Below are 72,089 nucleotides of genomic sequence, written 5' to 3'. Positions count from 1 at the left end.
AGTCCATATGGAATTTGTTTTCTTTATGGCAAAAGCTAGCCATGTGGGCAGAAAAACTTCCCTTGACTCAATTGCTGAGAGTTACTGTCCAAACTGGATTGGCAGGACACAAAAAAAAGGCTACTGCCCAACTTTGCCATGACAAGGTAGGACAGTCCTTCAAAATTCCCTGCTTCTCAGAAATACCTGTCACATATACTAGGGCTGTGGGCCAAAGATGGATGCCCCAAACGTTACAGAAAAACCTAGGGTGACTGTCCAGGCAGTCAGATGTCCCTGTCATTAGGTAACATTTCACCCTTCTGGGGTCTTTGATGGAGCTGAAGACTAGATAGTTATAATTATAGATTTCCTTAGTTATGATAAAAATGTAAATTAAATGTTAAAATTTAGACTCACCAAGATAAGATAGATAGTAGAATTTTTTTTCTAATTTTTCCAAATACAAAAGACTAGATTTTGTAATTGTAATTCTTATTGGTAACTGTTTTTGTTATATATAGTTTTATTATGTTAAGGTTAAAATCTTCCTTTTTATTTAGACAAAAAGGGATAAATGCTTGGAATAATCCTGTACACTGCAAAAATGTGTTGCTCTCATTGGTTAATAAAGAACTGAATGGCTAGTAGCCAGGCAGAAAGTGTAGGTGGGACAACCAAACTGAAAATTCTGGGAGAAGAAAGGGGGAGTCAGAGAGACACCAGCAGATGCAGGAGAAACAGAACATGTAGAAAATGGGGTAACAAGCCATGAACCACGTGGCAGAGGGTAGATAAAAAATATGGGTTAATTTAAAGTGAAAGAGTTAGATAGCAACAAGCCTGAGCTATCAGCTGATCATTTATAATTAATATTAAGCCTATGGATGATCATTTGAGAGTGGTTGTGGAACAAGCAAACTCTGCCTACAGTGTGTCAAGTGATAACATCTAGGAACAAGCTATTAGGAGAGATATGTATATAAGTCTCAATATACAAGTTGTTAAGATGAAAAAAGAGAGGATCAATGGTAAACGTCAATAGCATCAAGCCTGATAATCTGGCTTTGATCCTGGGGACCTACATGATTGAAGGAATGAACCAACTCCCATAAGTTGTGCTCTGATTTACACACACACACACACACACACACACACACACACACACACTAAATGAAAGAGAAAGAAATTATAGAAGCAGGATAGACAGACTAGAGATACCAAAACAGGAGATTTAGGGTAGACTTAAGAGGAGATTGGATGAAATGCCTCAGTGAATAAGAGCACATACTACTCTTGCAGAGGACCTTGGTTCAGTCCCCAGAATCCACATTGTGGCTCACAACCACCTACAATTCCAAGTCTAGGTAATTCATCACACTCTTCTGAAATTTGCAGGGAATAGGCATGCACATGGTGTGCTATGGTCCATGGCATAATACAGCAGATGACAATTAATAATTCAGATGTCAACCCACCAGATGAATAATTCTCTGATGGAGGAACCTCATTTCAACAAAGGCTTATGACTCCAAATGTTGTTTGCTTCTGTCTGTAATTTCACTTGTGCAAAAACAGTTGTGGAATCACCCCACTACCCATGCTGTAATATGTCCATATCGTGATTATATCTCAATCTTATGAGCATTTATTTTGTAGACAGTCTAAAAGATGACCCCTCATTAAGCTGTATTGTCCATTTGATATCTATATTGTTAGCTTACATAGAGTTTGATGAATAAATACATATACAAAGAAATACTACAAAAGTCTGGAATTATAAATCCCTGAGAACTGTCTTATATCATTGCTCAGGCTGACATAGGAAACAGTTGAGTCCAGATTGGCTCAAATTCCTTTAATCTTTATGCTGAGAATTACAGCTACAGGTTTCTTGTACATCATTAGGTGACACAAAGCTTTTAAAGAGCTTTAGATTAGACCAGGTGCCTTGTTATCACAAGGTCACAAAGCTGAGCTGCCTGGCTAGGTTGTAAATACAAAGACAGCCCAATTATCACTAGCTAGCAAATGATTTACTCCTTGAACCCATTCCTGACCTCAATTTGTAAGAATATATTCTGACTAGTCAAGGCTACAGAAAATAACTTGACTCTGGCCCCTAAAGAGGGCTATAGGTGTTCTTAGGTAGTAATCAGAAGTTACACACAGAATAGGAAAATGTATTTCAAGATTTTAAAATGCTTTTATGGTAACTGTGCTCTTGGAGAATGCCCTAGTGAGCTCATATTAATAGCTGAGGAGCCCCCAACTGGATTAGGCCCTCTGGATAAGTAAGGCAGTTGATTAGCTTGATTTGTTTGGGAGGCATCCAGGCAGTGGGACCAGGACTTGTCCTCAGTGCATGAGCTGGCTGTTTGAAACCTGGGGCTTATACAGGGACACTTGGCTCAGCCTGGGAGGAGGGGATTGGACCTGCCTGGACTGAATCTACCAGGTTGAACTCAATCCTCAGGGGAGTCTTTGCCCTGGAGGAGATGGGAATGGGGGATGGGCTGGGGGGAAAGTGGCGAGGGGGGGGCAGAAGGGGAGAAAACAAGGGAATCCGTGGCTGATATGTAAAATTAAATTAAATTATAAAATAAAATTAAAATTAAAAAAGAATAGGAAATAGAAATAAAAAAAAAAGAAAATTAGGACAAACCTGAGTTTCTACCAAAGCATTTATGACACAGCTCTCTTTCTGTAAACACTTTTAGAAAGCCTGACATTTCTGCTAATCACAAAATGTTAGATAATGTAATAACTGATTTTTTATTTGCAGCTGCAGTTGCAGCCAATTAGGAAGCTGAGATTTATTTCTTCTATGTATTGAGATGACTCTGTTTCTTATCGTTTAATAAAATGTGACCTTAAAATGTAACTCCGTATTCTACATGAAAGAGGCTATTGAGTATATATTGCTGTAAAAACAAAGAAAAGTGGGAGACACAATGAGAAAATAGCCAGGGAAGTCAATGTGAGAAAAGAGAGCCACATGAGAGACTAGAACAAAGACCATCAGAATGTGTGTATTTCTTCCTAAAGCCCTCAGACAGATAAAGTTTAATTTTGTGACTCTGGGCATTCTCTTTGAGCTCTGGTGCAGCCCAGGGCTGTTTCCCCAGACTGCAATAATGGTGTACAACCATGTATGAAAAGTACTCATACACATAAAAAGTAAAAATAAATAATTCTTTTTAAAAAGAAAAAAGATTTTGGAGACAGCTGCCCTACGGGAACTCAAGAAATTTCTAAACTTTACTCAGGTTTTGAATCTCACAGTGCCTTTTCCTATGATAACAATGCCATAGTGCTATTAACTGAGTTTACTGATACATATATTAGCCTCTGATTTTCTACTTAATCCTGGAACCTCAACAGGAGAATAGTGTGGATCACAAAATCCACTCAACACATCTGGGTTGTGGGAATCATGACACTCCCTCCTCTTTGATTGATCTCCATCTAACAATCAAAGTCCTGTCTCGTAACATTTTTCAATATATAGTTTCCTTATTTTCTAACTTCTTTACATGACTGATTTTACATAGTCTCTGTCTCCTGAAGACCTAGAATTTTCTTCCTAGTCAGTCTCATGGAATGATAGGCATTAAAATCATCTAAACATGTCTAACGACTTTATTATCTTGCGTGCAGCCTTTTAGTAGTACTGGGATGGATAAATATTTCTTTTCATGGAATTCGTGGCTTCTTAAAACCTATTTCTAATGTACACCATCGGTTACCACATCCCAATCCAATTGTCAACCCAATTCTCTTTTCATATCTTTTTCACTACCGAATGGATATCACAGAATGGCTCACATTTTTGACAGTCTCATGCATGCACATAAAATGCTGAGAAAATATCCAACACTTTTATACCCTTTCTTTCCCAGGTGAGACTGGCTTCTGTTTGACTACAGCTCTCTCTTCTGTCAGCAGGAAGTGGAATTTCATGTCAGTACTCAAAAGGGTACTATGCTTTTTGCTATGCCTGTTGGGACAGATGTGAGATTTGAACACCAGCATATGTCAATTATTTCCCTATATTTTACAATTTTTTTATATTTACTTTTTTCACTTTCACTGTGTGTGTGTGTGTGTGTCTGTCTGTCTGTCTGTCTGTCTGTGTGTATCCAAGTCATAAAATTTGGTGGCAAGCATTTTTACTCAGTGAACCATCTATCCGGCCTACTTTTATTTTCAATATTTATCTAATTTAAATAAGGCTTTAAATTATGAGAAATTAAAAACATATCAAGCCTATGCAATACCTCATACTCTTCTGTCTTTAATTTACCTTGTTTCCTTTCAGCCTTGCTTAGTAACTTTCACTGAAAAGTACTGCATTTTTTTCACTTGATTGTGAAGCATAAATACTTTCCATTTAAGGTAGGTATTTCAAAGCATCTCCAACCCTACTGTCTTTTTGTCCATCACATTGAGGAAGGACATTTGGAGTTTGAGTATGGCTTTCTGGTGCCATAACCTAATGTTACACAGCATTTGGTTAGAGGTCCCATATTATATCAAATTTTGCCTTGCTCTTCCTGACTCAACAATGATGACACAGATGAAAGACGATCCTTTCACAAGAAAAAATCTGTAGTGCAATCTGTAACAAAATGTCAGTCTTTTTTTTCCTTTGTTAAAAATTGAAAAGATTCTTCTTTCATATAATATATCCCAATCACAGTTTCCCTTCCCTTGACTCCTCCTAGCTCTGCCCCACACTTCCCCTCTCCCCAAGATCCACTCCCCCTCCTCCATTTCCTCTTCAGAAAAGAGCAGGCCTCCAAGAGACAGCAACCAGGTGTGGCTGGAGTTTTCTCTCTGGGTCCCACCAAGCCCCAGCAATTCCTTAGCCCACTTATAAAATAAACATACAGATGCTTATATTATTTAAACTGTTTGGCCATTAGCTCAGGCCTATCATTGTCTAGCTCTTACTCTTATATTTAACCCATTTCTATTAATCTATACTTTGCCATGTGGCTCATGGCTTACTGGTACCTTACATCTTCCTTGTCCTGGCAGTGGCTGGCAGTGTCTCCCTCTGCCTTCCTGTTCCCTCAATTCTCCTCTCTGTTAGTCCCACCTATACTTCCTGTCTGGCTACTGGCCAATCGGTGTTTTATTTATACAGAGCGATATCCACAGCAACCAGGTATGGCAAAAACAGACAATAAGACAAAGTGAAAGCCCTCGTATTGAAGCTAGACAAAGCAACTCAGTAGGAAGGAAAGACTCTCAAGAGCAGGCAAAAGAGTCAGAGATACACCTGCTCCCACTGATGATGGATCCAGCAGAGATGGGGGAGATGATTGCAATAATGGAGACATCTGAGCAGAAACTTTCAACAAAGGGGAGAAGTCACAGAAGTGATCTATATGATTTGCTCCACAGAGGGACAGACTTAACTGTTAAATGTCCAAGCATTCACATAGCAACTGACATAAGAAGCCCAACTAAGAGGAAGCACATTTGGGAGATATATGTATGGAGTACAGTAGGGGTAAGAAAATGGACACATAGAGGTCAGAGGTCATGGTAGCCTTTAAGAACAACTCAGCTGACTGGTGGCAGTACATTTCTGGTTGTATATGATTATGCCCCAGACTCATTCAGGTCTTCTATATCCCAAAGTGTACTTACAATGTTTCTTCAGTGTTGGGGGTTTTGTCTCTTTGCGTAAAATAAGGATGATTGAGCTTCACTCTCTGACACTTCATGTGGTATCTGTTGATAGCGCTTGTCCAGTCTTCTATTATAGGCAGAAGTGTTTCCAAAGGTCCAGATACAGTTCCAGTGATGTACTGGAATTCTCATCATGCTCAATGTCACATTGAAATGCCAGACACACCTCACATCTAATCTTCTCCTACATCTTCTTCAACTAATCCTCCTCTCATTTATATTTCGGGAATGACACCCCAACAACCCAGTTACCTCTGTTTGCAATTTAGAAGGCTTTCTGGCCTGCATCAAAGATTAGAAATTTGCTACATTTCTCTCCAAGGTCATTGAAATCATGTACACAGAAGCAATACTAAGTGAACTTGGGAAGTGATATTTACATATTTATGTTCCTAAATTATCTAACAACAAAAATTAAAGAAACAAGCCATCAGTGTGAGAGGGAGTGCAAAGGGCATGTAAGGAACTGGAGAGAGGAAAAAGAAGAGAGAAGTGATGTAATTATATTTTAATTAAAGTAAAAATATACTGAGAAAATGTGACATAAAACACAAAATTAATAATATGTGGTAATATATTGTGTACCCTAATAAAATTTGCCTGAAGATCAGAGAACAGAACAAGCTGCTAGATTAAACAGATGCCAGGCAGTGGTGGAACATACCTTTAATCCTAGCACTCTGGAGGCAGAGATCTGTCTCGATCTTTGTGAGTTCAAAGCCATACTGGATTACCTGAGATTGATTCAGTCTAGGAGAGAAACAGAGCCAGGCAGTGGTAGCACACACCTTTAATCCCAGTACTTGGGAATCACATGCCTTTAATCCCAGCACTTGAGATCTCATGCCTTTGTACCAGTATTAGGGAAGCACACACGCCTTTAATCCCAGCACTAGGAAGGAAGTCATTTGGCTGGATGGAGAAAGGTATATAAGGCATGAGGAGACAGGAACTAAAATCCTTTCAGCTGAGGACTCAGAGGAATTAAGTAAGAAGATTTGTGGAGTTGGCAAGGTGAGATGTGGCAGTGGCTTGTTCCTTTGTCTCTTTGATCTTTCAGCATTTACCTGGATATCTGGCTCTGGGATTTTATTATATGACCATTTTAGAATTTGTGTTACAATAATAAATGAGAGCAGTGACTGTAGCTTCCTCATCCATCTCAACAGCACCTGTCAGGAAAGGATAGAGCAAAAGATTTGCTTCTTTAGTTCACATGAACTCATATCAAAGGGACTGTGCTTAATGAGAATCAACATGTCTGAACTTGACTTCAATAGCATGATACAATCAGTATTGGTTCAGGGATTACATTATATCTGAGGCTCCTGAGTGATGTGTCAACGTACTCTCGGGGAAATTTCTTCCACACTACTTGCCATGTTCAGTATTTAATATGTCAATTTTTTGTCTAATGGCTGATCCAGTGAAATCAAAATTTTCTAAGAGGTCTACTTTACTTAATGTATCTTCAGTGTTTACCCAGTTTCTAGAATACAACAAATATTCAACATATACCTTTGAAAGCAATGAATGAATGAATGAATGAATGATTTTCCCACATCTTGTTGTGAAGCCTAATTGGTGACAGTTGTCCAAAATATACACTCTAACATCTAAGCTGAGATGAGTCATAGTCCTATGTTAATTCTGACATGACCCATGAATATATTTGTAAAAGTAGTTTAAACCCAACCTCTGCTCACTCTCATCTGTAAAGTAGAACATTGTGTGTGTGTGTGTGTGTGTGTGTGTGTATGTGTGTGTGTATGTGTATGTGAGTGTGTGTGTATATGTGTGTACAAATTATTAAATTAAACTAAGATAATGGCCTATGAATGTAGCCTAATAGGTAGAATTCTTGCTTGGCATGCATAAAGTTCTGTACTAGATCCCAAATACCACATAAAACAAATATTGGATGCTTGTAAATTAAGTACTGGGGAGATGGAGACAGGAGTATCAGAAGTTCAAGGTCTTCCTTAGCTGTCTAACACATTCAAAGTCATTCTGGGTTACACAAGGCCATGTTAAAACGAGAGAGATAATTGACATCAAACATTAAATATACAGCTGAGAGAAGGAAACTTTGACTGTAATTTATACATGTTATGTGTGTGATACATGTATGCATGACATGTGGGTATGTTTGTGAGAGTCCTGGTGCATGCACGCCATAGTATGCATATGAAATTCAGAAGACAATGTCTATGTCAAAACTGTTCTTCCACCATTTTTGATACAGGGTCTTTTCTGTCATTCACTGCTTTTTACTCCATCTAGTGGACCCCAGAACCTCCAGTGGTGATTGTTTGTCTGCCTCTCATCTGCCAGTAGGGACAGAAAACAGTTAGATAGAAGTTCATTGATGCTCAGTGGTAATCACTTTTATCTGGGTGATATCATGGGTACGGTAAATGACTTAGTGAAAGTAAGATTAGAGAGAGACTTATCAAGGTGATATCAGGGGTGCAGTTTAGGACTTAATGAAATTAAGATTCATGAGAGAGTTGAGCTGACTCCTTGGGTGGAGGATCCCTGTGCCTTCTGTCCTCCATTATAACTTATAACATATAGGCTGAGGTCAGCACTCATATGTTTAACATATGAATTATGGAATGTTAATTCTTATGGAAATCGTACATATTCCATCCTGTGCACTATTTTCTAAGTAACAATGACATTTTATACTCTTGCCTTTAAAAATTATGTATGCCTCAAATAATTATTCAACTTTGCATTTCATTCCTCCCTATAATCACCAAGTGCCTAATAGAGTATGTTACATCAACCACTAAAATACTAATAGAGAATTGGTGGACATAAATGAAAGAAACAAAAATAGTCCATTTAATTATTGGTTTAATATGTTCTAACATGAACTAGCCTGAATCAAATATAAACTTGCAGGAATATTTACCTAAGATAATTGGTTAGCATGTACATCCAATAATTTTCAAATGAAAGTGAACCATTCACATAAATAGGAAAATGAGTGATTGCTTTAGATAGAGATAGATTCCTTCAAAATTAATTGTGTTTGTGTGAAATGAACTTCTCAGCACTCACTGGGAATGAGGTATGATCTCTGGTGATTTAAATTCACACTGGAATCCAGAGCCTCACCAGGGACTAACCTTGGTGACAGACAGTGACGGTGGAAACAGCTTTGCAGCTATAAAATCATAGTGACTTTGAACTTCCTACTTTGAAATGAATTCTTATTTCAAGAGGTAAGATTGTGACTTTGTTGGTAAATGGAGATACTTCATTCTTTGAAAATGTACTGGGTTTACAAACGATGGTGGAGAAACAAGTCAGATGGAATCAAGCAATCATATAGCAGAAGGAAAATAAACACACATTTATGGAATCATTTTATATTTTCATAGGTAAATTAATCAGAATGATCATGGATAAAACTGCATTTTTCAGAGATTCCTGATTCATCCATCTATTGGTAAGACCAGAAACCATGATCTTCAAATGTGTACACATTTAACATTCAACGAAAAGGCTAACAAGTTCACTAGCCTCGAAATGCCTTGTGATTTACTGTCAGTGATTATCATGTGCAAAGACCTGTTTGTTGCAGCATCACAGGCATCACTGTGAACAAATGAGGATGTGAATACAGTATGTGAGAGATGAGAGTTAAGCAGCTCCCCCTGGGGAACCTTGATAAATCTCTTAATTTCTTAGTTTGAATATTTATAGATCAGTGTCCTCTGTTGAAAATCATGTCCATTTATTCCATCACACCCCTATTACAAAACATTGTGACATTGGGAAAGGATTTGGTTGTTTTAACAAAAAATTAATAATAATGGGTGAAATATTATCCGTGTTTTACATGATGATGAAATTAATATTTCAAGGTACTTTAAAAAGTGACGATCTATTTAGCAGTATTTAATGAGCTTAAAGGAAGTTCCATTTGTAATTTTAGTGTGATATCTCTTCTATTATCAGTTGTATCAAGAAAATTTATATTCTTTTTAAAAGTTAATCAAGACATGACCTTACTTACGGAAATGTTAGAGTTTGTGACAAGTGTAACCAACAAAGCACCACTCTGTGTATTAAGCATCAGAAAGCTGGAATGCCACTCTGATGCCTGTCACTAATTTTTATGTGCCCTAACTGGTGTTCAGATCTACTTTCCTTTTTAAAGATTCATTATTTTCATTTTTTTGAGGATGAATCTTGCCTGCATATACATATGTACACCACATGCATGTCTGGTGCCTGTGAAGACCAGAAGAGGGATAAGATCCCCAGAACTAGAACCAAGACTGCTGTGAGAAACCATATGGGTGCCAGGGATTAAACTTAGGTCCTTTACAAGTGTAACAAGTGATCTTAATCACTGAATATCGCTTAAAGCCCATAACTCAGTTACTACATGTGTGTGTGTGTGTTACATAGCTTAAAATGTTTTTCTGCTGTAAAATGGAAACAATAAAATAACTTAATGCTATTTAGTAAAAATAAAAATAGAAAACCATTCAAATTTTTAGAATCATGTCTTGTGATATAGTATTTAATAAAAGTTAGCAGTTATTTCATGCTTCGTTACATAATTCTATGCTCTTACATTTTGATCTTTTATTATAATAAATAAATTGATATTTTCTTAAGATTAACATTTTATTTATTTATTTATTTGTCTATTTATTTGTGTGAGGAAGTGGTAACATAGCATATGTGTGGATAATGAAGAGCAACATTCAGGAGTTGGTTCCTTCTTGTGGAATCCAGGAATCAAATCCTGGATGTCAGGTGTCAGGCTTGGTGGCAAGAGTCTTAACATGCTAAGCCATCTCACCAGGCTAAGTCTCATAATTTTCAATTTTAGCCTTGATGGCAATTAGGAATGTTTTATTATGAGTAAATGTAAATAAAAGTTATTTATTATTTATAAAAAATTTCTAAAATTATTGCTTAATAACTTTAAAGGAATGTGTACTTAATGACAACCCAAGTAAACCATCCATTTTGAAAAACATATTAGTTTGTAATGCTCTTCATATATGTATAAAATGAAAGGAAATGACTTATTTATAAGTCCCTTCTTGTAATGTCTTCATCACAGCCTGGTTCTGGTAGGAGTTACACTGTCCCATGGCTTTCCTGGATGTTGGGAACCACACTGCAGTGACAGAGTTCATTTTATTGGGCTTAACAGATGACCCAGTCCTTAGAGTCATCCTCTTCATCATCATTCTGTGCATCTACCTGGTGACTGTGTCTGGGAATCTCAGCACCATGCTTCTCATAAGAGTCTCTTCTCAGCTCCATCATCCCATGTACTTTTTTCTCAGTCACTTGGCTTCTACTGACATAGGGTACTCATCTTCTGTCACTCCCAATATGCTTGTCAACTTCCTGGTAAATCAAAATACCATCTCATATCTTGGATGTTCTACACAGCTTGGCTTAGGTGCTTTTTTTGGGACACTTGAATGTTTCCTTCTGGCTGCCATGGCTTATGATCGCTTTGTAGCAATTTGCAACCCACTGCTTTATTCAACCAAAATGTCCACACAAGTCTATATCCAGCTAATTGTAGGATCTTATATAGGGAGTTTTCTTAATGCTTCCTCCTTCACCCTTTCCCTTTTTTCTTTTTTTTTCTGTGGACCAAACAGAATCAATCACTTTTTCTGTGATTTTGCTCCTTTGATGGAACTCTCCTGTTCTGATGTCAGGGTCTCTGGAGTTGTTACCTCTTTTTTTGCTGCATCAGTAGTCATAATCACAGTGTTTGTCATAGCTATTTCCTACACCTACATCCTCGTCACCATCCTGAAGATGCGCTCTACTGAGGGCCGCCACAAGGCCTTCTCCACCTGCACCTCCCACCTCACTACAGTCACTCTCTATTATGGGACCGTCACATTCATTTATGTGATGCCCAAATCCAGCTACTCCACAGACCAGAACAAGGTGGTGTCTGTGTTCTACATGGTAGTGATCCCTATGTTGAACCCCATCATCTACAGCCTCAGGAATAATGAAATTAAAGGTGCACTGAAGAGACATCTTGGTAAGAAAATATTTTCTTAGGGCAATCTATTGTTTTATAAAACTTAATATAATAATGACAATTACCCAAAATCAATGGAACATTCATCTCAGGTTTGGTTATTCGGCTTCTTGTTATTCCTTTTGTGCTCATCTCCTTTTTCTCCCAGTATATGTAGCTGTTGTATTTATTGTATTTCTCTTTTTGTATTTTCAAATGTGTCTTTGAAATATTACACAATATATTCTGATCCTGTGCAACCCCTCTCACAACTCCCCTCAGTGTAACTCCCTCTCCTACAAACCAAGTTTTCTTTTTAATCAAATCCAACTTGTGCTACCTGTACATAGAAGTTTAAGCTTCCAGTGAAGCATAGTTCACCTACCAGATGCCACACTTTTAAAGAAAATTGACTCTCCTTCTGCTACAAGATATCAATTGCCAATAACTCCTCAGCTATGGGTGGTCTTCATGCTCATGTCCTCTCTCCATGCTGGGATTTTGTCTGGTTTGACCTTGTGCTTGCTGGCATAGCTATCATGAGTTCAGATCTGCAATCATTCTGTGGTATTTTGAAAACATTGTTTATTTGTAGTCATCCACCAGCTCTGGCTCTTACAATCTTTGCACCCACATTTCATAAGGATTCTGAGCTTGGAGGGAAGTCGGTATGATACAGATATAGTGCTGAGCCTTTCACAGTCTATAATTCTCTCCATGTTCACAAGTTGTATGTTAATCACCATCTACTTCAAAAAGAAGCTGTATTCATGGGGCTGGGAGATGAACTAATCTGTGAGTATAATGATAGGACATTGCAAATTGGTTTAATACTATGTCCATTTAGGGAAATAATGATGATGGGTTCTTCCCGAGGACCTAGGACCTGTTTAGGTTAGGTTTTTGGCTCTGATAATGGTGTTAGGTGTGAATTTCATCTTGTGGAGTTAGATTTAAATTCAGTCAGAAAGCAGTTGTTAACTCCCATGTTATTTGTGCCACTATAGCACCAGGAGGCATATCTTGCCAGGCCTGTGTTTATTGTACTTGAAATATTGACAACACTAATTGTCTATACAACATTACAACATATCTTAAAACATGGTTATATTAGGCTACTCCTTTTTTAAAGGTTTTTTTTTTTTTGGTTCTGACATTTTTTATTATGAGGAATGAGGACAATCCTAATTTGCTCATGAAAAGTTTAGGGCAGAGGCACAGAGTATATGCAGCAAACTCATTCATTCTGTTTATGGGTCTAAGAACAAGTGTGATCAAAGATCAACCCTGCAACTACCTAGGCTCAGAATCAGGGTTATGAGTTGGCCCACCCCACATCCACCTCATCTGTGATCTGCTCGAGCACGGAAGGAGCATGTTCTGCAGACCCAAAGCTGAAGGATCTCCACAAGGGCAACAGCAGGATATCCAAGAGGAGACCTAATGAGGACCCAGTATCAATGGTGTAGCAGAAACCAGAGGCCCCGAACCAGACCAATGGTTCTTTGTAGTGAACAATTGCAGGTAAAGATGTACGGATAAAAGGGTTTACTGCATCTCTTACTGTGTCACACTGAGGCTTCCATAATGAGATCTATGGTGTGATTTTTCTTTAACTCATTTTTTTTCATTTTTTTCTCTTAAATTTTATTTCATTTTATTTTTTTGAGAGGGGGCAGGTTGCAAGAGCAGAGGATGAATATGAAGGGACAGAGCAATGGAATTGAGATGCATGATGTGTAAGACACAAATAATAAGTAAAAAGAAAGGGTTTTTTTATTTGTTTTGTTTTGTTTTTCTGAGACAGGGTTTCTCTGTGTAGTTTTGATGCTTTTCCTGGGTCTCGCTCTGTAGACCAGGCTGGCCTCAAACTCACAGAGATTCACCTGCCTCTGCCTCCCGGGTGCTGGGATTAAAGGCGTGCATGGGATCTGTCCCTGGACTATGGGTAGGCTTCTGGAATCTGGTGCCTGTGGTGTGACACCTTGCACAGCCTTGGTGCAGTGGGAAGGGGCTTGGACCTGCCTAGGTTCAGTGTGCTGAGCTTTGCTGACTCCCCATGGGAGACCTCCATTTGGGGGATTTGGGGATGTGGGGTGGCTTGGGAAAGAGGGCTGGGGGGTGAGAGGAGGGAGGAGGGGGGCATCTGTGGATAGCATGTGGAGTGAGTAGAAAATTTCTTAATAAAGAAAAATGAAAAAAAGAACGTGAAATAAAAAATTAAAAATGAAAAAAAATAAAAAATCTCAAAAAACTCAAAAAATGAAATAAAACAAAATAAATCTATCAAGTGTCAATGATACAGCCTCAAAAATTAAAGTGAGCACTTCTAAATATTTGGAAGATACACGCTGCTTCTTAAAAAAAAACTTTCTTAGCTTTTTTAAAGTTTTAATTCATTCTATTCACTTTAGAATAGAATAGCATCCAAATGCTCTTTAGAATAGAATCCAAATATTATTTATCCTCCATGAGTCCCTCCTTGGATTACTCTGACTTCCTTTTTAATTCTTGTGATTATCAGGCTGAGGGCACTTGTTATTTTCCGTCTGGCAGCTTTTTGCCCACTCTCCATTACTTAAGCCCTTCTTGGTTTCCTAAGAGATTTCATTGCTAGCCTACACAAGCTAACAGCACCCAGCCCCACCATAGCTACCTTTACCTTTCATATGAGCTCCATTTATCCTTCTAAGTTTAAAAGGTTGATTCTTCTCCAATCTACTCTCCACTGAAGTATAAATTTCATGAGAATTGTTTCAGTTAATAACATATATTTAATACCTACTTGTTTCTACAATACAATAAATACTCAACAAAAATATTTAGGTGCAATTGATGCCTCATTAGTTATCCATAATTCCAAAGATCTGATACATCATTAGAGAAATAATTTTAAATCATAAAAAAGATACCACTGGTTTTTGATGCATCCTTTCTGGCTTCTTACTAAACTATCCTCAAATATGTAAAGAATTAGCTTGAAATCTTCATTGATATGTAAATTGATGTTTCTAACTGTTAATTAATTCATTATTTCTCAGCTATCCATGGTCAGTTAATACCTAATGTGAAATGGAGAAAACAGTTGAACATTTTGACCTCTGAGATGTGGATTCAGTGTTTATGGGCAGGCTAATCTATATGTTCAAGAATTTAGGGGTTACTTGACTAAAGTTCTAAGAAATCATGTAGTCAGATGCACCTTAAAATTTTACCAGATATTTTGAATGTTTGTCAAGTGATAAAGACTAGCAACAGAATGTCAGGAGAGGTAGGTATAAAGCTTCCAACATGAGAGTTGTTAAGATGAAGAAGAGGCTCAGTGGGAAAAGTCATTGCCACCAAGCATGGTAATCTGGCTTTGATCATAGAGACCAAGGAAGGAAAGAACCAACTCATATAATTTGTGCTCTTTAAAACACACACACACACACACACACACACACAACGAAACAGAAAAAATAAAGAAGCAGTCTAGACAGACTAGAAATACAAGACAAGGGAATATAGGATGGAATTAATAGGTAACTGAATGGAGTGGAGAGGTTGCTTAGTGTTGAAGATCACACGTTTCTCATGCATAGGACATGGGTCCAGTTCCCAGAAACCACATTGTGGCTAACAAACACCTACAATTGCAACTCTAGTAGATTCAGCACACTCTTCTGCCTTCTGTAGGAAATAGGTATGCCCATGGTATACATCCATGCTGTCAAAGCACTCATACATATAAAAAGTCAAAAGAAATTAATTCATTTTTAAAAGGAAAAAATGGGTTACTGGAGAGAGCTTGTCTATGTGAACTTAAGGAATTTCTCTCTTTTACCTGAGTATTGAATCTCACAGTGCCTGTTCCTTTGATAATAATGGCCATAGTGTTAGTAACAAATTTTACTGATATATACTTTAGCCTCTGCTTTCCTACTTTATCTGGGAACCTCAACAGGAGAATAGTATAGATCACAGCACCCATTCAACACATCTGGGCCATAGGGGTCATGGCATCCCTCCTCTTTGATTGATCCCCACCTAACAGAAAGTTCTGTTTCCTAATATCTTCCAGTCGGTAATGTCCTTCTTTCTAACTTCTCTACATAACTGATTTACATTGTCTTTGTCTCATGGAGATGTAGAGTTCACTTCCTAGTCTCTCTTCTGGAATGATAGGTGTTAAAATTATCTAAGCACAACTTACCACTGTTACCTTGAATGAAGCCTTTCAGTAGTTCTGGGATGAATAAATTTGCCTCTGTGTGGAATTTGTGGCTTCTTAAAACCTACTTCCAGTGGGCACTGTCTGTCACCACTTCCCTTTATCTGAGAATTTCAGCCCAATTCTCTTTTTATATCCTTTTCATTAGTGAGTAGATATCACAGAATGCCTCTAATTTTGACAATCTCATGCATGCACATAACATATTGAAAAAATACCCACCCATGTTACCCACTATAAATCCATTCTTAATGCTTCATAAATGTCAGTCCCCACATACTCCACTCTTTCCAGCCTGTTAGTTCTAATGTTGTTTCTTATACCTCCATTGCCCTAATCTTGCTTTTATCTATTCACATTGTAAGATTTTGTTTGTGTACTCTGTTTTCTGAAAAGGGCTATTACACAATCCCAGTTGAGAGAATGTAGCTCCTATGGACCTACTGCTCTTTGTTGTACATACTACATTTAAACTTAAGTACAAAAATATCTCTTGAAAAGGAAACACATGGGTTTATATGATGTTGTAATAATTTGGAGTCAGGTGATTATTTGATTATTTTGGTATCTAAAAATTACTGCTGCTTAATAAATGTCCAGTAAACAGTCAAGGTGAGTTAAACTGTCTCAAACAACACCATGAGTATCTTGTGTCTCAGTGATGTGCAAAATGCTTGCCTGGAGCATGGAAACCTTTCTTTCCCATGTGAGAGACTTCTACATGATTGTAGCTGTACTGTTCATGGCCAAAAAGAGAAATTTGATGGGAATAATCAAAGGGGAAATCAGGGCATCAGGGTTCTGCCTATGGGGCAGATGTGACATTTGAGTGCAAGTATGAGTTAATATTCTCCCTATATTTTATAATTTTCTTTATACTTAATTTTTTCACTTTAACTTTGTCTGTGGTGTGTGTGTGTGTGTGTGTGTGTGTGTGTGTGTGTGTGTGTGTGTGTGAATTCAGGAAATCAAACTGGGTGACAAGTACTTTACTCCATTAGCCATCTTGCTGTCCTAATTTTTATTTTCAGTGTTCATCTATTTTAAATAAGGTATTAAACTTTAAAAAAAGTTAAAAAACATAGTATGCACCTCATACTTTTCTGCATTTAATTTGTCTTGCTCTTTTTCAGTCTGTCTTAGTGTCTTTCATTGAAAAGTATGGTATGATCTTACATAGTAGTGAAATATGAATTTTTCATTTCAGTAGATACTTTAAAGCATCTCCAAACCCTAATGTTTTCACCCCATCTCAGTGAGCAAGCATAGTCTGAGTCAGAGTCTAAGTTATGGTGCCAATATCCATTGTTTTATCATTTGGTTTGAGGTCCTATAGTGTAGCAAATTTTGCCTTGCTATTTCTCATACTGGTGATGACTCATGTGAAAGATAATCCTATCTCTGACAATATGTCAATTTTTTGTCTACAAGTTCCTCTTTTTACACCCAAGCCTAAGAATCTACAGTTGTGGAAAGGTATTTACTGTACAGCTTATTCCCTGTAAATCTTTACATATAAGGAAGTTACATTGTGACACATTGATACGTTTGTTTTTAATGTGTATTTTATCATGGCTGGAATTCCAGCCAAAGGTTGATCATTATTTCAAGATCTAATTACTTAAAAGATAAGAATTTAAAATTTTAAAATTGAAATCATTCCATTTCCCATCTTTACACTTTCCCTATGTTTGTATAACATAGATATGTTTGTACACATTTTGTACAAAAAACTGATGCAATGTATCATCAAGCAAATCCCCTACATCATTATCAGTGCCCAAACCACTATACTGATTGTGGTGGAGAAAATAAGATAAGTGCATGGAGCACAGACTCAACAGACTTGAATCTACATTGATCTGGACAAACTATTTGATCTCTGTAAGACCAGTCTCTCACTGATATAGTCTCATCTCTGAATTGGAGTGTTATATTTGTACACTGTGTAAAGATGTATTGCTGTGATTGGTGTAATAAAAAGCTTAATGGCCAATAGCTAGGCAAGAGGTATAGGTGGGACCTTTGGGCAGAGAGAGAACTCCAGGAAGAAGAGATGTGAGGAAATGCAGGAGACATGGAAAAAGTTGTACATACAGAAGTGGAGAAGAGGATAAAAAAAAGGCACATGGCAGAATGCAAATTAATAGAAGCAGATTAATTTAAGTTGTAAGAGCTAGTTGAAACAAGCCTAAGCTAAAGACCAAGATTTCTTAATTAATAATAAGTTCCCATGTCATTATTTGTGGCTGGCAGTGGAAAAGAGGTCTAACTACATATGGCAACCAACATGGGACTCAAGTATCCAAACACTAAAACGAGTTCTGGACGAGGAGGCCAGACATGGCTTCTTAGTCTCACAGTCTCTTAGGCAGGCCAGTGCTCAAGGTGAACAGAAGTGTAGCTCCCAGCCAATGCATGTGGACTTGAGCCAGCTTCTAGGGCCATGTGCTAAGTGAAACCATGCAGCAAATAGACTGGCCCTTTAAGATAGGGAACACATGGTCAGAGAACACTATAGATACACAAAAAGCCATGTCCAGACACAGAAATATCCTCTTAAAAGGTACAATAGGCTTAAAAAGGTGCTTAGGTGCTAAAGAAAAAAATGGATATAGACAGTCCTAAAAAAAATAAATAGTTTATATATAATAATGCACAATCCTTAAACAGAAAGTAAACTAATATTTAAAAAAATGCCACATAAGGAAGACAAATTTTATAGCACAGAGAGTTTGGAACTTTTATGGAGCTGTGTTAATTTAAATTTTTTTAATGCTAATGAATAGAGAATGGCAGCTGCTGAGAGATGTTGGATTATGAAAGGGACTGCTAATTTAAACCAACCTATATACTTTAGAGATATCTTGGCTTCTGAATGGAAGTCACAAAATGTATTGCATTGGGAGAGGGTTGTGTTTCTGTTTCCACAGGAAACAAAAAGCTATGGATTCCTTCAAAATTAATAAAGATCTGATTTAAGAGATATCTTAAAAATCTCAACTACAAACATAAAAAAACCTACAAGATAGGCGGCATATATGCTAATCCCTCTACATGGAAACAGCTCTGAGACTGCATGAGACATAATAGATCTTATTGGTTACAGAGTCGTCATGACCTATTATTACATGCCATCCTTTCATATGACATGGATAGAGATTTATATTACAGTTTGATTTTGTAGTCAAAACAGACTTAAAAAGTTGAGCCTTCTACCTGCTCAAACATAGAACAAAAGAATCATCTTTAGTTAACTTGTGCACACAGCACATTCCATACTTGTGTAAATATAGATATATGTTATTTTTTAAAGTTTGTGTGTTTTGAGAACAAAAGACCAGACATAAGTAAAGACAAGTAGTCCATGTGTTTCAGCATCTCAGAATTCCTCTATTGCAATTTCCTCAAAATTCTGCATCCAGAACAACTTCAAAGCAGCTAACTGTGATGGTCCAGACCCACACACTACTCCAGCCAAGACTTCAGATAAGTTCTACAATTTCCCATCACACAGAGACTAAAAATAATAGTAATAATACAGTTAGTTCTCCCAGGACTTGATCATTATTCCAATTTTCTCAGCATCCCATAAAGATGACATTACCCACAGACAACAGGAAGCAGTCTAGAGAACATTGCACTCACATTCCCAAGAAGTGGGGTGAGTGTGGGAGTGTACAATGACTCCTGCTTGTGGCTTATTTCCATCTTTACTCAGGTTCAGAGAGTCCAAGTTTGTTTTGCTCCACAAGGCTATATAACTGGATCTTTGGCCAAAGACGTGGTTTCCAGATGTCTTACTTCCCAAGGCTGTGTAACAAGATGCTTTGCCATAGACATGGTTACTAGAGGTTGTGAGAATTAAGGAGATGTTTATGCTGGACCTCAAGGATGCTTTCTTTAGCCTATGACTGGCCCTAGCCGGTCAGCCTGTTTGTTTTCCAGTAGATTGATCCTGAAGAAAGATTCAGTTGACAGCTGAACAGGACATAATTACCCCAAGTGTTCAAGAAGTCTCTTACCATCTTTGCTGAGGCACTCCATTAGTACCTGAGTGAGACTGACAAACCCACACTAATGTCAGTTTATTACAGTATGTGGATGATCTCCTGGTAGCCACTGACTCCTTGAAAGCCTGCAAAGCTACTACTGAGGGGCACTCAAAACTTTTGGAGACCTGGGGTATTGTGTTAGCAAAGAAGGCTCAACTCTGCCAGACCGAGGTAATTTACCTAGTGTACATACTCAAGGGGAGCAAGAAATGGCTATCAAAAAAAAAAAAGAAAAAAGAAAAGAAAAGAGATCATCCTGAGGATCCCCAGACCAAGCTGAAAGGTGAGAGAGTTCCTGGGGTCTGCCAAGTTCTACAAGCTCTGGATCTCTGGGTTTGTTGAATTAGGCTGGGCTTTGTACAAAGCCACAAGGGTAGAAAAGGCTCCTCTTGAATGGACCCCAGAAATGGAAAAGGCTTTCAATGAATGCACCTGCTTTGACACTACCAGACATCAGCAAACCCTTCCATCTATATGTGGATGAGAAAAAAGGAGTTGCAAAAGGGGTATTGATAGAAACCCAGAGTCTATGGTAAAGGCCAGTGGCCTACTTGTCCAAAAGATTAGACCCAGTAGCTACTGGATGGCCTCCTTGCCCCTTCATAATTACAGCAACAGTTTTACTAGACTCAGACAAAATAATTTCAAATTACTTTGGGACAAACTCTTAAAGTGATCAAATCCCCATGCTATCAAGAGAGTTCTTAAACATCCTCCCAATAGATGGCTTACTAACACTTGGCTGACTCATTATCAGGCTTTGCTCTTAAAATCACCCAGAATCCAATACACCCACAGCAGTGCTTTGTACCCTGTTACCCTACTTCCATACCCACACCTGGACTAACCTCTCCATGATTGTCTGGACAACCTGATCCATCTTCATGATATCAGACCAGATCTCAAGGATGTCCCTCTGTCAAGGGCCTGAGTAACAAGGTATACAGATGGCAGCAGTTTAATCAAAAATGGTATCAGATATGGGGGCAGCAGTAACAAATGAAGAAGAAATTATATGAACAGAGGCTCCTACCTCCTAGAACATCAGCCCAGAGGGTTGAGCTGATAGCTCTAACAAAGGCACTACAGCTGGGAAAGAGAAAGAGACTAAGTATCTATACTGATAGCCAGTATACATTCACCATTATTCATGTCCATGGTGCCATCTAAAAGGGGAGGGAATTGTTAACTGCAGAAGGAAAGACTATTAAAACAAATAGGAGATTTTAGACCTCTTATAGGCCAAATGGCTGCCCCAAGGGATAGCTGTCATGTACTGCCCCAGGCACCAGAAAGGAGAGGACCCAATTTTGAAGGGAAACAATTGAGCAGATGTGACAACAAAGGAAGCCACCTTCCAGATGGTGGCCATCCCGCTGGTCACACTACCAAAGATGACAGGAAACACACAGGCTGCCAGAATTTCCATCTTACACTGACCAAGAGCTCTTGAGAATCCATTCATGCAAAAATGTCTAAATGAGAAAGGATGGTTCAAGACCCCCAATGAATGTCTTATCCACCCATCAGACTTTGCCACTCAACTAGTTTGACAAATACATCAGAGCACCAACATGGGAGAAAGAAAAATATAAGACCTTATGAGAAGAGAACATCTTAAGGTTTTTGACCTTAAGTCTAAAACGACAGAAGCTGTAGACTGATGACTCACATGCTGTCTCCTTATACAAAAAGTGAAGTCATAAGAAACAGACAGAGGGAAGAGGGAATCTGGCCCAGTGCCAACTGGGAGATTCACTTAAAAGGTAAAACCATGACTATATGGCTATAAATATTTGCTGGTTTTTATAGATACCTTCTCAGGATATACTGATGCTTTCCCAACTTTTACAAGATGGCTGCAATGCAGCCAAGAAGCAGCTAGAAGAAATCATCCCAAGGTTCCCTTTACAGACCTGGTTTCCTGATCTATACTTTGACTTGGAAATACTTTATGGTTGGACTAAGGTACCTGATGCTGCTATGTTTCAAGAGATTATCCATTTTTATGTTTTCTCTGGACATGATAAAGATAAGGCCTAGATAAAGACCTGTGAGGGAGTCAGTGACTATTTCCATACTTCATGGAGCTGTGTCCATGGGTCACACCTGGTGGAAGGCCCCAAAGGATGGAGACTTTATCAAGATAAAGATGGAAAATCAACCAAAATGTCTGGGTGCTTCGTGGTCTAAATTTGCTGGAGAAGGAGCATGTAACCCTATATTAACCCAACTCATTGATGCTGATAAAAAAGACATCTGGCTGGATGTCAGGAAAAAAACTGAGGTTTAAGGCTATATGGCCAGATCAGAGGACCAATAGGAAAAGACCTAGGGGCATTATTCATCCTCCAGTTAGACATCCAGCCCCAACAGCCACAAAAGCCCCGGGGTCACAATAAGGTAATGGGCATCCCAAAGCCTAAGAAAACAAGGCCTAAGAAAATTAAAACGTTTTCTTTGACCTCCAAGGCTGCCTCCATGAACCTACCCTCCAATCCAGGCCTCTTTAACCTACTGAGAGCTACTTATTTGGTTCCAAACACCTCAAGCCAAGCCTCATCAAGACCTGTTGGCTCTGCTTGGACACAAAACCCTCCTATTACAAGGGGATTGCAATAATGGGAAGTTATAACCAGCTCCCAGTTATACCAGTCATGCAGATGGCAACACTCAGGCAGAGGAAATCTTATCTTACAATCTGTGATGGGAAATGGTCTCTGCATGGGCCAATCCCCACCTAATTATGTCAACCTCTGCAATAAAACTCAGAGTCCAATGGGATATGTAATTTTCTGTGATGATGTCTGGTAGGCCTTTACCATAGGCTTAACCCCCTGTGTACATGCCCAAATTTTAAGGGACATTCAGGGCTTCTGTGCCTTGGTACGGCTGGTCCCTAGGATAGCCTATTTCCCTGAGGAAGATATTCTCCCTTGTTTAAAACCACTAGGATGGGCCAAAGAGGAGGTTTTCAAAGCCAGCCTAATATCCTCCCTCATAGGCTTAGGCGTAACCAGAACATAGGCACTGGAACCTCAGCCTTCATCCTCCAAGACCAACATTACAGGATTCTGAGCATGGCCACAGATGAAGACATAGCCACCCTAGAAAATCTATCACCTATCTAGAGAAATCACTTTCCTCTTTAGCTGAAGTAGTCCTCCATAATAGAAGAGGATTAGACTTATTGTTCCTTCATAAGGGGGGCTTATATTTGGCTCTGGGAGAACAATGCTGTTTTTATGCTAACCATTCACGGAATTATAAAGGACTCCATGAATCTAAACATAAAAAAACTGATAGAAAACTAGAAAAACAACAAAATGAAGGATGGTATGAATTTCTATTCAACTTGTGACCCTGGTTAACTACTCTCCTATCAGCCTTGGCTGGGCTCTTTTTCCTCTTACTATTGGTCTTAACTTGTGGACTTTGCATCATTAATGTCATAGTCAGTTTTGTAAAGGAGCAGATCTCCATGGTCCAACTGATGGTTCTAAAACAATAATATAAGCCTATATCTGGAGGATACATCTTCAGGATTTGAGATGGTACACTACTCAATAGGAATGAGAGGGACAGGGAGACAGACAAACAAGAACCATGACAGGCTCCTAGTAGCCCTGCCAGAGGCCATTCCTCAGTTTTGGTTTACTGGAACTGAGCGAGTAGTTCTCAGGAAAAGAACAACTCAGTGGCAACCAAGCAGCCGGCACCCTACAGCCTTCTGCTAGCTAAAGAGCTCTCCCACACCCAGACACTGGAAAGTCCCTACCCACTAGAGCCACCTACCAATCCTCTAACAACCTATAAACATTTTTATTTAAACCCCCCACTCAGCCCCAGACTAACCTGCTCTCCCTGGAATTCCCCTAATCTTGCTTAAAAGAAGCCTGTAAACTTCTCTCAGGTTCACTATTTAGCCACTTTGTCAGATGGTTTGACCCCAGGGTGACGGAATTTCTATTCTCGAGAAATCAAATGATCTTGTTGATTAAATATGTGTCTAGTGGTCTTTTATATGACTTCTTGTGAACCCTAACACTAATAAGTCTACTCTATAAGGTTAACTCCATAAGGTTAGTTTCTTACAGATTTATAAGTTTGTCTGGAAAAAAAGTGAAGACATGACTTAAGAGGATTTTACAAAGACACTATGCATGAGTGCAACAGGGCAATCCCAGAAGCCAAAAGGTTATTTGGTGAAAATATCAGTAAAGGACTGGACTACCTCTCTAAAAGTCATGGCCCGTGAAGATCCCCCAAGGCACTACAAACTATAAACGCTATGGCTACTGCATTGAGTTGCCTATGAGAGCTAGATGGTAAGTCTCTATCACTGAGGACACCACTTACTTAGCAGCATGACATAGAGAAATTTAGGCTGGTAGCAAACTGGATGATCTCTCCTTTCTGATTGGATTTCATACTGCTGGAAGATGCCATAAAGGGTACTGGGAGAAAGTGTCACTAATTGTCCTGGTTGGGTGTGGTCTTTGCATGCTACTCTAGTAACTCTATGCTAGGCAATATGTGCACACTGGTTCAATAAAGCATGAAAGCCATGTATGGAAACAACTGCTTTCTAACATCTGATATTTACTGTAAGCCAAGTCAAAAGACCACAGCAGTGTGTCCGTAGACTCCAGTGGAGAGGCAACTGCTATTGTTCTGTTAAGCACATATGATATGATTGTCAAATTGCCTTCTAAACATATGTTATCATGTCCAAGATTATAAATGCTCTCACTCACAGTTGAACATGAAAAGAAAATTCTCCTTTCAAATGGGAAGTGTACTACAGATGTTGACAACCAGCCAGATCATGAGAATAGTTGATTGTTTCTATAGCATAGTAGAATAATCCTTAGATACACATGGAAATAAAACCAGGTATCTATTTTATATCCTAGAAGGTTCAAAAAAATTGCAGAAGACGGTGTTATTTCATTCATAACAAAGTAGTTATAAATTGAACAAAAATTGGCCAGACTTCCCTTTTGGAACACTGGTAAGTACCCTTCCTTGCCCCAGACCCCATCCCTGGGCACCAGCCACTCCAGGGAAGACCTGCCCAACTTGGCCCCAGGTTCTGGCCATCGGGCAGGTTCCCTGCTAGCCCCACTGGGAAGGATCCCCTTCTCCAAGACCCCTGGCAGACCCTGCAGTCTCCACGCCCTGCCCCCACGCCCATCCGCCTGAGCCCCAAGCCTCTTCCTGAGACTTAGAGGCCGGCCCCCAGCTCCCATCTTGCTCCAGACTTCCCTTTTGGAACACTGGTGAGTGCCCTTCCTTGCCCCAGACCCCATCCCTGGGCACCAGCCACTCCAGGGAAGACCTGCCCAACTTGGCCCCAGGTTCTGGCCACCGGGCAGGTTCCCTGCTAGCCCCACCAGGAAGAATCCCCTTCTCCAAGATCCCTGGCAGACCCTGTAGTCTCCACGCCCTGCCCCCACGCCCATCCGCCTGAGCCCCAAGCCTCTTCCTGAGACTTAGAGGCCGGCCCCCAGCTCCCATCTTGATCCGGACTTCCCTTTTGGAACACTGGTCTGTCTGAACCAAGTGTGCGGATAAGGCCAAGAACGAACCACAAGGAGATGGGCAGACGTCAAGGCAGAAACATATACAACAAAATGAATAGCAATACAGCATCACCAGGCCCTAGCCCTCCTCCAACACCTAGACCTGAATATCAGAAATTGGAAGAAGCAGAAGAAAACAGCCTTATGAATGACATCATGAAGAAGCTAGAGGCTTGTGTAGAGGAAAAGACAAAAAAATGTGAAGAACGCTGTAAACAACTAGAGGAAAGGGCAAACAAATTAGAAGAAATCAATAAAGTCCTGGAAGAAAACAATAAAATACTGAGAGAAAAGCAAGAAAAATCAATGAAACAAATGAAGGAAACAGTCCAAGACCTGAAAAGGGAAATAGAAAAAATGAAGAAGACAGAAACAGAGAGAATGCTGGAAATAGAAAATCTGAGAAAACGATTGGGAACTTCAGATGCAAGTATAATCAACAGAATGCAAGAGATGGAAGAGAGGATCTCTAGCGTTGAAGATGCAGTAGAAGAAATACATTCATCAGTCAAAGAAAACACTAAAGCCAACAAAGTCATGAACCAAAATGTCCAAGAAATTTGGGACACCATGAAAAGACCAAACCTAAGAATAATAGGGGTTGAAAAGGAGAAGAATACCAACTCAAGGGCACAGAAAATATATTCAACAAGATCATAGAAGAAAACTTTCCCAACTTAAAGAAGGAAATGCCTATGAAGATACAAGAAGCTTATAGAACACCAAACAGACTAGACCCCCCAAAAAAGTCCCCTCGCCACATAATAGTTAAACAACTAAACGTACAGAATAAAGAAAGAATATTAAGAGCAGCAAAGGAAAAAGGCCAAGTGACATATAAAGGCAAACCCATCAGAATAACACCCGATTTCTCAATGGAGACGTTGAAAGCCAGAAGAACCTGGACAGATGTAATGCAGACACTAAGAGACCATGGATGTCAGCCTAGACTAATATACCCAGCAAAACTTTCAATCACCATAGATGGAATGAACAAGACATTCCATGACAAAGCCAGATTTAAACAATACTTATCCACAAACCCAGCCCTACAGAAAGCACTAGAAGGAAAATTCCAACCTAAGGAAGTCAGATACACCCTCGAAAACACAGGCAACAGATAAAGCCACAGCAGTAAACCCGAACGTATAGAAGTACACACACATCACCACCAAAAAATAACAGGAATGAACAATCACTGGTCATTAATTTCCCTCAATATCAATGGACTTAATTCACCTATAAAAAGACATAGGCTTACAGAATGGATACGAAAGCAGGACCCATCTTTCTGCTGCATACAAGAAACATATCTCAAATTCAAAGATAGACACTACCTAAAAATAAAAGGCTGGGAAAAGACTTTCCAATCAAACGGTCTTAAGAAACAAGCGGGTATAGCCATCCTGATATCCAGCAAAATAGACTTCAAACTAAAATCAATCAAAAGAGATCAAGAAGGGCATTACATACTCATCACAGGAAAGATCCACCAAGATGAAGTCTCAATTCTGAATATTTATGCCCCAAACACAAGGGCACCCACATATGTAAAAGAAACATTACTAAAGCTTAAATCACATATAAAACCCCACACACATATTAAACCCCTCAACACCCCACTTTCACCACTGGACAGATCTCCCAAATTGAAACTTAACAGAGAAATAAAGGACTTAACTGATGTCATGACTCAAATGGACTTAATCGATATCTACAGAACATTCCATCCTAACAAAAAAGAATATACCTTCTTCTCAGCACCCCATGGAACCTTCTCTAAAATTGACCACATACTTGGCCACAAAACAAATCTAAACAGATACAGAACAATTGGAATAACCTCCTGTGTTCTATCAGACCACCATGGTCTAAAGTTGGATTTCAACAACAACAAAAACTACAGAAAACCTGCAATCTCATGGAAACTGAATAATGCCCAACTGAATCACCAATGGGTTAAGGAAGAAATAAAGAAAGAAATTAAAGACTTCCTAGAGATCAATGAAAATGAAGACACCACATATCCAAATTTATGGGACACTATGAAAGCAGGACTAAGAGGGAAATTCATAGCACTAAATGCCCACATAAATAAGTTGGAGAAATCTCACACTAGAGACTTAACAGCATACCTGAAAGCTCTAGAACAAGAAGAAGCACAGTCTCCCAGGAAAAATAGACGCCAGGAAATTATCAAAGTGAGAGCTGAAATCAATAAAATAGAAACAAAGAGAACAATACAAAAAATTAATGAAACAAAGAGTTGGTTCTTTGAGAAAATCAACAAGATAGACAAGCCCTTATCCAAACTAACCAAAAGACAGAGAGAGAGCATCCAAATCAACAAAATCAGAAATGAAAAGGGGGACATAACAACAGACATTGAGGAAATTCAGAGAATCATCAGGTCATACTTCAAAAGCCTCTATTCGACAAAACTGGAAAACCTAAAAGAAATGGATAACTTTCTGGATAGGCACCACATACCTAAGTTAAATCAAGACCAGATAAACTATTTAAATAGTCCAATAACCCCTAACGAAATAGAAACAGTCATTAAAAGTCTCCCAACCAAAAAAAGCCCAGGACCAGATGGTTTCAGCGCAGAATTCTACCAGATCTTCAAAGAAGAGTTAACACCAATCAATACTCTCTAAATTGTTCCACACAATAGAAACAGAAGGAACATTACCAAACTCCTTCTACGAGGCTATAATTACCCTGATTCCTAAACCAAACACCAAACAAGGATACAACAAAGAAAGAGAACTACAGACCGATCTCCCTCATGAACATTGATGCAAAAATACTCAATAAAATACTGGCAAACAGACTCCAAGAACACATCAAAACAATTATCCACCATGATCAAGTAGGATTCATTCCAGGGATGCAAGGGTGGTTCAACATATGAAAGTCCGTCAATGTAATACACCATATAAACAAACTCAAAGAAAAAAACCATATGATCATCTCACTGGATGCAGAAAAGGCATTTGACAAAATCCAACACCCCTTCATGATAAAGGTATTGGAGCGATCAGGAATACAGGGAACATACCTAAACATAATAAAGGCAATTTACATCAAGCCAACAGCCAACATCAAATTAAATGGAGAGAAACTCAAAGCAATTCCACTAAAATCAGGAATGAGGCAAGGCTGTCCACTCTCCCCATACTTATTCAATATAGTACTTGAAGTTCTAGCCAGAGCAATAAGACAACATAAGGAGATTAAGGGGATACAAATCGGAACGGAAGAAGTCAAGCTTTCCCTATTTGCAGATGACATGATAGTATACTTGAGCGACCCCAAAGATTCCACCAAGGAACTGATACAGCTTATAAACACCATCAGCAACATAGCAGGATACAAGATCAACTCAAAAAAATCAGTAGCCCTCCTATATACAATGGACAAAGAAGCAGAGAAGGAAATCAGAGATACATCACCCTTTACTATAGCCACAAATGACATAAAATACCTTGGGGTAACACTAACCAAGCAAGTGAAGGACCTATATGACAAGAACTTTAAGTCCCTGAAAAACGAAATTGAAGAAGATGTCAGAAAATGGAAAGATCTCCCATGCTCATGGATAGGCAGGACTAACATAGTAAAAATGGCAATCTTACCAAAAGCAATCTACAGATTCAATGCAATCACCATCAAAATACCAACACAATTCTTCACAGACCTGGAAAGAATAATACTCAACTTCATATGGAAAAACAAAAAACCCAGGATAGCCAAAGGAATCCTGTACAATAACACAACTTCTGGAGGCATCACGATCCCTGACTTCAAGCTCTACTATAGAGCTACAGTAATAAAAACAGCTTGGTACTGGCATAAAAACTGACGTGTGGACCAATGGAATCGAATTGAAGACCCTGACATTAATCCGCACACCTATGAACATATAATTTTTGACAAAGAAGCCAAAAGTGCACAATGGAAAAAAGAAAGCATCTTCAACAAATGGTGCTGGCAAAACTGGATATCAACATGTAGAAGGCTGCAAATAGACCCATATCTATCACTGTGCACAAAACTTAAGTCCAAGTGGATCAAGGACCTCAACATAAATCCAGCTACTCTGAACCTGCTAGAAGAGAAAGTAGGAAGTAGTCTTGAACGCATTGGCATAGGAGACTACTTCCTAAATAGAACACCAGTAGCACAGACTCTGAGAGAAACAATCAATCAGTGGGACCTCTTGAAACTGAGAAGCTTTTGTAGAGCAAAGGATACGGTCAACAAGGCAAAGCGACAGCCTACAGAATGGGAAAAGATCTTCACCAACCCCACATCTGACAGAGGATTGATATCCAGAATATATAAGGAATTCAAGAAATTAGAGCATGTCAATTTGCCGGGCGGTGGTGGCGCACGCCTTTAATCCCAGCACTCGGGAGGCAGAGCCAGGCGGATCTCTGTGAGTTCGAGGCCAGCCTGGGCTACCAAGTGAGTTCCAGGAAAAAGGCGCAAAGCTACACAGAGAAACCCTGTCTCGAAAAAACAAAAAAAAAAAAAAAAAGATATTAGACATCAAAATGCCCAACAGTCCAATTAAGAAATGGGCTATAGAACTAAACAGAGAATTCTCAACAGAGGAAACTCAAATGGCTGAAAGACATTTAAGGAATTGCTCAACATCCCTAATCATCAGGGAAATGCAAATCAAAACAACTCTGAGATACCACCTTACACCTGTCAGAATGGCTAAGATCAAAAACACTGAAGACACCTTATGCTGGAGAGGATGTGGAGCTAGGGGAACTCTCCTCCACTGCTGGTGGGAATGCAAGCTTGTACAACCACTTTGGAAATCAATATGGCGCTTTCTTAGAAAATTGGGAATCAATCTCCCCCAAGATCCAGCTATACCACTCTTGGGCATATACCCAAGAAATGCTCAACCACACCATAAGAGCACTTGTTCAGCTATGTTCATATCAGCATTGTTTGTAATAGCCAGAACATGGAAACAACCCAGATGCCCTTAAACTGAAGAATGGATAAACAAAATGTGGTACATATACACAATGGAATACTACTCAGCAGAGAAAAACAATGGCATCATGAGGTTTGCAGACAAATGGATGGATCTAGAAAAAATCATCCTGAGTGAGGTAACCCAGACTCAGAAAGACAAACATGGTATGTACTCACTCATAGCAGGATACTAGACATGAAACAAGGATGACTTGTCTGCTACTCACATCACCAGGGAGGCTACCTGGAAAACAGGACCCCAAGAAAGACACAGGGATCGCCCAATGTCGGAGAAATGGAAGGAGATCTACATGAACAGCCTGGACGTGAGTGGGGGTAATGAAAGGCGAGGGTTGAGGGAAAGAGAGCTTGGGGGAGCGGGAGATCCCAGCTGGATCAAGAACAGAGAGGGAGAACAAGGAATAGGAGACCATGGTAAATGAAGACCACATGAGAATAGGAAGAAGCAAAGTGCTAGAGAGGCCCACAGAAATCCACAAAGATACCCACACAACAGACTGCTGGCAATGGTCGAGAGACAGCCCGAACTGACCTACTCTGGTGATGGGATGGCCAAACACCCTAATTGTTGTGCTAGAAACCTCATCCAACTACTGAGGGATCTGGATGCAGAGATCCACGACTAGGCCCCGGGTGGATCTCTGGGAGTCCAATTAGCGAGAATGAGGAGGGTTCATATGAGCGAGAATTGTTGAGACCAAGGTTGGATAAAGCACAGGGACAAATAGCCAAATGAATGGAAACACATGAACTATGAACCAATGGCTGAGGGGTCCCCACTGGATCAGGCCCTCTGAATGGGTGAGACAGTTGATTGGCTTGATCTGTTTGGGAAGCATCCAGGCAGTGGGACCAGATCTTGTGCTCATTGCATGAGTTGGCTGTTTGAAACCTGGGGCCTATGCAGGATTGTTTGGCTCGGCCTGGGAGGAGGGGACTAGACCTACCTGGACTGAGTCTACCAGGTTCACCTCAGTCTGTGGGGAAGGCTTTGCCCTGGAGGAGATGGGAATGGGGGGGGGTGGTTTGGGGGGAAGGTGAGGGGGGCGGGAGGGGGAGAACAAGGGAATCCGTGGCTGATATGTAGAACTGAATTGTATTGCAAAATAAATTAAAATAAATTTTAAAAAAAGAGAAAAAAAATTGAACAAAAATTGAATGAAAGAAGCAAAAGTGATACATTTGTGTTTTTGGTTTAGCCTACTATAACTTGAACTATAAAATAAACTTAAAACCAATATTCACCTGAGATAAATTTACCATATTCTTTGAATAACTATCAAATGGAAGCATGTTAATTCTTACAAAAGAAGAAAATACCACTTGAGATTGACAAACTCCTTGAAGAGTAGTTTTGTGTGTGTGTGAAATGAGATAATAATCCCCAGTGATTTGAATTCACATTTGAATCCAGATGCTCAGCAGGGACACATCCTTGATGACAAACAATGGCAGTAAGAGACAGCTGGGCAGCAATAAATGCAAAGTGACCTTGACCTTGTTACTTTGCAATGAATTCTTGTTGGAAGAGGTAAGTTTGGAGATTTTGGGGTAAATTTGGTTTACTGGTTTGAAATTTATCTTTGGAAAATATTTTATTCTTTAGAAATGTATCCAAATATGTAAGATTTAGTGTATTTACAAATCAGGTGAAATGAGGCAAGAAACTAGAACAAAAAAATAGCTGAATCAATTTCTATTTCCATACACAGACTCCTTTGAAAATTCAGATAACCTTCATTGTTAAAGATTTCTTATTTATCTGGCCACTGATAAAAGCAGAAGCTAGCATGATCTTTAAGCATACAGAAAGTTACTATTCAGGCAAATGAAGTCGTTATCTTTAAATACTTTGATGGCTAACTGTTGGTAACCTCTTGTGGAAATGCCTGCTTTACTTATTGACAGAATATTCTAGTATCATAACACTCAATATGTTAGCCAAACAGAAGATATAATGTCAAGAATCATGAGATAAGAGTGCATGTAGCCTTGGGCTGGATAAACCTGGGTAAAATTCTTAATTTCTTAGGTTGAATATTTACTTGCCATTGTACTATGTAGAAAATCATGTGATTTCATTCCATCACACTCCAATTAGAAAACACTGATTCCTTTCTAGTTTTCCAAGTTCAAGTAAGAAAATTTAACTTGATGTAGTCTTGCTTCACTAATAGACTATATGAACATTGTACTAAGCACATAGCTGCAAAACTACTCTGTTGTACATCCAAAATGTGTATGTGCTCTAAACTTCATTGTGACTCTTTCATAAATAATAGTTCTTAAAGGTTTAAATGAATTTCAGGCTGCTGGTGGTTCATATGCTGATTCTAGACTTCGTGTAGTCATAAACTACTTGCCATTTTCGAATTAAATAGTCTTGATAAGATAGAAATAATAATATTGCTTAATACTAACTGTTGGAAACTAAAGAAACTAAAATTCTATGTCATGTTCTGGTACTTAGTAAGCATGCATTAAGATTAACATTATTTAAGACTTCATCACACAATTCTGTGCTTGCATATTTTCTGTCTTGTGGTATTTATAATTTTTGTCTTTTTATATAAGTCTCATATTTTAAAACTTTAGTTATAAAACCACATAGGTGTATTTTACTATATATACCTAAAAAGACAAGAGATACATTATTTGAAGGAAGGTTGCTAACATTTGTTTTAAAATTTTAAGTTACATTAAATGAACAAAAATATATGTACACCCAGAGTCCTGACTAAAATTTTGTCAAATAAAACTGTCAGTTATTTTGAATGATCTATTTATTTGTGATACCCCAAGATTGAGTTGCTGAAAATAAAGTCATTTTTATAAATCCCTTCCTGTAATATCTCCATTACAGCCTTGCTCTGGCAGCAGCTACACGGTCTCATGGCTTTCCTGGAGGATGGGAACCACACTGAAGTGACAGAGTTCATTTTATTGGGCTTAACAGATGACCCGGTCCTTAGAGTCATCCTCTTCATCATCATCCTGTGCCTCTACCTGGTGACTGTGTCTGGGAACCTGAGCACCATCCTTCTCTTCAGAGTCTCTTCCCAGCTCCATCACCCCATGTACTTTTTTCTCAGCCACTTGGCTTCTGCTGACATAGGGTACTCCTCTTCTGTCACTCCCAATATGCTTGTCAACTTCCTGGTGAAGAGAAGTACCATTACCTACCTTGGATGTGCCATTCAGCTTGGCTCAGGTGCTTTCTTTGGAACAGTTGAGTGCTTTGTTCTGGCTGCTATGGCTTACGATCGCTTCATGGCAATCTGTAGCCCATTGCTTTATTCCATGAAGATGTCCACACAAGTCTGTGTCCAGTTGCTTATAGTAGCATACATAAGTGGTTTCCTTAATGCTTCCTCCTTCACCCTTTCCTTCTTTTCTTTTTTCTTCTGTGGACCAAACAGAATCAATCACTTTTTCTGTGATTTTGCTCCTTTAGTTGAACTCTCCTGTTCTGATGACACTGTCTCTGTTGTTCTTGCCACTATTTCTGTTGGCACTGTCATTGTGTTCACAGTGCTTGTCATTGTTGTCTCCTACACCTACATCCTCATCACCATCCTGAAGATGCGCTCCACTGAGGGTCGCCAGAAAGCCTTCTCCACCTGCACCTCCCACCTCACTGCAGTCACTCTCTTCTATGGGACTGTCACATTTATTTATGTGATGCCCAAATCCAGCTACTCCACAGACCAGAACAAGGTGTTGTCTGTGTTCTACATGGTGGTGATCCCCATGTTGAACCCCCTTATCTACAGCCTCAGGAATAACGAGATTAAGGGTGCTCTGAAGAGACAATTTGGCAGGAAAATATTTTCTTAGAAACATTTGTTACATTGTAGGACTTGATATTGCAATGATGCCTTATGGATATAGCAATACAAGTTGAGTGTCTGTGGTTGAAAAATGTGTGTTGATATACTATTAGTAAATAAGGGACATTGCAATAAATATCATAATTCAATTTTCAGATTACAGAAGAAATAAAAGTCATAGCAAGTTACCTTTAATAACTTTAAAAAATCAAAGTTTTTATTTAACAGAAAAAGTGATTCATATAAAACATAAAATTCTGCAATATTTTGAAGTTATTTTCATATTTTTTAAGTATTTGATAGTCAACTTTGTTACAGACTGCATCTTACCTGTCCCCAAGGTCTTATGTGTTGATGAAATATATCTTCTCTGGTGCTGTTGAGAAGGGCTAGAATCAGAGAGGTTGAGCTTAGTGGGCAATCCTTAGGTTACGAGAGGCATGACATAAAGGAGATTTGACACTCACAATGTTTTTTTTCTCTTATTGACTATAAAATGGAGAGTTTTGTTCTACTATGTGTTCCTTTGGTGATGTACAACTACAGATACACGTCAATGGAGTCAATTCATAAGGGACCAAGAATTCAAAAACTTCATGTTAACAATAAGCCTTTCTCTTCAATGCCAATTGATTAGTTCCACTACTTGTTATGACAATAGAAAGCTTACTAATGCCTATCACAAGACTTCATAATGTGGCTGGTTCAACACCAGCTTATCATGAGATAAACCTAATAACTATGGTTATCTCTGCACCTTGCAAAAGAAATGATAGGGGGCAACTAAATTGGTGGAAATGTTTTCATAAAAATGTTGTCTCTGAGATATATATATATATATATATATATATATATATATATATATATATCAATAAAAATCTGATGTGTAGTTTATGCTTGTGGTACTGTGAGGTCCACAGAAAAGAACAGGAAATACTTCTCTGGTTAACCTGAATTCCTGTCAACTTCAAATGTTAAATTCCTACTTCAGGTTGAATCATATATCATATTCTTAAGCTTGCAAGGAACAAGGAAATCAAAAAAAGAAAAACAAAACAGGAACAACAACAGAAATAGTTTCCTACAAAAGAACCGAGTTTACAAGTCCAACAGTGAGACAAAAGACATCATGGTCAAGACCCTCATCCTCATGTTCAAATGGGAGCAGATATGGCCACATCTTCTTTGAAACACTTTGACTACCTTTAGGAGAGATGCAATCAATATTCTCATATGGTCACATTTACTCTTCTTTTCCCCTCCACTTTAGTGTTTCAGAAACAGATTCCATTTTCTTGCTTATAAAACAAAAGGCATTGATGTTTTTGTTCATTCATTTGCATTTTCAAACAATCTAGAAGGGTGTCTAGTGATACATTTCCAATGTTAGTCTAGCCCATTGCATGGGGTTACAAATGAATACTGGCAAGGGTGGAGTATATCCTCTAATATAGGATCTTGACAATAAAACTAAAAGGTAAGTGATTTAGACTATTAGAAGATGTTGAGAATTGTTGATAAAATGAAATTCAACAACAAAGTCAAAGTCGTGTGTGAGGGGTTGATGTGGCACAGGCAAGGGTTTGATGGTGCAGGTATCACTGAGAACCTAAAAGCTGAGAAAGGACTGCAGGATGTGAGGAATGAGGCAAATACGGTAGTACCTATGTAAGTAAGTTGTGTGAATGCAATATTGCATTCATGTACATAGAGGCTTCTGTTCAAATAATGGCAGAGCTGTTTGTCTACTTTAATTAGTCCTGTGGTACATACGAGAGGAACAAATGACAAAATGTTAAGTATATATTCAACATTAAATTATAGCTTACAAACTAAGTATTCTGTAAGCATCCCCAGAAAGTGACAAATCAGGGAAATAGACCTAAAGTTATATATATATAGGGGGTGGGGGGGTGTCAGTGAGATGGGTTTGCAGGTTGAAGCCCCATGACCAAACTCTGATGACTTGAATTCATTTCCTGGAACCCACATAAGAGTATAAGGAGAGAGAAAATCCCCTGAGTCAATTTCCCTACAGTAAGTAATACACTTTTGTTTTCAATGAGAGAATTAGACATTCAGAAGAAACTGTTATAAACTTAAATTAAATTTAAGATGAGATGGGTGTGAGAGCGGCAAGAATCATAAACTTAGGCATGTCCTTGGGAGAGATATAATCAATAGACATCACATATATCCTCAAAAGTAGATAAACTACAGGCAAACAACCATTGCACAGATTGCAGCCATAGGGAACTCAGTCTTTGAACTTGGATCTAATATAGTCAAGAAAAAGTAGTATATCAGGACTAATTGAGTAAATGACTAGTCAAGCCTCAATTATCCCTGTCAAACACAAAGAAAAATATTTATCCACTGAATGGAAACACAGGATAGTAAACAGGGAAGCAAATGGCAGTGTATAAGAGAAATAAAACTCTAGGATTTAAGATATAAAACTTAACATACACAACATTCACTAAGCAGGTAATGGTCAGCTGAAATGTATGCAATAACAGAAAATGAAAGATGAATCAATATAGCGCTTCATAACTGGGATGTTCACCATGCCAACACTTACAGTAGACATTTCTCTTTCAATAGCAATTTCCTCTTTGGTTTTCAGACTGTATTTCTGTGGCCATAAAACAGAAGAGCAGTCTGGCTAATAGCCCCCATGGCTCTCTGGAAGAAGGATATGTTAATAGTGTCAGATATTTTTTCATGGTCCCTGCAAGGATGTTCAGAGTTTTAAGAATCACTGTACTCAGGGGATTGGACGGTGAAAAAGAGAGCTTGGGCGGTGAAGAAAGTTGATTAGTGCTCAGTGGTCAGCCACTTCAGCAAGGGGGAATAAAAGATGTAGTGTTGGACTCCATAAAATTAAGATTAGTGGGAGTTCTAATGGGTCTTCAAACTGAAGAACACTGTTTCTAACATCCTCCATTACAAAATAAAAGCTAAAATTCCTGTTTGAGGTGTGAATTATGAGATACCAATTCTTATTTGAGGATGAGCCACGTGTTTTCATTCTCCAGTTTTCTATATAATAATAATTTGTATCTTTGGCAATGAAAATTATGTCTTTCTTAAATAATTGTTTTTTAAAAATTTTACATCTCCTCCCTTTACATATTCCTCAAGCTACCTAATGAAGTGTATTACATAACTCAGTACAAAACACTTACACAGATGAAAAGGTTTTAAATGAAAGAAGACAATGTTGTCTATTTTTAATCTCAGAATCCACTAACATGAAACGTAAAAGGAACCTAGAACCAGCATTTATTTGAAGTAATTTGGTATCATATACTTCTAATAATTATCAAATGAAGGTGCACTAATTTTCACACACACACACAAAAAGAAAGATCAGATTGACTCCTTGAAAATCGTGTTCATGTTGAACGAACTATTTTCACCTGAGAAAATGGTCCATGGGGATTTGGATTCATGGTTGAATCCCCAGACTCTTCAGAAACTTACTCTCAATGGTAAACAATGATTGTGGGAGACAGTTAGAACACTATAAAATCATGGTATAATTGTCTTGACTTTCTACTTTAGAATGAATCCTTATTTCAAAAGGTAAGAATACTTTATTCTTTGAAAATATGTACATTTTGATAAGTTGTAGTCAAGAAACAAGTTTAGATATAATAAAGAAAAAAATTAACTAAATCAACTTATATTTTCATAGTCAAATTCCTGTGAATAATTAGACATAGAATTTAGTTTTCATAGCTTTCTTATTTATCTATACACTTAGAAGACTGGAAACCCACATGGTCTCTAATAGCATGTAAGCTTAAAACTCAAGAAAAAAATGCTAATAAATTCACTAGCTTTAACATAGGTTTGTGATTTCCTGACCAGTACTTCATGGAAAGACAGACTTTGTTTACTGACTGACTGCTCTAGGGTCACAGGCTCCATCCAGGCACTGGGGACAAACACAAGAATATAAGGCTGAAAAAAAATCTCAGAACAAGAGAGTCAGCCTGCTCCTAGCTAGGAAACCTGGGTAAACTGAATATTCCAGGTTTAATATTTACCTGTGTACTTTGTAAGCAACCTCATTATTTCACTCCATTGTTGTTCAGCTAGAAAACATCATTATGTTAGGAGAGGATTTGGTGAGTGTGTGAATAAGACTTGCTAATATTATTAGAAAAGGTATTCATATATAAGTGAATGATTAGACTGAAAGTGAAAATGACAATAATGCAATGGTTTAATTGGAAAGTAATTGAAGAATATAATAAATTTATAGTAGGTCCTCCTATTATAATTTTAGTTCTTCCCAGTTCTTGTAAGAAATGTTATCTCTCACTATAAAAACTGGCCTTAAGGTAATTAGGTAGCAGACAGACTTGATGACCCACGTCCCTAACCATGGACCTTCTGTTTGAAAAACTGACTTGCTATCTCTTTCCAAATTATCACGTGCTCCTCACTTTATTGTCACTCTTCACACACAGGCTAATGAGAGCAGACGGAGTTCACTCTGCCTGGAGCTCATGTCCTCATTCTAGTGCTTCTTATGGAATGTTAAGTTACTTAACATTTTCAATTCACACATCTTATCAACCATAACATTGAATCACTGTTCTACGGAAATGACAGTAGAGTACTATATAATGTATTATGTGATTTGGAAAGGATACTTAAAGGTCAGAAATTACTGAAGACTTCATTACATAATATTGTGTTTGTAAAGCTTAATTCTTTCTTGTAAATATGATCCTGATTTGTTATTTTCAAAAGTCTCATGGTTTACACGTTTAGTTTTCTTTCTTTCTTTTTTTTTCGGAGCTGAGGACCGAACTCAGGGCCTTGTGCTTGCTAGGCAAGTGCTCTACCACTGAGCTAAATCTCCAACCCCTAGTTTTAAATACACTTAGGTATGCTTTATTATATACATAAATGTAAGTTAAAGTCACTTTGTTTGAAGGAATTTTCTAGCATTTAATTTTGAAATTTATTAAATAATCGATGTACATGAATATACAAACACTGGGAGTCCAAGAAAATACTTCAAATATATGTTTTGAAGGACATATCTGTTGTAGTATCTATTGTTAATGAAAATACAGCCACATATTTATAAATCCCTTCCTGTAATGTCTCTATCACAGTCTTGATCTGGCAGCAGCTACACTGTCCCATGGCTTTCTCAGAGGATGGGAACCACACTGCAGTGACAGAGTTCATTTTATTGGGCTTAACAGATGACCCGGTCCTTAGAATCATCCTCTTCACCATCATCCTGTGCCTCTACCTGGTGACTGTGTGTGGGAACCTCAGCACCATCCTTCTCATCAGAGTCTCTTCCCAGCTCCATCATCCCATGTACTTTTTTCTCAGCCACTTGGCTTCTGTTGACATCGGCATCTCATCTTCTGTCACTCCCAATATGCTTGTCAACTTCCTGGTGGAGAGAAATACTATCTCCTACCTTGGATGTGCCATTCAGCTTGGCTCAGCTGCTTTCTTTGGATCAACTGAGTCCTTCATTCTGGCCACCATGGCTTATGATCGTTTTACGGCAATCTGCAACCCACTGCTTTATTCAACCAAAATGTCCACACAAGTCTGCGTCCAGTTGCTTGTAGGATCCTATGTTGGTGGTTTTCTTAATGCTTCCTCCTTCACCCTTTCCTTCTTTTCTTTTCTCTTCTGTGGACCAAATAGAATCAATCACTTTTTCTGTGATTTTGCTCCTTTAGTTGAACTCTCCTGTTCTAACGACAGTGTCCTCATAGTTCTTGATTCATTTTCTGCTGGCTCCATCATTGTGATCACAGTGTTTGTCATAGTCATTTCCTACACCTACATCCTCATCACCATCCTGAAGATGCACTCCACTGAGGGTCGCCAGAAAGCCTTCTCCACCTGCACCTCCCACCTCACTGCAGTCACTCTCTTCTATGGGACTGTCACATTCATTTATGTGATGCCCAAATCCAGCTACTCCACAGACCAGAACAAGGTGTTATCTGTGTTTTACATGGTGTTGATACCCATGTTGAACCCCCTCATCTACAACCTCAGGAATAATGAGATTAAGGGTGCTCTGAAGAGACAGCTTGGTAAGAAAACATTTTCCTAGAGATGTCTCTAATCTGTTATTTTGTCACATGCTATGTTGTAATGATAAACTATAGATATAGTATTAAAAGGAAACTGGGTATTAATAGTTGAAATACGTGTTATGGAATATAACCAGACTTGAAGTTTGGTAGTAAATGTACAGGTTAAGTATTCATACATCAGAAGGTAAATCACATGTTCATAATAAGTTACACATTTCATGTATAATCAAAAATATTTCCAAAAAATTAGATGTTGAAATTATTTTTCAATTGTATTCATATTTTAAAGTAATTCCATGTTACATAGAAATTGCTGAGTCCATAATTTTTTAAGTCTGTTTCTATTTTCAATAACAGTTACCCTTAATTGTATATAGTAAATATAGTTAGAATAAACACATTTAGAGAGAAATGACAAGGTACAGCAAACAGTAAAATTGTTAGAGGTGTTTTTATTGCAGTAGAATCATATATTTTGATGGAACTTTCACACTCATAGGTATTGGGTATGTGTTCCAGTCCTCTGATGCCAAAATTAAGAGGAGTGTCCCATGGGGGGAGTGAGATATTCCTGACTAATAAGCTGGCCTAAGAAACATTTTTTTAAATTATGAAAGTTGAATCCATAGACTGGCGGAATCAATGTGATCTAACTGTAAACCATAGCACTAGCTTCCCTGAGAATCTTTCTTCATCTCTATAAGATAATAACGACCATATTTATTTTTCTCTCCCAACTTATTTCCTTGCACTTAAGGACCCCATTACTGAATCAGTTAATTTCTGTAGGAACGTAAGAGTATCTTCTCTCTCCCCTTCTCTGTTGTTCTGCATTACCAGAAAGTTTGTAGACTTAGCACCAACATTGATCTGCTACTATTCATGACCAGTGTCTCTACTTCAGGCTGAACTCTTTTACAACAAAGGGTGCCAATAAGATGTCTAATTTACTGTGTCACCTTGATTGTGTTGTGGTGCCCAGATGTTTGCCACAATAACAGTGTATGTGCAATTTTGATTGCATGGGGAGGTAATTAGTATCTACTACTCACTGAATGAAGAAGGTTATTTCTCAATGTGAACAGCTTTTTCTGATCAGTGCAAGGCTTAAATAAGAGGGCCTCTAGAGAAGAGTCTTCTGCCTCCAGCATGGCTTCGGTCTCCAACATGTAGCACTAAATCCTGCTGGTATATTCCAGCTCTTCACCTTACTTATGGATTTTCAATGATCAGTCATGTAATTTCATGACAAAATTACACACACACACACACACACACACACACACACACACACACACACTCCTCTCCCTTTCCATCTCCATGCTTCTCCTTGTGTATGTGAATTTTATGAGGCAATCCCATAAAAAATCTGTCAGGAAAAATGCTGTGTGTGAGTGTATCTGTGCACACATCTGTATATACATGCACATATATGTGTCTATATGCATGTATAGGCTTGTTTCTTTGGGGAAGTCTAACTGATACCACTGCTCACTAACTTTGGATTTTTATTCCTCAAACTCTAAATCAGTTTATGTATATTATCAACAACCATGGAGTTAAATAAACTATGTTATTTTGTAAGCTTCCAAACTGTTGGATTGGGCTATTTATTTTCCTGATTGTTGTATTTTTAATTCTTTGTATATTCTCGTTATTAATCCTCTATCAAATGTATAGTTAACAAAGTTTTTTTCCTACTGGGCTCCCTCTGCACATGACTGTTGGTTTTCTATGCTGTGTAGAATCTTTTTAGCTTTATAATGTCCTACTTTCAATTACTGGCTATAGATTAAATGAATTCATATTCATTACATATAGTAAATATAGTTAGAATAAACACATTTAGAGAGAAAATGACAAGGTACAGCAAACAGTAAAATTGTTAGAGGTGTTTTTTTGCAGTAGAATCATGTATTTTGATGGGACTTTCACACTCATAGGTATTGGGTATGTGTTCCAGTCCTCTGATGCCATACTATATCTAATGAATATGAATTCAATTAATTCATAGGAGAATGGAGTCCTATCTGGAAAGTCATTACCTGTACCTATGTCTTGCAGAGGACTGTCCTTATTTTCTTCTAGTTTCAGAGTTTTAGGTCTTACATTCAGGTTTTTGGTTCATTTAGAGTTTATTTTTGCATGAGTGGTAGATATTGGTCTAATTTCATTGCTCTGCATGTGGACATTCATTTTTCCCAGCACCATTTGTTGAAGATTCTGTCTTTTCTCCAGTGTGTGTTTTGGCAGCTTTGTCAAAGTTCTACATTAATTCTTATGTCCAGGTTGCTTTTTTTTCCCTCATGATTCTTTTTCTGAATATGCAAACACATACACATGAACTATAGTAATTAATCATTTGCTATTATTTCAAAACCTTAAATTTCTCCATATTCTTTGCTACCTTAAGACTTTCCCCTCTCACACACAGTACTACTACCCACAGTGCACTTTTCCTTTCATATTTGTGACACTCTGATTATTTCATATCTACCAACCTGTCCATTGCTGAGTATTTCTAGGAAGCCTGATTCAAACTCCACACTAAACCAAGGTTACCATTACATGATGATAAACCCTCCTAATCCTCAGTGTGCTTGCTTTTGCATACTCATGTCTTGTTTTTGCACAGTGAAATTTTGTATTGATAGTTAAAATAATGTCCTCTTCCCCTACTCTCCAAATTTCACATAATTCTAGGATCCTAGTACGCTTTAATGCACTTTAGGTGAAGTAAATGAAAAAAATTAAATATCTAAATGAAGAAATGAAATTTTGCTATGTCCAATGCACAGACTCAGTACGGTCTGAATACTTAACAGAAGGTATAAAAAAGCATTGCAATGTAAGGGAAAGTTCAGGGTCAAGGAAGTCCTCTTAATATCTTCCATCCTTAAGGCACATTCTTTGAAGATGAGTAAAAGGAGAAAATAGTTGAGATATTTTGCCACTATGTAGCTTGGTTTCCTGATAGTTCTTTCAGGTAACTCCCTGTTTCGGGGAAAATGCAGGACTTCAACACTGCATGTAGTAGGCTGCTTTGTATTAGACTAACTTTATGAAAGAAAATAAAAGAGAAGCAGGATACAGATTTTATGAATATAAAAATAAATTGCCAGAGAGTTTTTATTAAATAAGATCATCTATTGGAAGGACATTTATACAACCACAGGAGTTGGATTATTGTCCTGTTCTCTGACTCTCATATTAGCTACTTGTTTAGGGGTGTGTTCCACATTGAGATTCACCTGAGGTCTGTGATGCCCAGTAAAAAATTTATTCTGAATGGTACAGATTGAGCATAGTGCTTGTTGTGCACATGTGTTATATCCTTCCCACAGAATGTCAATTTATGTATATATGCTAATAATTAACACTTTTATTTATACTTCTCTGCACTCTCTTTTACTCCCAATTCATTCCCTTCCTGTAATAAACTACATCATCTGTTGATTGTGTTGATTCAGAAGCCTGAGAGTAACTTATCTCTCTCTTCTGTCTTCACTTCTACAGTAGAACAAAGGCTTTGCACATTCTGGTCAGCCTGATCCTACCACTCCTCTGCATCTTCACTGACCAAATATTCAAACTGACCCTTTACACGTTTACTTTATAATAAATTATGCCATTAAGAGTTTTAATATTATCTGTGGACCTGACTAGGATGTGGTGACCACATGATTGGTTCAACATGAGCATTTACTATTCATTGACTAAAACATGGAATTCATCACAATCTTGATGAGCCTGGTCCAATCTTCCAAAGGCCTTTATGACTGAGGTCTTCAAGAGGACTTTTGACCCTACTTTGTCTTTAGGCCCTAAGATAATATACTCTCTCTCTCTCTCTCTCTCTCTCTCTCTCTCTCTCTCTCTCTCTCTCTCTCTCTCCTCTGTCTCTCTCATGTATTTTTGGTGCTACATCTTTACAGCTCCCATTCTACATCTCTTTATTTGTCTATGTATGTAAATTTCAGGCACAATTATGTCAAATATTTCTTGAGACATTTTTTTGAATGTGTGTAATTTGAGTGTACTTATGTGTGTTCATGTGTGTGTGTGTGTGTGTGTGTGTGTGTGTGTGTGTGTGTGTGTGTGTGTGTGTGTATGTTCTCTTTATATGGGAAAGCCTACTGCTAACCTAAAAAGCTTTCCTCTTCTGTCATTACTTTCTTCCAATTTATTCTCCATGCATCAGTCATAGTCATAAGCCTAAAGAAATTATTTTCTCTCTCAAAGCCTCCAATGATCTACATGTGTGCTATTTCTTTTAAATTGCTTAACTGCCATATTGGTGTTTATGCCAATCATCAGCTAGACAGGACCTAGAACCTTCTATGAGGTAAACTTCTGAGCATATCTATGAAGGAGTTTCTAGATTGGGTAAGTTGAGATGGAAGACACAATCTAAATATTAGACACTACTCCAGGGCCCACACTAAGTTGACTACAGTAACATAGTGTGTCTTAATACATAGTCTACTGCTTGTCACATATCATGGCTTATTTTCCCACAACACTAGCTGTTTTGTTTGGGTCCTTAAAATGTCTTTCTGTTTCTCTGGACTTTAATTTCCACATACTTATAGGAATTCTGTAAATTTAAATAAATAATAAGCCTCAATGAATGAAAAAAGTTAATTCAAGAGAAAAGACACTTTCTCTCTCTGAAATCATTGATTTTGCTGGTTGTGGATATGTTACTGAGCATGTAAACAGTCTCTACAGACTAAAGAAAATGTCATGGTCATGAACGTTTGCTATCTTTTAAGGCTTGCTCCTCGAGAAGGGGAATGACTAGATTTGTAGAAATCTCCAACCCAAGGAGACCGTTTTAACCCATTTCTCTTAGTAAGTTTCTTCCATCCTAAATATGGAGACTTCCACCTCTGAACTGCCATGCTCGACTGTACTTGGCTAATCTGTATAAATGAATAGGAAAGTTGGGATAAACACTTTTGGTGCTCATTATTTTTTTTTAAAACTATTAGGACTATTACAAAGGGAAGTTGATGAACTTCTTGGGTACCTCAGGACTAGAGGGATAACACAGCAGTGAGTCTCTTGAGTTTCATGTTTTCATTTACTAAAGATAATGTGGAGCTTCCACCAGAACTCCAGACAGTTACAGACAAGCAGCTGTAAGCCTGAGCTTCCTAATGAAGTAACAGTTGAACATTGGCCTTGGTCCAACAGAAGCTCCTTAGGCAACACTTGCGATAAATCATACAAACACAACTGAAGAAGTAACACCCTCCCACTCTCTCCACTTTCAGTGGTTCTATGGGGTGGAGAGCTGATTCACCCTATTGTTGTAGGTATTATTTGTGGTGGTATTTTACTTGTACTGAAATGTGATTTTAATTGTATGTTAATAAATAAAGTTGCCCAGGGGTCAGAGCTATTAGAGCCATAGCAAGATCGTGGCGGTGGTGGCGCACGCCTTTAATCCCAGCACTTGGTAGACAGAGCTAGGTAGATCTCTGTGTGTAAAAAGATACAGCCAGCACTGGAGACACACACCTTTAATCTCAATCCCAACCATAGAAGACCTGGAAGTCTCTACAGAGGCAGTCATGTGTTTGGGCTTACAACCAATGAGAAGGCAGAACAGAAAGGCTATAAAGACAAACACACAGGAAGTAGCCCCTTTTTCGGAGAGCTCTCTTGGCTGAAGAGGATCGCTGAAGCAGGAAGGGTAAGGCTCTTAGCTCTGACCTCTTGGCTTTCTTCTCTGAATCGGCTCTGTGTTTCTTATTTAATAAGATGGTTGGTTACATCTACAATTATTTTAAGACGTGTTCCATTTTTTATGCTGTGTAACACTTGTTCAATGATACAAAGATGTGTTGCATTCTTTTATGTTGCATTTGTTTAACTCTGTGAAGCTGTGCTACTTTGCCTGTCTAAACATCTGATAGTCTAATAAAGAGCTGAACAGCCAATAGTGAAGCAGAAGAAAAGATAGACAGGGCTGGAAGGCAGAGAGAATAAATAGGAGGAAAAATCTGGAAGGAGATGAAGAAGTGAGGAAAGAAGGGGCCAGCCACTCAGCTACCCAGCCAAACACAGAATAAGAAGGAAAGAAAAGAAACACAGAAATAGAGAAAGGTAAAATAAACTGGCTAGAAATAAGCCAATCTAGATAATTTAAGTTAAAATCTGGCTAGACACAAGCCAAGCTAAGGCTGAGCACCCAAAAGTAAGAGTAAGATTCCATGTGTGATTTATTAGGGAGCTAGGTGGCGAGCCCCCCAAAAAGCAAAAGGAGTAAAAAACAACTGGCTACACCCTATTCTTTCTGCTTTCTCTGCCTGGGCCTGCAGTTATACTGGGGAAATGAGTGCCCCTGTCATCCTGAATCCTAGTACGATGGCATGTTGTTTAGATTTTTTTATTTTTTATTTTTTTGGCAACATGAAACCAGTTAGAGTTATCTTGGAAGAAGAGACAGCAGTTGAAAAAATGCTTCCATCAAAATGGCCTGTGGGTATTTCTGTAAGGCATTTCTTGCTTAACAATTGATGTGGAAAAGCCCAGCTCACTGTGGTTGATGCCACTCCAGGACAGGTGGTCAAGTGTAGTATAAGAAGGCAGGCTGAGCAAGATTGAAAAGTAATCCAGTAAGCTCTATTCATCCATGACCTTGCTTCAGTTCAGCTCCCAGGTTCCATCTTTGAGTTCCTACTTCAGTGATTAACTGTGACATGAAAGAATAAACCAAATAAATCCTTTCCTATCCAAGTTAGTTTTTGGTCAGTGTGTTACCACAGCAACTGTTGCTACAAAAAGAGAGAACAATGACAGCATGATGATGAACCAGCAGTAAAAGAAATTCTGTGTGAAACATCCCAACATTGATGGGAAAAATGAAAACCAATAATCTGTAACACAGTGAACAGGTGGAGCAGTACAGTTAATAACATTCAATAGAAAACTAAGATAAAACAGAGGCCAACCCTGTGATTAACCTCCAGGTCCTTGTAGTTACGGAGGCTGTGTATAACTTTTGATTAATGAAACCCAAAGCAAGCCATATTCAGGTTAAACTTTTGAAATTAAAGACAAAGATATACTGAGGTAGCCAAAGACAAAGGACTTATCGTTTAGAGAGTAAAATTATTCTAAAATGTGGTTTCTCTTGGACAAGGGGGTGGGGGGAGGGAATTGGCAAGACAGGAGGAAGGAGAAACTACAGCTGGGATGTAAAATGATTCTTTTAAAAATAAAGAAGATGGTTTCTAATCTGATAACCATGAAGTCAAAGTGAGGGGTATAGCATTTTCCTTTCCTTTGTTACTCTTTAGTTGTTTTATTCTATTATAGATCTTCGTCTCTCTCTCTCTCTCTCTCTCTCTCTCTCTCTCTCTCTCTCTCTCTCTCTCTCTCTCCCTCTCCCTCTCCCTCTCCCTCTCCCTCTCCCTCTCCCTCTCCCTCTCCCTCTCCCTCTCTCTTTCTGTGCGTGAGTCTGTGTCTGTGTCTGTGTCTGTGTCTATATAGGGTTGAATGTACAACACATGTAGATGTCAGAGGACAACATTCCAGGAGACTGTTCTCTTTCCAACTTGTTTTGAGTCACAGTTTCTCTTATTTTTTTGCCCATTGTATATATCATCCAGGTTAGCTGGAATCAAACTTCCAGGAAATTCTCTACTCTCTGCTCTCATTTCATCACAGAACCACTGGAAATACAGATGTACACTATCACAATAAGCCTTTGATGTGGGTTTGGAGGAGTGAGATTGGGTTCTCAGATTTGAGTGGCAAGTACTTTTACCTACTGAGCCAACTTAGGATCCATGATCTCTTCAGTACTAGTAAAAAGTTGTATTGTCACGCCATGGATTTTCTCTCCAGGGCAACCTTTCCCCAAAGTTGAATATCCTCATTTTAATATCTTTTTCTCCCCATTCTTCCTAGCTCAGTAAGAGGGACTGGAGAGATGGTTCACTATGTGTACATTTTTGAAAAACAAATGATTCAGCCCAGTACTGTCACAAATATACATCAGATATACAAGTGTAATGACATGGGTTATAGGTAAAAAAGGAAACAATGTCACTGTAAACATTAATGATTCAGCCCAGTACTGTCACAAATATACATCAGATATACAAGTGTAATGACATGGGTTATAGGTAAAAAAGGAAACAATGTCACTGTAAACATTAATTAAAGAAAAAATAGGAGTTGCCAAATGAATATTTGACAATGTAGAGCTCAGAACAAAGAATAGGTGTGTATATAGAAGTGTTATATAATGATAAAGCTTTTGAATGGCAAAACTAAGAGATGGAGAAGACATTATATGTTACCAAAGATGAAGGAAAGAATTGGGAAGGGAGGGAGATCCCTATCATTATAACTGACAGCATGAGCAATCCTCATGGTGGTGGGCATGATCTGTGTCTAGACAGTACCTCTATTCTGTGTCACTATACTGGTTGTGACATTGTCCTAGGTGTGGAGAAATGCAACCAAGTACACATAAGATCTCTGTGATATTATCTCCCACTATTGCATGTAAACTTCCTACTAATTAAAAATGTGAAACTAAATTAAAAAATAAAGGTGGTATCATGTAGAGACATGAAAAGCACTTTTTTCCCCAGAAAGCATTCGAGTTTGAGATAAAAGTCTTTCCACTGCGCTGTAGGCTTGTTTGCTCCTGACATTTCCAATACTGTTAGAGGAATGTTTATCAATCCATGAAGTTTTCATCTAGAAAGTTGATGCACGCAAAGCTTAGTTGATAGGTGCTAGTAGATAACACGTATTTATATGAACCTGTGTGTCTGCAATTTTGGGTCCTGATGGGTTTTCAGTAGAATTTTAACAAGCAAGATAGCTACTCAAGTGGTCATTTCCCATAAGACACCATTTCTCATAAAACACAGCCTTGCTTTACATTGGCAGTTCTCTGTTGTTTGTCCTTAAGGAACAGACACTAACAGGAAATAACTTTCTTTTTCTGTTAATATAGGGATGTTTATTTCTCATTTTTATGATAGAAATTATAAACACGTTTTTAAAAGACATTGATAATTAGTTCCACATTTGCTTGTTTATTTTACAAACTCATAACATTATGTACACTATCTTAGTCAAATTAAGAATATCATGTGGTGGCATGTTTTAAAATAAAGTAATTATGAGTGTTGTATAGTGCATGTCACTTATCTAGGGTTTCATAAATTGTCGGTGACAAAGTCAGACCCTTATCCCTGGCTTGCTTGGCTAAACCAGTCATGGTATTTCTGTATAATATGTTTCATCCAATGCTCAGTTTAGCTTTGATACTGTTATAGTCATACATTTTCCATAAAAGGTTAAATTTCACTAGTAAATTTCACAACTCTGCCCTGTACAAGAAAAACAATACAATGGAGTTCAGACATATGAAAGTACACTGTTAATAATGCTTGCTATTGCTCAGTAAGTTCACATATACTGTTATTAATAAGTAGTAACATATGTGCACATACATATGACATGGATTTAGAAAGAGGAATATTTAGGTAGAATAAGGGGACTAAAGTGAAAAAGAATAAAGACATGGGAGAGGTTTGGAGATGAATGTGATCAAAGTAGATGAGATACTTAAATAAAACTACCATGAAACTTGTGGCTTTTTGCAGTGATTATAAACTGATCATTCTTAAACAAATTGAAAATTTAATGCTGTAAATGACTGAACAGACAATTTTCCAGGCCAGTGTTGTTCTGTGTGTGCGCACACACGCGCGCATGTAAACATGCAGTCTTCCTGACACTGAATTCTTGGGGAAAAATTAGTTGTTCTGTTGTAGAATATTAGTTGAAGATGTGTTATGTAATGAAATATTTGTTTAATGATGCAAAGTTGTGTTGCATTCTTTTATGCTGCATTTGTTTAACTCTGCAAAGCTGTGTTATTTTGGCTGTCTAAAACACCTGATTGGTCAAATAAAGAGCTGAACAGCCAATAGCAAGGCAGGAGAAAAGATAGGCAGGGCTGGCAGGCAGGGAAAATAAATAGAAGAAATCTGGGAAGAGAAGATGGTGGAGTGAAAGGAGAAGAAGAGGAGGACTCCAGCGGCCAGCCACCCAGACACAGAATAAGAAGTAAGGAAAGGGACATAGAAAGGTAAAAGCCCAGAGAAAGATAGACAGGATAATTTAAGAAAAGCTGTCTAGAAATAACCCAAGCTAAGGCTGGGCATTCATAAAAAATAAGTGTCTTTATGGTTATTTGGGAGCTGGGTGAGGGGCCCCCCAAAGAGTAAAGAGTAAAAAAAAATAACAACTACCTTGTTCTATTTCAGTTGTTCTTTATTCCTCATTGGAATATAAACTAATATGAAGCACAAATGATATATTTGTTACAAAAATAAGTACTAATTTTTAGTGTCAATGCATTAATTGATATTTATTACTTTGGATTTATGTGAGGTAGTACATGAAAGTATTTCTCCTGAAAATTATACATAGTATATGCATTTCTGTCATTTATATAATATAGCTACTGTATAAATAATAGATTGTAATACTGTATTCTATTCTAACAGCTGTCAAGTTTTCTTTCAAGGCAGTGTTCTTGACATATACAGGACCTGGTGAATACATAACAGAGTTCTTTCTTTTGGAGTAACAGAGGATACTACAGTCTGTGTCACTTTATTTTTTCTGTTTCTAATAATCTACTCTGTCATCTTACTGGTCAATGTGAGCATAATCGCGTAATCATGCTGAGCAGAAGCAATCCTCAACTTCACTCCCCCATGCACCTTTTCCTCAAACATTGTAGACATTGGTTACTCCTCATCAGACACAACTATCATGCGCAGGGGCTTTCTCAGGAAGGAAATAATCATCATTGTGTCTGGATGTGTGACCTAACTCTGTCTTGTGACATTTGGGTCAGCCAAGTACTTCCTGCTGGATGCCATGGCTTATGACTGCTATATAGCCATCTGCTCACCTCTGATCTACTCCACATAGATGTCCTACATAGTCCGAATCCTTCTAATGGGATCTTTCTACCTAAGTGGGTGTGTGAATGCTTGGATATTTACTGGTTGTTCCATAAATCTGTCCTTTTGTGGACCAAATAAAGTTAGTCATATTTTCTGTGACTATTCACCGTTTTCAAAGCTTTCTTTTTCTTACAACTTCTCTTCTGAAGTCGTTCAAGCAATCACTTCAGGCTCCATCATTGTGGTCACTGTGTTTATCATTGCTCTGTCTTATGTCTACATCCTCATCACCATTCTGAAGATGCATTCAACTGAGGGCTACCAGAAGGCCTTCTCCACCTGTACCTTCCATCTCACTGTAGCCACTCTGTTCTATGGGACCACCACATTCATTTCTGTGTGTGGGAGCCCACAAGTACTCCAGCTTGTAGCTTGTTTCCATCTTGACTCAAGGTCAGAGTTCAAGCTTGCCTTTGCCTGAATAACAGGATAGCTGGCCAAAGTCATGGTTACCAGATCTCTTGCTCCCCAAGGTTATCTAACAGGATGCTTTGCCTTAAGGCATGATTACTGGATGTTTTGAGAATTAAGGAGGTGTTTTTGCTTGTCTATACTTTAAACCATGGTGTCCTTGAGAGGGGGAGGTCTTTTTGCCTTCCCTGCTTTTGGTATAAAAAGGCTGTGAGTAATAAACTCAGGGTTTCTGTGGTACTGACTGAGAGCCCTCCCGAAGCTATTCTGTGTCTCTGTCTTTTATTTTGTGTTTATCTATTTTTTTCTTAATCCTCACTCCCCTATTCAGGACTGTTGATAGGTTGGCAGGACCAGATAGTTGGCTCCTGAACAGTGAACCTAGATACAGGGGATCCAATGAAGGCCACTGCAAGTTGAAGGGAGTGCTCGGATTAATGTCAAAAGTGGAAGTGTGGTGATTAACTTGGGAGTAAATTGCAAATATAGAGCAGGGTAATAGTAGACAGCTGTTTAAAGATAGTTTAAAAGCCAGAGGAGCAAAAGTTAGGGCAGCAGCAGGTAACTAATTTGTGAAGATTTGAATTTGTGATTTTTTTTTAGGTCTGAGAAATAGTTTGAAAATGTAAATGTCTGGGTATGTTGTGTGGGTTTAAATGAGTGATGGAGTGAATCTGAGTGAGTGATCTAGATATACTAAGGATGCAGGCCTAAGTTAGGTCTAAAGTTGTAATATAAGTAAGTCATAAAGGTTTTGTGAGGTCTGAGGAAAAATAGGCTTAAGGTATAAGAATGTGTGAAGGCTTAAAAGAAAGTAACTTAGGGTAGATCAGGTGTACTCTCTGTTTCCCTGAGCATGGTACCTCGGACGCAGACACAAGGAGGAGAACAAGAAACAAGAAAGCAGCATCCGGCCGGGCGGTGGTGGCACATGCCTTTAATCCCAGCACTCGGGAGGCAGAGGCAGGAGGATCTCTGTGAGTTCGAGGGCAGCCTGGTCTACAAAGTGAGTTCCAGGAAAGGCGCAAAAAACTACAGAGAAACCCTGTCTCGAAAAAAACCAAAACAAAAAAAAAAAAAAAAGCAGCATCGGGGCCAAGCACCCACCTCGAACCTAGCAGTCTGAGAATGAGTAGCTGCTTCAGAATCCACCAGCAGCAGCAACAGCAGCTACCTCGGCCTAGCATTGCTGAGACCCAACAGGCATCATCGAGTCACCAGCAGCCGGTGCCAAGAGAGCCAGGTCAAATAGCAGGGGTCTGTACACACCTTCTGCCATGAAGGAGCCATGGCAGAGAGAATGCAGACAGCTGGGGTGTTTGTGAGAGCTGCACTAGCTTGGCTGGAGGTTGTGCTCTGCAATCTTGAGGAGCCCTGTAGCTGGAGAAGGCCAGGGACAGGAGACGGTAGCAATGGCAGAGCATGATTCTAGCAGCTGCTCTGGGCGAGGCCAACAGGCCTGAGAGGCTGCCTGTATTCATCCATGGAGCAGCAGATGAGTATGCAGAGGATGCAGGGCCATGGATACAACAGGTAATGGAACCTGGATGTGGCAGCTGCAGCTGCATTTCTTCTGGAACCTGGGGTCCTGAATGGAGAGGACCGAGGTGATGCCAAGCTGCAGCTCATAACAGTGGGGCAGCCACTTGAGCCTCAGCTGCTAGAGAGGACAGTTGAGAGCCTTCAGTCCCCAGGACACCTGGGCCCTGGGTAGGCAAGCTGGCATTGGAAGCAGGTAGCAGAGCTCACCTCTGTAGCTAGAGTTTTCCTGCCTGGCCCACAGTCAGGGCAAATCTCTCTCACCTGCCAGTCCCACAGCCACTCAGACCCAACCAAGTAAACACAGAGACTTATATTGGTTACAAACTGTATGGCCATGGCAGGCTTCTTGCTAACTGTTCTTACAGCTTAAATTAATCCATTTATATAAATCTATACCTTGCCACATAGCTCGTGGCTTACCGGCATCTTCACATGCTGCTTGTCATCATGGCAGCTGGCAGTGTCTCTGACTCAGCCTTCCACTTCCCAGCTTTATTCTCCTCCTTGTCCTGCCTATACTTCCTGTCTAGCCAATGGCCAATCAGTGTTTTATTTATTGACCAATCAGAGCAACACATTTGCCATACAGAACATCCCACAGCACTCACCTCCCCACTTCACCTCAGATTCATTACTAAACATACATGCATTTTTGGATAAACCCAAAACTGAAAACCACAATGCTCATGGTACTGAGAATGGTTTGCATTATGGCTTGAGCAGCATACAAGGACTGTAGGGCAGCTGGCAAACCAGACCCTGATCTTGAGCTTTCAGTGAAAAACATTAGGACTGGTATCAGAACAGGCTTTTTGAAAATATATGTGTAACTTTTCAGACCTCAGAAATGGGATGGACAGGAGGGGTTCAATGGCAATAGGCATTTTGATTTCACCTACATAGATCTTCTTTATCAACTGTGGTGACTCAGGAATTATTCTGTGTAAGAATGGAGAGGTCTGCTTTTCTACCCAGCTTCAAAAACAGGGGGTGCTTATCCTCAGGCACCACATCAAATGCTCTTTATTTTAAAATTTTTAAATGTACTGATGAGTAGGAGTAAGATAAAGGTTTTGCTGCTGGCATCTGTTACTCAAGGACTAGAGCAATTCAAACATAGCTTTGGATTGGATGTAAGTTTGTGAGAATTATAATTTAACCCATTGTGTGTCCATTGTTAATAATCATACTAGAATTATGGTGTTAACCAATTAATGTTAGTGAACCATGCTATGATGACAAAGGGTTGCAGGTTCTGCAGGAAATTTGAAAGGCCTTGAGTAGACATCACAGAATGGCTGGGTTGGTAATTGCCAGAATTGGTGCCCTAATTTCCTTGATAGTTACCACCACTACTGCTGCAGTAGTATTGTCAATCTATGCAGACTGCAGGGTATGTGAATTGAGTGTCTCAAAATGTATCTGTGACCCTGGAAATCAGGAAGATATTAATGCTTTATTTGAAGTAGTATGGTAGTATGGTTGTTAGGGATAAGTTTTTTTGCACCCCAATAGGCCTCTCCACCAATGCAGCAATCCAAATCAGATGGAATTAGATAGAATTGAAAAAGCCCAGGTTTAATGGGTAAAGCATTCCCTGGTGATTCTCCACGCCCCCCCTCCCCCAGAGGAACAAGAGACTGGAAAAACATGAGTCTGTTTTCTGTGATGCAGCTTAAATAGCCTGTGGGAGTGCTCTTAAGTCTCTCTGAGGTAGGAACTGTGTTTGGTGGGCTTTGAAGGGGTGGGTTTGGGGAAAGAGATGGGGAGGGGAGTTGAGGTGGATCTTCCACCAGAACATTCCAGACTCTTTGGGTATATGGATGCTAGGGTGCCAGGGGCTGAGGTGAATCTCCCATCCAAACATTCCAGACTCTTTGGGTGTAGGGGTGCCAGTTCAAGTCTGGTTACTTCCTGCAGGCATAGAATGACATGGGGAAGTGGGGAGTTGTGAGTTGGTGGTTTCACATTCAGCAGAAGGTGTGAGTGGAGGAGCATCTGGTTGTCATCCTGGAGACCTCAAGCATCTGTTTCTTGAGGAAGCAGAGAAGGCAAGTTTCTAGAAAAAAATAGATTATTAGCATCTACCCTAGTTGTACTGTAAAGATGAATGCATATGGCAAAAGAGCAGATAGGCCCTTCATTGGGACATCTTAAAAAACTGGAGGGTGGAGGGTCCCAGCTGCTGGGCAGACCATGTATCATGAATAGGTACCCACTTGAGCCTAGAGAGATACCCAGCATGGATGTCCCAGGAGCTTGGCAGCCAAGGTGGTGGTGAGGATCATAGTATAAAGTCCTGTTCATCAGGGCTCAAGAGACTTAGGAGCTAGCTGTTTGAGGAGTACTCTGTCCCCTGGGGAGAGTGGGGCAGGCTCAGGGGCAGTTGGGTCCATTGGTGTGGGGGCAGGGAGATAGATGTCATCATGTGAACTGAGAAGGGATCTCAGAAGAGAGAAGTAGGGGAGGTACCCAGCAAGTGGGGGAGTTTGGGCCAAAAGGTGGTGATTGAGGAGGAAGGGCCTTTCGTAAAGGAGCTCAGGCCTGTAGTAGAGTGTGGGATGGCCCAGAGGCAGGTAAGGGTAATGGGGAGAAGAGAGGTTCAAGATAACCTGAATTCATTGGAGAGCTTGGTGAGCTGTTTGATGAGTCCATTGGCCTTTAAACCTTTCCCAAGGATTGTGGGTGATAGGGAATGTGAAGCTTTCAGGAGATGTCTGATAGGAGCTCCGTGACATTGCCAATCCTTGTCAGGTTGGTGTCCTCAAAGCTGGTGCAGAGGCTATCATATCTGGAGGGCCCCCTGTGAATGGACCTGTGAAATACTCAGGAGAGTGTGGTGGCCAAGGTGAGTGTGGCCCCAAAGCAGCTGAGAATATCATGACCAAGCAGAGGTGCAGGGCAAGCAAATATGACTAGAAAAAGGTGTGAGAAAAATCTCCCTGCAAGAATGCAGGGAAGTGTCAGGATGTTAAGTGGGAAGGAAGGGGTCCTGTCCACCCCTGTGACAAAAATTGGTGAGGGAACTATAGGACTGAGTGAGATGTCAAAACAGAATATGTAGTTCCCATGTCCAAAAGAAAGTCAGTGGACTTACTTGCTACCTGCAGCAACATCCTAGGCTCAAAGAGGGCAATGGGAGTCACCAAGTCTAGGCTGCATCAGTCCTCCACCAGGCTTAGGAGTTCAAAGGCCGGAAGAGTCTCAGATGCTAATGTTGGTGAGGGTGGACTTCTGTGGCATGGCATAGAGTAGGAGCCCACATGGGGGTATTCCAATCTCTAGTGCCCAGGCATCAGCAGACAGGGCATGGCCTCTTGGGCAGCTTGGGGTCAGGGCAATATCATGACCAGTGGCCCTGCTTGCTGTGTTTGAAGCAGGTTTTTACCAGAGTTAACTTGGGCTGAGCTCCGGCAGGATGGAGTCTCATGGTCGACTTCCCTTTTCCCCCTTGTGGGGGCCCTGGTGGCCTAAGGGCAGCTGTTAAGGCTTGGGCTTGGAGCATATTTTGTTGTAGCCTTGTCTATTGGGATGACTCAGCTGTCATCAAAAACTTTAAAAGCCATTTTCATCAATTCCTGTAGGGGAGTTTGGGCATCCTCCTCAGCCTTTTTAAAATTTTTCTAATATCTGGCACTGACTGAGATATGAAACTGCTTGCAAGGACCATGGCTCCCGCTGGGGAGGCTGGGTCAAGGCGAGTATATTGAACCATCGTCTCTTGTAACCAGTTTAGATGAATGGCCAGGTTTTCACCAGCTAGGTGTGTAATCGCTCAGGACTTATCAAATTTAACAGCTTTGTTTGAGACCATTTTCATACCTTGGAGGAGTCAACAAACCAGAAAGTCTCTTCTCCGGAGACTTGAACAATTACATCAGCTCCAGCTTCCGCTCAGAGAGGGCAGAGGAGGGCAGGAGACTGGCAAAACTTAGTATGAGAAGAAACTGGGAAAATTCAGGGGCATTAGGCCAGTATGTAAGAGGGAACTGGGATGTAGGTTGAGGCATTGGGAGATAGGGGGAAGAAGTGGGGGGAGGGGAGAACAGGAAGGAGGGTAAGGAGGAGGGATTTTGTCTTTGATTTGTGGCCCCATTGGAGGGGGTTGGGTAGTTAGAGTTTGGGGGAAGTGGGGGAGGGGCCAGTGTCCCTGGCAGCATGGTCAGAGTGGAATTGTCAGGATCCCAGTTCCCAGATGGGCAGAAATCTGGAGGCACCATGACCCTAGCCAACAAGACCAGTGTTGTGGGACATTGGCTTCTGTAGGGAGGGTGGGAATGAAGAACTCAAAAACCACCAACAAAAATTTTTAAGATAGCAGAGGATGGAAAATTATAAGGTTTTCTCAGGAGGCCACCTTGACTGGTTATCGAGAGTGTACTGTGGCCAGGCCTTATTACTCAGAGAAATCAAGCTATTAGGACAGATGGTATCAGATGACTCCAATTTGAACAGATTTTGCAAAAGACATTGCAGGGGCATTTGGGGATCAGGCTTTTTAATGGGAAGTGTCCCTTTCACAAGTCTATACCAGAGACCCAAAGTCTAGCACAATGCATCTACTGTGGTAGATCTTGAGTCAAAAAACTGGGGTGTGTGGGAAATTCCCTTCAACAGAAAGCCTTTTGGAGAATGGGTCCCATGGAACAAAGGTAGCTCTTTGCTCTGGAATGGGTTGGAGGCATAGTCATCTGAGGGGTCCAGAGGACCTTTTTAAAAATAAATAAAGAGGGGGTAATTGGAACCCACAATGACTCTAGCTAGTGGTTTGTTTTCCTCTTGACTCAAGGTCAGAGAGTTCAAGCTGGCCTTTGCTCTTTAGGACTGAATAACAAGATGATCGGTCAAAGGTGTGGTTACTAGATGTCTTGCTCCCCAAGGCTGTATAACAAGATGCTTTTCTGTAAGGCATGATTACTAGATGTTTTGAGAATTAAGGAGGTGTTTATGCTTATCTGTACCTTGAACCATGGTGTCCTTGAGAGGGGGAGTTCTTTTTGCCTTCCCTGTTTTGGGTATAAAAAGGCTGTGAGAAATAAACTCAGGGCTTCTGCAGTACTGACTGAGAGGCCTCCTGAAGCTATTCTGTGTCCCTGTCTTTTCTTTCATGTCTCTATTTTTCATATCTGTTTTTTCTCAATCCTCACTCCCCTATTCAGGAATGTTCAGCAGGTCGGGCAGGGCCTGGCATATGTGAAGCCCAAGTCCATTTACTCCACAGACCAGAAAGAGATGGTGTCTGTGTTCTAAACAATGATGATCCCTATGTTAAATCCCCTCCTCTATAGCCTCAGAAACAAGGGTGTTAAAGAGGCCATGAAAAACTTATGGCTACCATTCACTGGTAGCCATAAATATCTGGCATTTTAAATAGTGTCATGAGCCCTGATATTCCAGGTGAATGGACAATACAATATGCAACTATACAGTTATATTTATGATATTTTAGACATAAACTTTATAGTCTAACAATAATATCCTCATTGCAAGAAAATAGCTTTACTAAAATGGCAAAACTTACCAATTTTCCCTTTGCTTTATCCTTTCATCAGCCACCAGAATCTGCATTTCTGAACACAAATCTCTCTCATAAATTCTGTATTCTTTGAAAGTAGCCTTTAGATTTTGAACCATATAGTCATTTATAATCCTTTGAGGATTGCCACCCAAGATCTTTTATATATATACACATACATATACATATATACATACACATACATACATATATACATACACATGCATACATACACACACACACACACACACACACACACACACACACACACACACACACACACACACACATAGTTTGTTTTACACCTGGACCACAGTTTCTCCTCCTTCTTTTCCTCCCATTCCATCTCCCTACCTCACCTCTCTCCCTAAATCTACTCCTCCTCAGTTTCTGTTCAGAAAAGGTCAAAATAGATGAACAAGTGACCTTGTGGAATGATGGAGCATATTTTGGATATATGTCCAAGAATGCTATAGCTGGATCTTGAGTTAGATTGATTCTCAATTTTCTGAGACACCAACATATTGATTTCCAAAGTAACTGTACAATGTTGCACTCTCACCAGCAGTGGAAGAGTGTTCCCTTTGTTAGACATCCTCTACAGCAGGAGTTGTCACTTGTGTTTTTGATCTTAGCCATTCTGACAAGTGTAAGATGAATGCTCAGAGTTATTTTGGTTTGCATTTCCCTGATGGCTAAGGATGTTGAACATTTCTTTAAGTGTATCTCTGCTATTTGAGATTCTTCTGTTGAGAATTCTCTACTTAGATCTGTAACCCATTTTTAATTGGTTTATTTGGTTTTTTGATATCTAGTTTCTTGAGTTCTTTATATATTTTGGTCATTAACCCTCTGTCAGATGTAGAGTTAGTGAAGATCTTTTCCCATTTGTAGGCTGTCATTTTGTACTACTGATAGTGTCCTTGACCTTACAGAAGCTTTTCAGTTTCAGGAGGTCCCATTTATTAACTGTCAATCTTAGTGTCTGTGCTATTAATATTCTATTCAGGAAGTTGTCTCCTGTACCAATGTGTTCAAGGCTATTTCCTACTTTCTCTTCTATCAGGTTCAGTGTACTTGGATTTATGTTGAGATCTTTGATCCACTTGGATTTAAGTTTTGTGCAGGGTGATAGATGTAGATTTATTTGCATTCTTCTACATACCAACATCCAGTTATGTCGGCACCATTTGTTGAAGATGCATTCTTTTTCCATCGTATAATATTGGCTACTTTGTCAAAAATCAGGTGTCCATAGGTGTGTGGATTTACATCTTGTCTTTGATTTGCTTCTGTTAACCCACTGTTTTTATGCCAATACCATGCAGTTTTTATTAATACTGCTCTGTAGTACAGCTTAAAATCAGGAATGGCGATACCTCTGGAAATTCTTTATGGTCCAGGATTGTTTTAGCTATCCTGGATTTTTTTGTTTCTCCATATGAAGTTGGGTATTGTTCTTTCTAGGTCTGTAAAAAATTTTGTTGGGATTTTGATGGGTATTTCATTGAACCTGTAGATCGTTTTTTGTAAGATGGCCATTTTTGCTATGTTAATCCTACTAATGCATGCACATGGGAAATCTCTCCATTTTCTGGTAACTTCTCCAATTTCCTTTGTGAAATACTTGAAGATTTTATCATACAGTTCTTTACACCTTCTTTGTTAGAGTTACCCCAAGATATTTAAAAATATTGGGATAATTTTAAAGGGCTTTTCCCCCTGATTTCTTTCTCTGTCCATTTATTGTTTGTATATAAGTGAGTTACAGAATGTTTTGAGTTAATCTTGTATCCAGCCACTTCACTGAAAGTGTTTATGATTTTTCTGATGTATTCTTGGTTTTGGTTTGCAAGTATTTTATTGAGTATTTTTTGCATCAATGTTCCTGATGGAAACTGATCTGTAATTCTCTTTCTTTGTTGAATCTTTCTGTGGTTTTGGTATCAGGGTGACTTGGTCTCATAAAAAGAATTTGGCGAAGTTCCTTCTCTTTCAATTTTGTGGATATTCTCTGCTTTTTAGTTACTTTCAATAAGGGTTTATCTAACTTGTTGATTTTCTCAAAGAATAAACTCTTTATTTCATTGATTTTTTTTATATTCTCTTTGTTTCTATTTTATTGATTTCAGTCCTCAGTTTGATTATTCTCTGCTGTCTGCTCCTCTTGGGTACGTTTGCTTATTTTGTTCTAGAGTTTTCAGATGCGCTGTTAAGTCACTAGTATGACATCTCTCCAAACTCTTTATGAAAGCACTTATTGCTGTTGCTAACACTTTCCTCTTTGCTCACTTTCCCTGTGTCCCATGAGTATGGGTGTGTTGTGAACTCATTTTCATTGAATCCTAGAAAGTCTTTACTTTTTTCTTTATTTCTTCCCCAACCCAGTGGTAATTCAGTTGAATTGTTTCATTTCCATGAGTTTTAGACTTTCTGTTGTTTCTATTGTTGTTGAAATCTAGCTTTAATCTGTGGTGGTCTAACAGGATGTAGGAGGTTATTTTAATTTTCTTGTATCTGTTGAAACTTATTTTGTGGCCTAGTATGTGTTCAATTTTGGAGAGGATTCCATGAGGTGCTGAGTAGAAGGTATATTCTTTAGTGTTTGGGTGAAATGTTCTGTAGATATGTGCTAGGTCCATTTGAGTCATAGCTTCTGTTATTTCCGTGTTTAATTTCTGTCTGAATGACCTGTCCATTGGTGAGAGTGGGGTGTTGAAGTATCCCACTATCAATGTTTGGGGTCTGATATGTGATTTAAGCTTTAGTGATGTTTCTTACTAAATACAAATGTGAGTGGCTTTGCATTTAAGTTTCAGTAATGTTTCTTACTAAATACTAATATGAATGCACTTTTATTTTTCCTTTGATGAGTATGAAGTAGCCTTACCCATCTCTTTTGGTTAATTTTTGTTTGAATTCTACTTTATTAGACATTAGAATAGCTACAATAGCTTGCTTCATAGGTTTGTTTGATTGGAAAATCTGTTCCAACCCTTTACCCTAAAGTAATACCTATCTTTGATGTTGAGATGTTTTTCCTGTATGCAGCATACAGATAGATCCTGCTTTCATATCCATTCTGTTAGCCTGTGTCTTTTTATTGGCTAATTGAGACCATTGATATTAAAGTATATTAATGACCCTTGATTGTTAATTCTTGTTTTTGTTGTTGTTGTTGTTATTGTTATTCTTATTGGTAGTGTTTGTGTGCGTGTGTGTGTTTTCCTTCTTTGGGTTTTGCTGGTATGAGATTATATATTGCCTGTGTTTTCATTGGTGTAGTTAACTTCCTTGGGTTGGAGTTTTCCTTCTAGTACCTTCTGTATGGCAAGACTTGTGGATAGATAGTTTAAATTTGACTTCATAATGAAATATCTTGTTTTCCTTTTCTATGGTGATTGAAAGTTTTGCTGAGTATAGTAGTGTGGGCTGGCATCTGTGGTCTCTTAGGACTGGAAGACATCAGTCTGAGCTCTTTTTTATTTTAGGGACTCTATTGACAAGTCAGGTGTGATTTTAAGAGGTCTGCCTTTATATGTTCCTTGGCTTTTATCCTTTGCCACTTTTAATATTCTTTCTTTGTTCTGTATGTTTAGCACTTTGATAATTCTGTGGTACAGGGATTTTCTTTTCTTATCCAATCTAATTGTTGTTCTGTGAGCTTCTTATACTTTTATAGGCATGGCCACTTTTAGGTTGGTAAATTTTTCTTCTATTATTTTGTTAAATATATTTTCTAGTTTTTTGAGCTGGGATTCTTCTCCTTCCTATTATTCTTAGGTTTGGACCTATCATAATGTCCTAGATTTCCTGGATGTTTTGTGTTAGGAAATTTTTAGATTTAACATTTTCTTTGATGGTTGAATCTATTTTCTCTATCTTATCTTCAATGTCTGAGATTCTCTTTTCCATCTCTTGTATTCCATCTCCGTTGGTGATGCCTGCATCTGTTCCTATATGCTTACCCATATTTTCTACTTCCATAATTCTCTCACTTTATGTTTTTTTTATTTCTTCTGTTTCCATTTTAAGGTCTTGAACTGTTTCCTTCACCTGTTTGCTTTTTTTCTTGGCTTTCTCGTCATTCTTTAGGGGATTTATTGATTTTCTCCAATGTTTTGCTTGTCTTTTTCCCAATTTCTTTAAGCGATTTTTTTCATTTCTTCTTTAAGGACCTATATCATCTTCATAAAGTCATTTTTAAGGTCTTTTAATGTGCTTTGCTGCATTGGCTTGTTCAAGTCTTGCTGTCATAGAATAGCTGGGTTCTGGTGGTATCCTATTACTCTTTCTATTCTTGATTGTGTTTTTACACTAGCATTTAGGCATCTGGGTTTGGGATGATTATAGGTCTAGGTGTTGATTCCTGTGTTTGTCTTTTTGGATGAGTGTTTTATTATTTGGCTTCTGTTTCTTCTCTGGTCTTCTGATCTAAGTAGTCAAGGGTTCTGCTGACTAAGAAGTCTTCAGGTCCAGTAGAGTGTCTCTGCTGGGGTTTGGGGTAGCCACCAAACCTGTAGCAATGTTGCCGAGTAAATGTGTGCTTCTGAGGTTCTGAGTACCTTCTTGCCCTCTGGAATTTCTAGTACAGCATGGCCTCCAGTGCAGCAGGATTTTTCTGTTGGGCCTAGGGTGCCTAGATCCAGCCTGGCCTCTCATTTATCCAAAGTCTTCTTCCAAAATTGTGGGCCAGAATATGGAGCCCAGGAAGGAGGAGCAAACTGGGGTTGTTGGCCTGGCTTTATGGAGTATTTGCAGGCAGTGGGCAATATCTTACCTGGGGACAATAGATTTGGCCCGGCCTCTGATAAAGCCAATGTCTTCTTCTGAAGTTGTTGCCTAGGGTATGGAAACAAGGGAAAGAGTGCAGTCTACTCTACTCACTATTTTCTAAGTAACAATAATATTTTCTATTCCTGCTTATAAAATTTGTGTGTGCCTCAAATACTCATTCAACTTTGCATCTCATCCATGCCTATGTCTACCAAAGTACCTAATAGACCATGTAACATCAATCACTGAAATGCTAAAAGAAAAACTGGTACATATGAATGAAAAAAAAAACACAAATAGTCTATTTAATGATTGGTTTAATGTATCCAAACATAAAATAACCTGAATCAAATACCAACTTGAATGATTTAACTAAGGTAGTTGGTTATTATGTACCTCCCATAATCTCATACTCACATAAAGAGGAAAACAGGAGATCACTTGAAATTGACAGACTCCTTGAAAATTAATTGTGTTTGTGTAAAATGAACTGCTCAATATTCATTGGGAATGAGGCAATGATCTTTGGTGACTTGAATCCACACCTGAATCCAGAGCCTCAAGGGGACTTATCCCCAGTGGCAAACAATGATAGTGGAGACAGCTTTGCAGCTATAAATTCATAATAACATTGAATTTCTTACTCTGAAATGAATTCTTATACCAAGAGGTAAGATTTTGACTTTGCTGGTAAATGGAGATATTTTATTCTTTGAAATGTACTATATTTATAAATCATGGTGAAGAAATAACTCAGATGGAATCAAGCAATTATGTAACAGAATTGCAAAAAAGAACCAAATTTCATAAAATCACCTTATAATTCTATACATAAATTATTCAGAATGACCAGGCATAAAACAAGTTTTCAGAGATTCCTTATTTATCCATGCATTGATAAGACCAGACACAATATGACCTTCAAAGGTGTACACAAATAGCATTCAGTCAAAAGGCTAACATGTTCACTAGCTTTGAAATGCTTTGGTGGCTTACTGTCAGGGAATAGCATGTTGGAAGACCTTCTTTGTTGTGGCCCAAATGTTCCAGCATCACAGGAATCACTGTGGACAAATGAGGATGTAAATATAGAATTTGAGGGATGAGAGTCACTTGGTGCCATGCTGTGTGAACCTTGATGAACCTCTTAACTTCTTAGCTTGAATATTTATTAATTGGTGTCCTCTGTCGAAAATCATGTGAACTCATCCCATCGCACTCCAGTTAGAAAACACTGTGACATTGGGAAAGGATTTGATGTGTCTAATAAAAATTTAATAATAGTGTGCTAAATATTATTCACATTTTACATGATGATAAAACTGATATTTTAAATTATTTTAAATAGCAATTATCTATTTTGAAGTATTTAAAATATTTAAGGAGCTTACGCCAGGAAGTTTCATTTGTAAATTTAGTGTGATCTTTATTTAGTTTTACAGACTTTGTGTATAATATCACCAACAAAGTAACTTTCTATGTACTAATCATAGGAAAGCTGAAATGCTATCCTTCTACCTGTCCCTAATTTGTGTATGCTCATAACGGCATTTCCAGCATTCATTTATGATGTGGTTACTAAAAGTAATAGATTAAGTTCAATTTGCCTGGTGTTCATAGCTTGTTTTATTTTTACTTTGTGTATATGAGTGTTGCTTGTCTGCAAGTATGTGCACCGTGTGCATACTTGGTGCCTGTGAGGACCAGAAGAGGCATTCGGTCCACAGACCTGTAAAAAGAGACTGCTGTGAGAAAACATGTGGGTACTGGGAATGAAACCCCAGTCCTCTGTAATGCAGCCAGTGCACTTAATCATGGGGCAATCTCTCAAACCCCATGATTCTTTTATTCCATATATATATATATAATATTTTTCTACTATACAATAAAAATTATAAAAAACTAAATGCTATTTCATGAAAAAATAGAAATACATACAATTTTTAAAAATTTTGTGCTGGTGATCTAGGAAATATTCAATAAATTTAGCAATGATTTAAGTCTTCATTGCATAACTGTATTATTTTACATTTTAATTCTTTATTATACTTATAATAAATACTTTGTTATTTTCAAAAGACACATATTATTTAATATGTATTTATTTGAGTGAAGGGAATAGTGCAGGCAACATAGCATAGGTGTGGATGTCAAAAAACATGTAGGGCCGGGCGGTGGTGGCGCACGCCTTTAATCCCAGCACTCGGGAGGCAGAGCCAGGCGGATCTCTGTGAGTTCGAGGCCAGCCTGGTCTCCAAAGCGAGTACCAGGAAAGGTGCAAAGCTACACAGAGAAACCCTGTCTCGAAAAACCAAAAAAAAAAAAAAAAACATGTAGGATTTGGTGCTCTCCTTCCACCATATGAATATCAAGAATCAAACTCTGGTCATCAGATGCCAGGCTTCGTGGCAAGAACATTTACTTGCCAAGCCATCTCACCAGGCTGTCTTGTGGTTCTAAATCTTTAGCTTTAATGAAAATTAGAAATGTTTTATTATGAATGAATGTAAATTAAAGTTATCTATTATTTGTATCACGTATCTAGAATTTCTGATTAAATAATTTGAAGTACATACTGCACAGAAATGTATGAACAATGAAAACCCTGAGTAAAACATACATTGTTGGTACAATGTTCTGAATAATAAATTAATGTGTAAAGTTCTCCATGTTTGTATTAAATGAAATAAAGTGATCTATTAATAAATCCCTTCCTGTAGTATTTCCATCACAGTCTGGTTCCAGCAGCAGCTACATTGTACCATGGCTTTCCTGGAGGATGGGAACCACACTGCAGTGACAGAGTTCATTTTGTTGGGCTTGACAGATGACCCAGTCCTTAGATTCATCCTCTTCATCATCATCCTGTGCATCTACCTGGTGACTGTGTCTGGGAACCTCAGCACTATCCTCCTCATCAGAGTCACTTCTCAGCTCCATCATCCCATGTACTTTTTTCTCAGTCACTTGGCTTCTGTTGACATAGGCATCTCATCTTCTGTCACACCCAATATGCTTGTCAACTTCCTGGTAAGTCAAAAGACTATCTCTTACCTTGGATGTGGCATCCAGCTCAGCTCAGCTGCATTCTTTGGATCTGTTGAATGCTTCTTTCTAGCTGCCATGGCTTATGACCGCTTCATAGCAATCTGCAACCCACTGCTTTATTCAACCAAAATGTCCACTCAAGTCTGTATTCAGTTGGTTGTAGGATCTTATATAGGGAGTTTTCTTAATGCTTCCTTCTTCACCATTTCCTTCTTTTCTTTTCTCTTTTGTGGACCAAACAAAATCAATCACTTTTTCTGTGATTTTGCTCCTTTGATGGAACTCTCCTGTTCTGATGTCAGTGTCTCTGGAGTTGTTATCTCATTTTCTGCTGGCTCAGTCACTATAACTACACTGTTTGTTATAGCCATATCATATTTCTATATCTTCATCACCATCCTGAAGATGCACTCCACTGAGGGTCGCCAGAAAGCCTTCTCCACCTGCACCTCCCACCTCACTGCAGTCACTCTGTACTATGGGACTGTCGCATTCATCTATGTGATGCCCAAGTCCAGCTACTCCACAGACCAGAACAAGGTGGTGTCTTTGTTCTACATGGTGGTGATCCCCATGTTAAACCCCCTCATCTACAGCCTCAGGAATAACGAGATTAAGGGTGCTCTGAAAAGACAAATTTATAAGCAAACATTTTTAAAGAATAATCAGTTGTTTTGTAAAACTTAATCTAGTAATGGCAATCAGCAAGACTAATGTGACCATCATCTCAGGTTTGGCTATTAGCATTCTCATTACTCCTTTTGCCTTATTCTCCTATCTCTCCCAGTATTTATAGCTATTATATTTTTTTGCATTTCTCTTTCATATAGTTTAATGTGTCTTTGAGAATTTTACACAATGTATTTTGATAATGTTCACCCTGACTCTTCTCAGTCCTATAACTCCATCTCCTACACACCCAACACGATGTACTTTTTTGTCAAATCCAACTTGGACTCTTTGTATACATGTAGGTATATAGACATCTAGTGACACAGGGTTAGCCTACTTGGGCCACACTCTTAAAGAATATTGACTCTCCTTTTCCTTGAAGATATCAATTGCCAATTGTTGCTGGAGTATTCTCCAGTCCTGCCTGGGCCACCAGCCACTCAGACCCAAGTAAACATACAGATGCTTATATTAATTAAAACTGTTTGGCCTAATGGCTCAGGCTTCTTGATAGCTAGATCTTACACTTAAATTAACCCATTTCTATAAATCTATACCTTGCCATGTGGCTTGTGGCTTACCAGTATCTTTTCCCAGTTCTGCCTTCACATCTTGCTTCCTCTGTGTCTGGATGGCAACTCCTGGTTCAGCCTTCCTGTTCCCAGAATTCTCTCTCTTTGTCCTGCCTATACTTCCTGCCTGGCTACTGGCCAATCAGTACTTTATTTATTAACCAATCCCAGCAACACGTTCACAGCATACAAAGCAATATCCACAGCAGTCAATATTACCTTAGCTCGGGGTAGACTTCTTGCCCTTGATTCCTCTCCATGCTGGAATTTTGTCTGGTTTGAAATTGTAGGTGCTAACACAGCTACCATGAATTCATATCTAGAACCATTTGTGTGTGTGTGTGTGTGTGTGTGTGTGTGTGTGTGTGTGTGTGTGTGTCCTGTAAACAATGTTTTTATGTAGTCATCCACTACCTCTTGCTACCTCTTGCTCTTAACAATCTTTCCATTCACTCTTTCACAATGATTCTGAGCTTGGAGAGAAGGGGATGTGATAAAGATATTCCACTTAAAGCTGAGTATTCCACAATCTCTAATTCTCTGCATGTTGTCAAGTTGTATGTTAATCACCATCTATTGTAAAAAGAAGCTGCTCTGATAATGGTTGGGAGATGAACTAGTCTATTGATACAGTGACAAGCCACTGCAAATTGGTTTGGTACTGTGTCTTTTTAGCAGGATAATTAATTGTGGCAGGTTATTCCCTACAGCCTATGACATGTCTAGCTTAGTTTTGGGCCCTGATACTGCTGTTAATTGTAGGATTCATTTTGTAGACCTAAGCTTAGACCCAGTCAGTAAGGGTTTGGTTACCCCCATGACATTTGTGCCAATATAGCAATAGTAGGCATGTCTTGCTAGGCTGATGATTAGTTGCACTTGTAAGTTTCACAAGACAAATTGTCTATAAATCACATATTATATTTATAAAAATGGTCATATTATGCTATTACTATTCACAAATTTTAAATGGAATTTAAAATAGAAATTCAAGATAGAATTCAGATACTCCTCTATCTTCCATGATTCTCTTCTTGTATTAACCAGACTTCTTTTTATTTCTAGAGATTATCAGGATCAGTACTTGCTATTTTCTATTTAGTAGATTTTAGCCCACATTCCATACTATAATCCCTTTTCAGTTTCCTGATCAAGTATCACTTGCCCTATGAGAATTTCATTGCTATCCTACCCAAGATAAATGCACCCACCCCTACCACAGCTACCACTCATAGCATTTCCATTTATTCTTCTCCACCATGTTCTAAGTTTTAAAAAGTTGGCTCATCTCTAGTGTACTTTTCATGTACACTAGAATTAACAATTTCATGAGAATTGTTTCATTCAGTAGCATTTCTTTAGTGTCTACTTGGTCCTACAACACAATAAATACTCAATATTTGGATGTAATGGTTTGCTCAATGGTTATCCTGTCTACCTGTAAAACAATTCCAATTTCTGAAACAATATTCCATAAAGAATTTGAGGTCATGTAGGCAGACATCATTGATTTTTGGACGCCTTTTCCCTGTCTTCTTCCTAAACTGTCCTCAAATTGTGAAAAAAAAGGAGCTATAAATCTTCACAGCTATGTAAATTAATGTTCCATACTGGTCATTAACGTTTTATTTCTCAATTGCTAAAGCTCAGATAATACTTGATGTAAAATACAAGAAACAATTGAACATTCTGACCTCAGTGATGTAGATTCAGTGTTTATGGGAAGGCTAATCTATTTGTTCAGGAATTTGGTGAGAGTTGTGTATTGAGGACTCCCATTATATAAGTGTGTTTCCTAGATTTGGTTTTCATTGCTGTGGAGAGACACTATGAACAGGGCAACTCTTATAAGGAAAACATTTAATTGAGGGGGCTTGCTGACAGATTCAGAGGTTCAGCTTCTTATCAGCATGATGGGGAGCATGGCAGCATGCAGACAGACATGGTGCTGGAAGAATAACTGAAAGTCTTACATCTTGCAGGCAATAGGAAGTCAGTCGACTGACACAGTGGGTAGAATCCCGAGCATATGAATCTCAAAGCCCACACCCACAGTGACACACTTCCTCCAACTATGCCATACCCACTCCAGCAAAGCTACAGCTCCTAGTAGTGCCACTCTGTGAGATTATGGGGGCCAATTACATTTAAAATACCACAGTGTATGAGGGTGAATATGTAACTTAAGCTGTAGTAGTGTTTATTTTACAAACTTGAGTGCCCTCATGTTTTCAGCATAGATGATAAGAATCAAAATGTCATCTTAGATTTTTCCTTTGATTAGTATGCAGTGTCCTTCCCTATCTCTTCCGATTAGCTTTGTTTTGAGGTCTATTTTATCAGATGTTAAAATGTATACACCACTTCCTTCTTAGGTACATTTGCTTGTAACATCTTTTTCAACCCTTTACCCTAAGGTAATGTTTATCCTTAATGTTAAGGTATGTTTCTTAGATGCAGCAGAAGGATGAATCCTGTTTTCAAATCCATTCTGTGACTCTGTGTCTTTTTTATTGGGGAATTGATATTGGATATTAAAAACCAATGATTTTTATAGCTCTTACTTTATTGTTATAGTTGGTATTGGTGGGGGGTGGTTTTGGTCTTTCAATGGGTTTTGGGTTTGGGATAATTTTCATTGTTTAAAAGGGTTGGCTACAAGTTGTTGTTGTTAATGATCAGGAAAAGGGCTAAACAAAGATTTAAAGTTCCTGTTTGGGAAAAAAAAGATACAGGAAAGGTGCAAAGCTACACAGAGAAACTCTGTCTCAAAAAACCAAAAAAAAAAAAAAAAGATATATAGAAATGATAGAATAGAGGGTAGATTGTTGAATCTACTCTGAAAATAAAAGAGAAGATATAGATATGATATAAATAAAAAGGTAGACTATTGAATCTACTTTTCAAAGACAACTACTAGTTTTTTTTTTGTTTTTTTTTTTGTTTTTTTTTTGGACAACTACTAGTTTTAAATGCTTTGCATCAGATTGAATTTTTATATATTGTATACAAATTATATATATTGAGATTGATATTGTTAGAAAATGCTGTATGTATATTTCTAATCTTGTTCTGAACATTGTACTTATACAGTTCATTTAACAATGTAATGCAATTTGCTAATCCTTGAATGTTATTATTATCAACTATTAGGTTATAAAGAAATGAAAGTTAGTAGTTAGACATTACAATCGAACTTGTAGTCACATTAGGTGTTTTCAAGGTCAAGCAGAGATATATTTTAGATAGATAGGTCATCTTCAAACCCTTCAGAGATCTACAGAATATAGCATTTAAAATGTTTTAACAACTTAGAATTGTTTCCTTTTTTATGACTATGAGACATGTCGACTCCTAGCAGCACCAATCTACTACAGAGAAGATATGGGCATTGAAGAAAACTCCAAATGGAGTTAACTTTCATTGTGGCAAAAGTTAGTCACTGGGCGACAAAATACCCTCTCATCGACTGCTAATTAACAGGACAAAATAGACAGACAGGACACAAAACAAAGGACTACCAATTCTTGCCAAGACAAGTGTGGTTGTGGCTTTAGCAACAGGTGTCCTCTGAGGCCAGGATAATATGGCATCACCGCTGACGTGGCTTTGCAATCTGGAAAAGGTAGTGTCCCTTTCTTCAAAGGCAGCTAAACAATGGACTGATGGCTTCTGGTGTGCAGTGGAACAGTAGCTGAAGCAGTTATTCTTGAAAGAGTAACTAGGCTGGCAGAGTCAAACCATTCAATGGTTGACTGGCATTTAATAAAAGAGATGAAGCCACCCACAAGCCGAGAAGAATGGAATGTGGAGAAGAATGGGATGCCAAGATGAAGGCATCCACAAGCTGAGAAGAACAGGCAGTCAAATTCCAAAAACACCAGCAATTTCCAGAATTTAAAATCCTGAATCATGACAGGACACTGATGGAATTCAAGTTCATCTGGTACATGGAATAGTTGTACCAAACGTGAGGTCGAACTGTAGGCCTTGTGTACATCCTACTTCACAAATGAGTCTGT

General features: G+C 38.7%; 4 protein-coding genes and 1 pseudogene across 4 annotated transcripts; all 5 read left to right on the top strand.

Moving 5' to 3' along the window:
* The first annotated feature begins 10,805 nt into the window (after window positions 1–10,805).
* Window positions 10,806–11,751, top strand: LOC128093928 (olfactory receptor 493-like). The gene has a single exon (XM_052711844.1). The coding sequence runs from the start codon at window positions 10,807–10,809 to the stop codon at window positions 11,749–11,751; it is 945 nt and encodes a 314-aa protein (XP_052567804.1). The 5' UTR covers window position 10,806.
* Window positions 11,752–33,480: 21,729 nt separating this feature from the next.
* On the top strand, window positions 33,481–34,425 carry LOC128093925 (olfactory receptor 502-like). Its single transcript, XM_052711841.1, has one exon. The coding sequence runs from the start codon at window positions 33,481–33,483 to the stop codon at window positions 34,423–34,425; it is 945 nt and encodes a 314-aa protein (XP_052567801.1).
* A 5,160-nt stretch (window positions 34,426–39,585) lies between these two features.
* Window positions 39,586–40,530, top strand: LOC128093926 (olfactory receptor 507). Its single transcript, XM_052711842.1, has one exon. It carries the CDS (start codon window positions 39,586–39,588, stop codon window positions 40,528–40,530), a length of 945 nt encoding a protein of 314 aa, XP_052567802.1.
* Window positions 40,531–46,933: 6,403 nt separating this feature from the next.
* Window positions 46,934–58,854, top strand: LOC128123854 (olfactory receptor 508-like; annotated as a pseudogene).
* Window positions 58,855–66,538: 7,684 nt separating this feature from the next.
* LOC128093921 (olfactory receptor 502-like) lies at window positions 66,539–67,510 on the top strand. The gene has a single exon (XM_052711834.1). It carries the CDS (start codon window positions 66,539–66,541, stop codon window positions 67,508–67,510), a length of 972 nt encoding a protein of 323 aa, XP_052567794.1.
* Window positions 67,511–72,089: the final 4,579 nt, after the last annotated feature.

Source organism: Peromyscus californicus, unplaced genomic scaffold (assembly GCF_007827085.1).
Source record: "Peromyscus californicus insignis strain IS unplaced genomic scaffold, ASM782708v3 Scaffold_4__1_contigs__length_199733344, whole genome shotgun sequence".
In the NCBI taxonomy this organism is placed as follows: domain Eukaryota; kingdom Metazoa; phylum Chordata; class Mammalia; order Rodentia; family Cricetidae; genus Peromyscus; species Peromyscus californicus.
The sequence above is the reverse complement of the archived record's forward strand: the minus strand, read 5'-3'. Positions and strand labels throughout refer to the sequence as shown.

Bases quoted from the DNA above. Each gene is read 5' to 3' on its own strand.
- LOC128093925 (XM_052711841.1), top strand. From the start codon at position 33,481: ATGGCTTTCCTGGAGGATGGGAACCACACTGAAGTGACAGAGTTCATT.
- LOC128093928 (XM_052711844.1), top strand. From the start codon at position 10,807: ATGGCTTTCCTGGATGTTGGGAACCACACTGCAGTGACAGAGTTCATT.
- LOC128093921 (XM_052711834.1), top strand. From the start codon at position 66,539: ATGGCTTTCCTGGAGGATGGGAACCACACTGCAGTGACAGAGTTCATT.
- LOC128093926 (XM_052711842.1), top strand. From the start codon at position 39,586: ATGGCTTTCTCAGAGGATGGGAACCACACTGCAGTGACAGAGTTCATT.